Source organism: Bombyx mandarina, chromosome 11, assembly GCF_030267445.1.
Source record: "Bombyx mandarina strain Sakado chromosome 11, ASM3026744v2".
Taxonomy (NCBI): Eukaryota; Metazoa; Arthropoda; class Insecta; order Lepidoptera; family Bombycidae; genus Bombyx; species Bombyx mandarina.
In genome coordinates, this window is record NC_143218.1 from 12,277,970 (window position 1) to 12,350,058 (window position 72,089).

The 72,089-nt window shown below is 37.0% G+C and overlaps 3 protein-coding genes, 1 long non-coding RNA gene and 1 pseudogene across 11 annotated transcripts; 3 read left to right on the top strand and 2 right to left on the bottom strand.

Annotated features, from left to right (window-relative positions):
- Positions 1-1,009: 1,009 nt before the first annotated feature.
- Fancl (E3 ubiquitin-protein ligase Fancl) lies at positions 1,010-4,379 on the top strand. Of its 3 annotated transcripts, none has more exons than XM_028183218.2 (4): positions 1,010-1,652; positions 2,461-2,619; positions 2,839-3,017; positions 4,208-4,379. In XM_028183218.2, the coding sequence occupies exons 1-4, from the start codon at positions 1,148-1,150 to the stop codon at positions 4,310-4,312; spliced, it is 948 nt and encodes a 315-aa protein (XP_028039019.2). In that variant the 5' UTR covers positions 1,010-1,147; the 3' UTR covers positions 4,313-4,379. The 3 variants fall into 3 exon arrangements, with proteins under 3 accessions (XP_028039019.2, XP_089587641.1, XP_089587640.1); XM_089731515.1 differs by having other exon boundaries at positions 2,839-2,949; XM_089731514.1 differs by lacking the exon at positions 4,208-4,379 and having other exon boundaries at positions 2,839-4,170.
- A 344-nt stretch (positions 4,380-4,723) lies between these two features.
- Positions 4,724-7,784, bottom strand: CSN1b (COP9 signalosome subunit 1b). Its single transcript, XM_028183233.2, has 4 exons — positions 7,599-7,784; positions 7,439-7,517; positions 5,992-7,329; positions 4,724-5,289 (listed from the first exon to the last, which is right to left on the bottom strand). Exons 2-4 carry the CDS (start codon positions 7,448-7,450, stop codon positions 5,197-5,199), a joined length of 1,443 nt encoding a protein of 480 aa, XP_028039034.2. The 5' UTR covers positions 7,451-7,517; positions 7,599-7,784; the 3' UTR covers positions 4,724-5,196.
- Positions 7,785-8,442: 658 nt separating this feature from the next.
- Positions 8,443-10,153, top strand: LOC149502037 (uncharacterized; annotated as a pseudogene).
- A 2-nt stretch (positions 10,154-10,155) lies between these two features.
- LOC149502038 (uncharacterized) lies at positions 10,156-11,521 on the bottom strand. Its single transcript, XR_016323897.1, has 2 exons — positions 11,140-11,521; positions 10,156-10,738 (listed from the first exon to the last, which is right to left on the bottom strand). It is a non-coding gene; the product is annotated as an uncharacterized LOC149502038 (long non-coding RNA).
- Positions 11,522-20,734: 9,213 nt separating this feature from the next.
- Positions 20,735-30,166, top strand: LOC114249578 (gamma-glutamyl hydrolase A). 6 transcript variants are annotated; one of them, XM_089731507.1, is made up of 9 exons: positions 20,735-21,086; positions 21,217-21,336; positions 21,991-22,084; positions 22,235-22,510; positions 23,046-23,096; positions 23,694-23,926; positions 25,183-25,289; positions 28,425-28,522; positions 29,828-30,166. In XM_089731507.1, the coding sequence occupies exons 1-9, from the start codon at positions 21,023-21,025 to the stop codon at positions 30,102-30,104; spliced, it is 1,320 nt and encodes a 439-aa protein (XP_089587633.1). In that variant the 5' UTR covers positions 20,735-21,022; the 3' UTR covers positions 30,105-30,166. The 6 variants fall into 6 exon arrangements, with proteins under 6 accessions (XP_089587633.1, XP_089587634.1, XP_089587636.1 ...); XM_089731510.1 differs by lacking the exon at positions 21,217-21,336 and adding an exon at positions 21,782-21,898 and having other exon boundaries at positions 20,737-21,086; XM_089731509.1 differs by lacking the exon at positions 20,735-21,086 and adding an exon at positions 21,782-21,898 and having other exon boundaries at positions 21,211-21,336.
- Positions 30,167-72,089: the final 41,923 nt, after the last annotated feature.

Consider the following 72,089-nt stretch of genomic DNA (forward strand, 5'->3'; position numbering starts at 1 on the left):
CGCCCTCCGAACACCACGCTGAGCATCACTCTCCCGACTAGGCGCGTCGACACCTCCGCCACCGCCATTCGCCCAATCACGATGTTCGACCAGCCCATACCGTGGGCCCAGAAGGTCAAATATTTAGGCGTCACCCTCGACAGTAGGATGACATTCCGCCTTCACATTAAGACGGTACGCGACCGTGCCGCCTTCATTCTAGGACGTCTCTACCCGATGATATGCGAAGTAAAATGTCCCTTAGAAATAAGGTGACACTCTACAAAACTTGCATACGCCCCGTCATGACATATGCAAGTGTAGTGTTCGCTCACGTGGCCCGCACTCACCTAAAATCATTTCAAATTATCCAATCCCGTTTTTGCAGGATAGCCGTCGGAGCCCCGTGGTTCGTCAGGAACGTCGGCCTCCATGACGACCTGGACTTAGAGTCCGTCCGTAAGTATTTGCAGTCGGCGTCGATGCGCCACTTCGATAAAGCGGCACGACACGAGAACCCTCTCATCGTGGCCGCCGGTAACTACATTCCCGATCCTGCGGACAGAATGGAAAGCTGTCGACGTTGCCCCAAACACGTCATCTCGGATCCTCCCGATCCACTAACGGTGCTTTTAGGTAGTTCAAGCACCGGTCACCGTTCTCGTCGAACCCGTCGCTTGCGACGAAGGGCTCGACGAGTAAATTAACCCTCAGACACAGCCCACTGAGTTTCTCGCCGGATCTTCTCAGTGGGTCGCGTTTCCGATCCGGTGGTAGATTCTGCGAAACACAGCTCTTGCTAGGGTTCGTGTTAGCAACTTCGTCAGGTTTGAGCCCCGTGAGCTCACCTACTAGTTAAGGTTACGCTGATATAGCCTCTCAAGGCTATCAGCTTAGGTAGGAAAAAAAAAACAACTAACTATAACTCTATGGTTTTTACTGATCTGATTTAATTTAAAATATTCAACTCAAAACAAGAAAAAAATATTTTGTTTCTATTGTTTGTTTTTCTCGTCTCTATTAGGTGATGAGTGATTTTTTTACCAGATTTGTCGATTATGTTATGTATTCATTTTAATAAAATGTTATGTGATTGAAATAATTTCAAAAGTTCTACTTACAGTACCTATGTCCTTTAAAACATAAGATCTGCAAAAAGTATTCAGAAATGTATGCAGGAGGGAATTCAGTGAAAGAGATTTTTACAGAACTTTTTTCAAGCAAAAGTAATGCCGTGTTAGATCTTTTGGATAGGTTTCATTTTGAGGTGGACTCTGTGATAAAGACCGTCGATATAAGTTCATTATGTCTCATCGACAAAAGTTTGTTAGATGAAATACAAAAATACGAAAACGATATCAATGTACAGATACGGTTTGGATCAGCTTTAAGTGATATCCAGTGTTGTATGAGAGATGCTAACTTTAGACAACATGTTATATGTGTAGAGTATAAAAGCTATCAGAAATTACTTGTAAAATCTACGCAACTACCACACGCAGGGTCGCTGGAACGAGAATATAATAATTTAGATGAAATAGTGGCTGCATTTAGAGAGTTGATTTTAGATCTGACACCATATTTTCATCAATTGGAACTCATAGATAGAAATTGTACTGTGAAAGAACCCAGGAATCCTAGTTTCAAAGATGATTATAGGAAAATATTAATAGGTGCGTGCTTAATATAAATATAGCAATTAATGCAAAAATAATATGTGAACTTAAAATGTATATTGATGCTTACAATAACAGGTTTTTTTTATAAATCTAAATTTTGATATTGTACCCCCCAAAATAATTTATATATACTAAAAATATACTAGAATATGTAACAGCATAGTTCACAAATATTTTTTCTGTTAAGTCCGAAAATGATACAGATTGTGACATAATGATATCATTGGCATGCTGGTAAGGATTGCTATCATCATTGCCATAAAGTATCATTTAGTTCCAGTTTAGTGTTAGTAATATTTTTAAAATATTTGAGTAGTAAACTTAAATAATAGCAGTAAATGTGAATTATGATGTATATGGGTTTCAGGAATCTAATTTTTTTTTTATTGCTTAGATGGGTGGACGAGCTCACAGCCCACCTTGTGTCAAGTGGTTACTAGAGCCTATAGACATCTACGACGTAAATGCGCGGAATGTGCCACCCACTTTGAGATATAAGTTCTAAGGTCTCAAGTATAGTTACAACGGCTGCCCCACCCTTCAAACCAAAACGCAATACTGCTTCATGGCAGAAATAGGTGGGTTGGTGGTACCTACCCATGCGGACTCACAAGAGGTCCTACCACCAGTAAAGTGAGTCATTTGTTAAAACACAATTTACACAATTAAAAACAGTAATAAGTGATCTTTCTGCTTAAAAGGATGGCTCTAGTATATTATTGTACTACATTGTATAATTTTGTCTTAGATTGAAAAAGAAAAAAATACTATATAGGTGTTATTAAATAAAGCACTTTTTCAGATGACAGAATATGGTTACACGTCGAAGTAACTTCTGAAGGTCTAGCTAATAATTTACATCTCATAGGCCAATCTGAGTTCTGGCAAAATAAATTACAGGATGGACTTATTAACTGGGATCATGATAGAGATATAATAGAAAATATTTCACAAATCTTTGGTAAGGAATCGTGGGACAGGCACTTTTATATTTTGATTGTAGACATGCCTGTTTATATTTGATTTTTATAAACAGTAGAATGTTAAACATTCATTTAGTTTTAATTCTAAAAGACGCGAGTTACAAAATTTTAAGATAGTAAATAAAGTAAAAAGAAAAACTTTAATTAAAAACACTTTACTGGGTCTGTCAAAGCTTAATATTTCATCTATATTTCAGATATTGAAGTATTTCCTCAATGTGAAAGAAGTCAGAATACAGACATTGGCAATGAAACAGATTCACAAGTTTGTAGCATCTGTTTGTGTATTGAATTACCTGATGTTCAAGGTGTGCCCCAGCCTTTATGCAGCAATTTATCTTGTGGAGCATATTTTCACAGGACCTGCTTACATATGGTTTATATTAATTTTGATTATTTATCATTCTATTTTCCTAATTGTGTACTGTGTATTGGTAAATTTCTAATTTGTAGAAACATTGATGAACCAGTTATTTATCGATTTTTTTTGACCTCTTGGTCAATGTCTCATTAACAGAACTGTGTATCACATAATAAAGGTATCAATAGTTTAAAACATTAAATTGCTTTAAACCAGTTTTCCAACAAGATTTAGTGATAGTTTTTCTATTACTGTAGTAACCAAGTCCCAATTTCATAGTAAAATGCCTTTTTTTTTTCGGGTTGGAGGCCGAACCTCCTACGAGGTCCCGCGCCTAAGGGGAGGCGCACGGGGTATGTGGGACTTGACGATCTGCTGATGTTGGGGGCAGACCACGGGCCCAAGAACTTTTAGGGCCCTACTGCACTAAACGACTCCCCTGCACTCTTACACCCGACGTCCGATCTCCGTCCGGGGTCAAAACCCGGTGAGATTAAGGGGGTTCCCGCGGTCAACACTACAACCAGACTCGCGGCGCCACCCCGAGGACGCCCGACCGACGGGTCGTTGAGGCGATAGTCGACTACCAACGACGCCGGTCTCCGCGGTACGGGAGCCCTGTCAGGCCGCTCGGGCGATGCCGCTGGTGTTCCAAGATACCCTGCTGGGTCCGAACCAGCCTGCCGGGTCGTCGAGGCGATAGTCAACGACCAACGATGTCGGTCTGTCTGACGCCAGAAATCGTTTGTGTTGGCAATTTGATGATACGAGCGACCATCACTACTTCTTATTTCTTTTACGACTGTCTAAAATGTTTTATTTTGTACGGATTCTAAGAGTTTTGTTTCAAAAGTAGTTCTTAAATATATGAATAGCATCAGATATTACAGGCTGTTTGCATAGATACTGAAAGTTCGTAATCTTTTGGCCAGAAAAGTGAAGTCATCTGTCCAGTTTTCGAGCATGATTCGTACCAATCTGAAGGTTTACAAAACTGTCTACCTCTTTTCCCAGGCTACGATAACCTGAGACTTAACACTTAACGCCAACGATGGACCTAGAATTCGTTTTTATTCTGAATGCAATAAATATACATTAAAAATGAATAGAAAAAAATCTATCAAATTTTCATAAATATTTCAGAGAATAGGTATCAATTTGTATTTCTTTTTAAATATTTAATCTCAAGTTTTTTTTTGTTTCAGTGGTTGGTTACCAGTGCAAGGAATCGGCCCCAAACATTCGGCGTTGCAAGTGGTTCTTGTCCTTCATGTCTACAAGCAATTTCTTGTAATGAAAAAGAAATATAGGACGGTTATCGCCATTTTAGATATTGATCTATTAATTAATTAGTGAAATAAATTTGTAAGATATGAACATGCTTTTTAATCCTTGCGCCAAATAGTGCAACTATTATTTTTAATAGAAATCAAATGCTTTATGTGGATCACCAATATATATATATTAGTACTCTTAAATACCTAATAAGATTAAAATATTGTAGTCTAAATCTTTGAAAGAAAAAGCAATATGATATCAACCTAAAAATGTATTTGAGGTTTAATTCTTTTGTCTCAAAGGAATTGATGGGATTGTTACAGCTCCATTTTCAGTTTGTATTAGGTTGCCTGTGAACTTCACCCATTTATCCAAAACCTATTTTATTATTATTAATCAAACCATGTTTTAAACATAAAACAACTTACACAATAAAACATACCTTTAGACTTTACTTTTTATTTGAAATTACGTAGACAATATTTCGCGGTTACATAGAATGGTTCATTATAAACAAAGGTTGACAATGGATACTCCACTAACAGCTTATTCAACACTTATCGTTGACGAATTAGTTATCCTTAAACTCAACTTGTTCAAAAAAAATGTTATGGAGATCTCTAAATTAATACATATATTGAGAATGTTTTTAATCTACAAAATTCTCCACAGCAATAAACGCCCATAAAAAGGCAGAAAGAACAGAGAACTTTTCAAACAAGAAATCCATATGTAATTAATTTTAAAAGAGCTACATCAGTTTCAATAATTAATATGACTATTAGACAGTAACAGGTTCTCATTCATTAAATGTCCAATTTATAAGCCTTTTCTTGTCATATTTAGAGCAATGCCTCATAAACATTGCAATGTGAATTACATTTTAAAGTTACCTTTAGTATTACAAATATTTTAATCACAGAGGTACTGGATCGAAAGTGCGAGTGTTCAAACTAGTACTGGAGCCTGGAGCTTCTCCACTTTGAGGTCCTATGTCTCTGCCAATATTCTGCGAAGCCAATATTTGATGTTAGAAAAATTTGGGAAATTCTAAGATTTTTTTAATTATGTGATTAAAGGTTTGGTGTACTTTAATAGAACAATCTGAATATTATTAATACTTGTACACCGCAACATACCTATTTTAGCTTTTGAGAATTTCTCTATATAAAAAGTTGTCTGGAAAATAATGCTTTAAGCGATAGAACCACTTATTTTATAATTAATTATACCTGTCTGTTGACTGTTTTCTAATGTTAATAGTGTTTTGATGTGTAATAGAGTATACTCTCCATTTTACCAATTTTGATTATATTTCCTTTTGCTTTTGGTAGGTAATTAATATTTGCCTCATATTGTGAGTGTGCATTTGTAGCTATCACAGCAGTTACATATCCGAGTTTGAAGGGATATAGCCAATGCACAATATAATTTTCTGTTAGCTAAGCTAAATGATACTTATTGTATACAAGTGTATGTGGGTTGTCTGTCCATTTATAGCAATAGAAATGTTGCATATCTCTTTTCTTATCTTTGTCTTTTAGTAACTATTGCAAAATAGTTTTATTTCCAGTTCGAACCTTAGCCTCTTGTTTTTATGATAATCCACAGAAGAAACTATTACAGAACTTATTTTATTTATTAATTAATTTTAATTGTGGATTTTACCTTTGGAATTAACTGAACTAAATGATAATATTAATTTTCTTACCTTTACATGGATTTGGTTTTTGAGCATTGCAGCACGCAAAATTAACATTGACGTACGCCGTTGGTATTCTTTTCCCATGGCTAAACTTCTTTCAAATGTTGTGCTCCTCTGGTCTACATCTTTTGCATATAATATTTTATTATGTGAATCAATCCTAGCCTGAATTTGCCCATCAAGTATAAGTTGCATTAGTTCATCTTCTAAGGCAATCACCGATCGGTTAAATGCAGCCGCCATTAATTTCATGTCAGCTGACAAGTAAGGGCTGAAGTATTGAATCAAAGCCCTGTTGCGAATTTGCATGTATAAAGAATTTATATGTGGTGCTAAATACATGTCTAACAAAAGATTATCCCTTATTTCATCCAACAGCCGTAAGCACGAGGCATATTTGGATTCATAGAATTTGAAAATTATGTCACGTAATTGGGGCTCTAGCTCTAAGAATAATTTAAAAGAACTGCTAACTATGACTTGTTTCTGCAACTCGGAACGATCAAATGTAGCAAGTGCGCAAAGTCCACCATAGATGGCAACATTATTACTGCTCATTAATTCCGGGTATTCACAATGATCAATGCTGGCAGCCAAAAAATGTTTTGCAGCAGATTTATACTTTTTCGTTGCCAGCTCGGCTAATCCTGCTGCACATTTTAAACGAGTTAAAATTGACTGGTTGCTGTCTTTTCCGGGAATTTCATTAAAGTCTGGGGTCGCTTCAGCTTTAGATACATAATTTAGAACATGAGCCCAATTTTGAAGATATACTGAAACTTTAACTACATTCAAGCACATCATGACAAGATGTTTTCCACTTGTGCAGTAATCTCTAGCTCTTGAGTAGCATTTCAAGGCACTGGTGAGATCTCCACAATCTAGATAATGGTCACCCAAATCATCATGGCCTCTTCTGATACTTTCTTTGATTGAATTTGTTTTATAATTTTTCAAATCAGTATCTAGCTTTTCCAGTTTTATGGCAGCTTTTTTTGTTTTTGATTCTACCCAAATAGTATCTAAGACTGGAATATCTTGAGAACCTGCTATATCAGGCAGTCCTGCTGATGCCACTGCTTCTGAGAGTTTTTTATGCAGTGTGTGATACAGATTTACGTTATATGTGGTCATGACATAGGATATGGCCATTTTCAAAGCTTCCAATCGCAATGACGGACAGTGGTCTGCTACAAACATGAGCCTATAAAGTTTTGCAAAACCAGTATATGACGCAGCGTATATTTCCAAATCCAAGGTGGGGTTTTCAACGACGTAGCATTCCGTCTCATTGTTTTCATTATCTTCTGGGGGAATATCAACCTGCATTGGTTCAGCTGTGTTCTATAACATCGATCAACAATTTTAAGTTAGTAACGTAAGTAATTATAATATAATTATGCCCTGTAACGTTTACTTTAGAAATATGCACTAAAAAAAGTAGAGAACTTACCATTTCGAACATTATTGGAGGGTTTTAGGCCTTTTTTAATGAAAATACGCGAAATTTACTGTCAACGATGAAAACCAACCTACAACAAAAGTTATCCTTATTCGTGTGTTTTAGTTGATTGGATCAGTATAATAAATTAGCGACTTAATTTTCAACTTACTCATCAGAAAACCGCAATTTTACAACTCTCTTAGTATTTTTTAACAAATACCTTTATCATTACGTTTCATCTTGGCAGCGGCATTTTTCTCAGTTTGACGAAATTTGCTCAATGTCAGTGATGAGTGTTGCTGTTTTCAATTATTTTCGTAGCTTAAGTTCAAAAGTATGTATGTAGCGCTACAGACAATAATTGTATGTATAATATATATAATTATTAAATTTAAATAGATAGATTTTTAGGAGGTATTTAAATAGAAACTTAGAAATACGTAGCATGCCTGAAAATATAATAAATTTAAAACAATAGTGTAGACACAAATTTGTGAATTTTATTTTATTTAGCGAAAACAAAATATTCATGGGTTTTCAACAGATCGTTATTATTTGAGCAATGTTTGATAGAACCTGGTAATTATTCATTTTAATAGAGCTGATTTTTTTAATAGATATTGGTGAGGTATTTATTTATTTATTTTATCTTTAAAGGATTACAATGCAACATTATGAAGTTTCCTTATGAACGTCGTTTCGGAGAATCGTTTGCCCATGTGAAGCAAAAAAAAAAAACTTTTTAATGCAATAAAATACACTATAGTGGGACAAAATTTTATTAACACTTTCATTACATATATACCGTACATAATACTATATTTTTATTGCATAAATAATAGGTACACTAATTTCCATCCATGATAGAATTTACTTACCATCAACTTCAAAAGGCTACCCAAGCCCATAGACAACACAGTGTAAATGCTGGTGGAAGAATTAATTGTATTGCATACATAATGGTTTTGATCAATCATAATGAAGCCATGTTTGAAAAAAAAAACGCGGGAAACCTTTGAATTTGGCGGGCGCGGTTTTTGTTTGAATTTGTTGAAAAATATTTTTTTTTAATCTATTAAGTGATCAGAATAGTTAAAACTTGTATATATTTGTAATTTTTATTATTATTTAAATTTTTTTGTATTTTATTCTTTTTTTCTTCGAGTTGGGGTAAGTTTTTTATATTTATATGAACGAGCCTCCGGACCCGGGGGGCACAGCGCCCCCCGCGGTTGCATTTGTCACAATCTCCCAACGAATCCGGAATGGATTCTGACTGCTCTTTGGTGTCTAAAAGGAAGCTGAAGCGTAACCAGCTCCACAAAATTTGTAAAAATTGTAACAAAAGGAAAAGAAAAAATAATACAGAAACATTTAAACAATCGGACTGTCAATGCAAAGACGAATTTACTGAGAGCACTATTGATTTGCCTGCACCTGGTCCTTGCACTGATACATCATCAAAGCCCGTTCCTCCCACTGATATGTCTCATAAAGCCTCCACACAAATTGGTAGGGCTAGTTATGATGCCAATGACCACGGCCCGTTTGTGGTACACGTGCAGAAAATACAGTCTGCTGATGATGATGGTACAACATTACACCCAGTTGTTTGGCAGATTTTTAAAAAAAAATTTATTCAAAAATATTGTTAATGGAAGTTTGAAACGTATTGGCCGAAATAAAATGACACTTTCTTTTAATAATTATACAGACGCTAACAGCTTTGTCACTTCAAACTGCTTAGCTACAAACAACATGAAGGCTTTTATCCCAACTTTTAACATTACGAGGATGGGTTTAGTTAGGGGAGTCCCAACTGAGTGGTCCCCTGAAGATATTATGCAGAACACTAATGTACCCATTGGGTGTGGGGAAATTCTGAAAATTAGAAGACTAAACTATAAAGTCATGATAAACAACACACCCACATGGAAACCTTCGCAAACAGTCGTGTTTACATTTGATGGACAAGTTTTGCCCAAACGTGTATTTATGTGTTATAATTCTATGCCTGTTAAATTGTATATATACCCAACCATCCAGTGCTTTAATTGTTGCCGCTTTGGGCACACCAAGGTCCAATGTAGGTCAAAGCCCAGGTGCTTCAAGTGTGGTCAGGGCCACACTGGAGATACTTGTAATGTGGAGGAAGACTGTGTATCTTGCTGCTTATGTTCTGGGCTGCACTTTGCTTCGAGCAAAAAGTGTCCAGAGTACGTGAGACAAACAGATATTAAAGTAACAATGGCAGAGAATAGCTTATCCTATATTGAAGCGTCAAAATAACATCCCCCCATTTCTAAATCATTTGCTGATATTGTATCCTCTCTCCCAACTAAATCTGTTCCTGGTGGAAATACAGTATTGCCTGGTTCATCATCCTCACGTACAATATCTTATAAAAAAACAGTCTTCACTAAACCCAGAACTCCTCCTCAACACAGTAAAGGTTTTGATCATGTAGCACATGAGTCTCTTGTAAGGGACTACAATATGCCAGAGCCTTCTAATGGATGTGCATTACCATCCTCGTCTAATGCAAATTCACAACAGACAATAGCAGAGTTAATTACTATATTGATCAAATTACTTTCTGAACCCAATTTATCTATACCGTCCCACGCTGCTAATTTAATTCGTACTTATACTAATATTAATAATGGCCAACATGGACAAGTTAATTCAATGGAATTGCCGCAGTATTATAAACAAAAAGCATGAAATTATACATATTATAAATACTTTTAATCCTTTTATATTTTCTCTATCTGAAACCTGGCTAAAGCCAGATTTTGTATTCAAAATCCCTGGTTATTCGTGCTTAAGAGAAGACAGGGCTGATGGATATGGTGGTGTATGCCTACTCATCAGAAACTCTAGCACCTTTTCTTCCTTCCCTCTCCCTTCACATAGTAACTGCTTTTCTGTCATTGCAGCTATTGTTGATGGTATCTGTTTTGTCTCTATCTATGTCCCTCATCCCTCCTTGCAAATCTTCAATGAAATTAAAAACTTAATTTCAGTTCTTCCTCGGCCTTTCATGATTCTGGGTGATTTCAACTCTCATCACACATCTTGGGGTAGTTCAGTATCTAATAGTTATGGTTATGAATTATTAGATATCTTAGACATGTATAGCCTGTGCATTTTAAACTCGGGTTCTCCTACTCGCCTCACAAAGCCTGGTGAAGTAATTAGTGCCATTGACCTGTCCATTTGTACTCCCCAGTTAGCATCTTCTCTATCTTGGTCTACTTTGTGTTCCACTTATAATAGTGATCACTATCCCATAATCATTTCATTTCCCTGTAAAAAAAAGGATACAATGTGTATTCAAAACTCTCGCCTCAAACACAAAATCATAGACTCTAAATGGAGTCAATACACGTTATTAATAGAAGAGAAAATTAATAATTGCTCAGAAGTTAATGTCATAGATAATAATTATTTCAAAGCTATTTTGTTAGAATCGGCTGATAATGTTTTTCCAAAGAAAAAGCCGCGTAGTAATAAGTTGTCATCTCCACCGTGGTGGGATGAAGAATGTACCAATGCTATAAAGAAACGCAAGGCAGCAGAGCGTAATTATCGCAATAATATGTCTATGAAAAACTACGAGGCATTAATGACTATAATGAAAGAGGTTAGAAAACTATTTAAAAAAAAGAAATTTGACGGGTGGAGGAAATTTTGTAGCACTATATCACCTGAAACACATGCTACTGTCATATGCCGAAATATCAAAAGATTTAGATCAGCTGTCAATCCTTCTAACGCATTGTTGCTGCCTATAGAATTAGCAGATCAATTCCTTGATCGTTTGGCTCCTCCTTCTGCTCCACTCAACGATCCTATCCTGTCTTATAAGCAATATAACTCTGATGCCCCTTCTTCTCTAAATCTAACTTTAACGTTAGTGGAGTTAAAAGGTGTATTAAATCACGTCAAAGACAGTGCTCCAGGGGAAGATGGGATTCCATATTCCTTTTTGTCTCACCTTGGCGAAAAAGGATTAAATTACTTTTTAAATTTAATAAATAAAATTTTACTGACAGGTGACATTCCACCGTCATGGCGAAGTCAAATAGTATTGCCATTTTTAAAGCCGTCTAAGGTACAATCTGATATCAAATCATATCGTCCGATAGTTTTGTCATCGGTGATCACAAAAGTTGTTGAACATTTAATTAAAAATCGGCTTGAATGGTATATAGAAAATAACGAATATCTGTCCCAAACTCAGTTTGGATTTCGAAAAGGTAAAAGTGTGGGGGACAATTTAGGCATATTAGTTACGGATATTCGTAATGCTTTCTCAGATAAAAAGTCAGTAGTTGCTGCTTTTTTGGATATTAATTCGGCTTATGATAACGTTCTATTACATATTCTAAAAAGTAAATTAGATAAATTAAAGGTTCCCTATTTTTTAACTAATTCCATTGTAAATCTTCTTTCGGAGAGGAAAATTATTTTAGATGTTGGCGGCCCTTATAAGCCTAGTAGGCTGGTATGGAGAGGTTTGCCACAGGGGTCTGTTCTGAGTCCTTTATTGTACAATATTTATACATATGATCTAGAAGGTTCAGTCGGAGATTCAGCAAGTTTATTACAGTATGCCGATGACTTGGTTATTTATGCCTCTGATATGTCTGTAAGTACTGCTGAACGATATGTTTCCTCCTCTTTATCTTTGCTAAAAATCTGGATGGATGCAAATGGCCTTGATCTGTCTCCCTCAAAAAGTACTGTTGTACTTTTCACCAAATCCCGTACTCCTTGCTCACTTAATATAACATATGATGGGGATATATTACCCATTAGGAATCAAGTTAAGTTCTTAGGAGCTATTCTTGATTCTAAACTAACGGGTCAACCACACTGCGAATTTGTGGTTAGTAAATGTGAGCGAAACTTGAACATGCTGAGATGTCTCGGTGGGGTTTGGTGGGGTGCTCACCCGGCTACACTGAGGTTGGTGTATAATGCTGTCATTAGAAGTGTACTGGATTTTGGGACCTTTTTCTTAGACCCAGGTAATGTGGCTGGCTTTAGAAAACTAGATCTCATACAGTCTAGGGCTTTGAGGATTGTTTCTGGTGCCATGAAATCGAGTCCGGTTAATGCTCTGCAAATAGAATGTTGTGACCCTCCTTTAAACTTAAGACGTCAATATCTGTCCGATAGATTCATTTTTAGAATTGTTCAGTTCCATAATCATCCCCTCATTTCGAAACTAGAGTTTCTTTCTAAAAAAGTACCCTCTTCACATAAACCTTTACCTTGTCTGTTAAAAAGTTTCCTGAAATTCAAACAATTACAAGCCCCAACTCATTCTTTTCAGGTGCTTCCTTTATTTGGCGCTTCTTATGATTCTCTCTTACTTTCTCCAGTGATTTGCTTTTCTCTTGGCATTGAAAAATCTGATTTTAATGCCAATGAAAATTTTAATTGCAATGTCAATAGTAAATGGCCTAACTGGCATCAAATTTATACAGATGCATCTAAACACTCCAGTGGGTGTGTTGGTGTTGGAGTGTATCACAAACAGTACAACATAGTTCAGAAAATTAAATTACCTCCGGAATCATCGGTCTTTACCGGTGAATGTTTTGGACTATTAAAAGCTCTTGAATATGTGCTGTCTTTCAAACTAAAAAAAACCGTTGTATTTACTGATTCCTTAAGTGCATTACAGAGCTTAGCAAAATTTTCACTAAAACTTAACCCTTTTTTTCATGTAATATTTGAATGTAAGAGAAAGCTGTTGCACTGCCAATCACACAACTATTTAGTATCATTTTGTTGGGTACCTAGTCACTGTGGCATATCTGGAAATGTGAAAGCTGACAGTTTGGCCAACAGTGCTACTGTGACCGGTGACGTATACCCGTACAAGAATTTTGGCCATGATCTTGCTGCTTTGCCCGGCATATGCCTCCACAAATCGTGGAATATGTGTTGGGAAGAGAGCGGCCGGATTAAGGGTCGTTTCTTGTATGCTATACAGTCTTCCGTTCCCAGGAAGCCATGGTTTGCCAAATTTTCGTTTGGTAAAACCGCCACTTCTACTATAATTCGTATGCGTCTGGGACATAACAGCCTTCCAGTTCATTTGCACAAACTTGGTATCGTAACTAGTACCGCCTGTGAGTGTGGCGAGAGTTATTGTGACCTGAATCATATTTTCTTTTCTTGTTCTTTATATGATCATTCTTCCTTATATACTTCTTTAGTATCTCTCTCTGTTCCCCTTCCTACTAATATTTCTTTACTTCTTCGAGATTTTAATCCCCTTGTATATAGTATTTTAAGTAGGTTTATTTTAAATAATAACATTAAACTATAATTTTGATTTATTTTTCCTGTTATATAATTATTCTGATTTTTTTTGTAAATTCAATTCGTTCTAAATCATTTATGTTTTGTTGCGATAAGTTTCCTTCGTTTTTTTATTATTTATAAACTGTAAATAAATAAAACGGCGAATTATAAAAACGTTATTACTTGACGCTGGCTAATGCACAAAACGTGCCAGAGCCAAAAATAAAGAAGAAGAAGAAGAAGAAGCCAAGTTTTACGAGTTAAATTTAGTTTTTTAAAAGGAATATCCATATTTTTATATAACGAGTTTTCGACAAAGAATTCATATTTTGAGATGAGAATAGTTTGATTAAGCGATGCTCCTGGCGTAGCCGATGTGGTGGAGCAATAAAAACCACTTATGACAAAGGCTAATTATGTAGACTACAGTCGTAGCGTTTAAAAAAAACCAAAATTCTATTAACTTATTTATTATAGAATTATAATTATTACAATTAATTAAACTAAGATGCTATTGAGTGGACTTGGACGATGTCAGAACCGAGGTGGCGCCAGCGGGCCCCGGCCCGGGCGGCATAGCGACGCTGCAGTGTCAGCACTTGACACCAGTCGCGTACTTTTCCATGAACATGGAATGAGGTTGCTGCGTCGATAATTTGTAGTCACGTACGCCACTGGTTGTTAATTGCGAAATCGCGAATTAGCAAAATGCATGTAACTAGGGTACGTTACAGGCTCTAAGCAAATTTAATAATAAACAATATAAATAATAATAATAAACACACATATATATAGCGTAAGATATATATATTTGATTTTGTTCATGAATGTTTGACTAAACGCTACAAACTCCTTAATTTTAATTTTACGGGCAGAAAAGCTTGCAGACCAATTAGCGTAATATACATCGAGTTTCGAATCACAATGGCGCAAGAATATTTCAACTACTTCCAAAATAGAAAATGATGAAACAGCCCCAAAACTAATGCAATATGCCTTCAAATTACAATTTAATTGTGAGTAGTAAGTAACTTGTCATCATTATTGTTATGTTTAAGCTGATTTTCATAAATGTTTTAATCAACAAAAATTGAATTTGCAGGAGGAGAAATAATGTGCAGGATGTACCCGGAATGGACGCAGTCCGGACAAAGCCCAGAATTTAATTCGAGTTCATCAATGCGATTTTTTTAAGAGCCTTTTTTTATGCGTCTGCGGTCTGGGTCTGGGTCCTGGGTCTGCGAAGGGACTTCGGTTCCCTCTGTATTTTGTACCGTATGTTCCATGGGGAGTGCTCCGAGGAATTGTTTGAGATGATCCCCTCATCTCCTTTTTTTTATTGCTTAGATGGATTGACGAGCTCACAGCCCACCTGGTCTTAAGTGGTTACTGGAGCCCATAGATATCTACAACGTAAATGCGCCACCCACCTTGAGATATAAGTTCTAAGGTCTCAAGCATAGTTACAACGGCTGCCCCACCCTTCAAACTAAATTAGTACCCACCTGAAATTAGAACACCGGTGCATCGCTCAACACGTATGCACCGGACGCCTTATCCTTTAGGCCACGACGATTTCAAGTTTCCGGACATGTTTACCGTCCTTAAAATAGTAAATAGAACATTGTTTTTTTTATTATTGTAGAAAAAAAAAAAAAAGGTATGCTCACTATAGCTAGCCACTACACCTGGTATTGTGGGATTATAGAGACATCGCAACGTAAATCTTGAGACATGGGGTGGATTTTATAATGACTGTCACAAAAGGTGCGACAGTATGATTGCTTCACGACAGCGAACATATTGGTTTGGGGGTAGTAGGGCACAATACGCCCTACCACAACTAAAGGGCGATTGGTGATATCAGTTTTTTCCTACCTATTCGTTGGTAACCTAGGGGGCTATTCCAGCTACGTGGACGGTGAGCTCATGGGCTCAACCTGAGTGAATTTGCTAACACTAGCCCTAGCAAGAGCAGTGCTTCACAGGATATACCACCCGATCGGAATCGCGATCCATTGGGCTGTGTCTATGGGCTAGTACACTTGTCGAACTCTTCGTCGAAATGCACGAGTTCGACGAGGATGGTGACCGGTGCTTGTGGGGCCTAAAAGCACCGAGAGTAGATCTGGGGTTTCGACAAGACATATTTCGGGCGACGGCGGCTTTGCATTGCCCTGTCGTCTGGGTCGGATAGGTAATGATCTCAGTACCCTGTTATAATACAAATCATAACACAACGGTCAGCTCTCCGGTGAATTCCATAGTTGCATTTAACGACATCTATCGAAAGAGGTTGTAAGTTTGTGCTATTCTAAACTAACGCAGCGCTTACAGCCAAAATTACATATGTCCAATTAATTAGTCCATCATTCGCATCCAGAGCAGAGGCAATATGGTCCACTGCGCTCGTCCATAGTGCGTTTACAAAGATCTCTTGCCACTCACGGCTCTGGACTGAATTCCCTTTTACGGTGTGTCCCGCATGCCGATATGTCCTTCTTCCAATGATTTTTGAAGGGTTCTAAAATAAGTAGTTTTACCTATGTGTGTCTTTGGCGATGCTGATGTCCATAAGACCACTAAACAATAACCAAATCAATGAGTTTGTGACAATTAATAACAAAAGTACATAATCTGGAATTTTATTGTTCCTAGTTTATTCATCATTTTGGTTACATATTTATTACTAGTGAAATTCGTTTTGCTGTGACTTACACTAATTGTATCGAAAGCATCGTTTTGTGGAATTGAATTGTTGATAGTACTAGGTCAGCAAAACTCCGTGGATTGCCAACAACAACTGTACTAAGTTTCATTGTGTTTGTATTATAATTTAGTGTCGAGGAAAAACAATAAACGTTTTTTATTTAAATCGATAGATGATAGATTAGTTTTTACACAAAGAAAAAACGATAACCTAAATAAAGAAGTTCTGATTGAGTACGTCTTTTATTTGTTCATCGACTTCTTCCATACTGTCCAAAAAATCTGGGCTTAATCGTTCGATCAAATCAAACCCGCAAAATTATAATTTGCGTAATCACTGGTGGTAGGACCTCTTGGGAGTCCGCACGGGTAGGTACCACCACCTCGCCTATTTCCGCCGTGAAGCAGTAATGCGTTTCGGTTCGAAGGGTGGGGTAGCCGTTGTAACTATACTGAGATCTTAGAACTTATATCTCGAGGTGGTTGACGCATTTACGTTGTAGATGTCTATGGGCTCCAGTAACCACTTAATACCACGTGGCCTGTGAGCTCGTCCATCCATCTAAGCAATAAAAAAAAAAAAATTTTTTTTTGTAATATTTTCATCTGTCCCGAGTTCTTCTTTTATGCTTGCCTCTAGAGAATTCATAAAATTGAAAGAATTGCTGTTCTTTGAGTATAGGCGAGTGTTCTAGTGCTGTATCTTCTTCTAAATATTTTTTATTTGATATTGCTAAACTCGCACTTTGCTGTATATCTGTTGCAGTTTGAGTTTTTTGGGTGTATATGAACTCTGCATATTCAGGGAAAAAAATCTCGTATTCTGGTTACGCTTGATAAGCTTTAAGTTTATGCTTTAATTTTTTGTTCGGATCTCGAATTGATTCTCGCCACTATATCAATAATTTTCTTAGGACAGCAGTATGACCTTGCAAAAAGACTGCTTGCGGTAGATTGTTACTTTTGATGAGTAGCTGGCAAGGGCGGATCCAGCTTTGGCGCCAGGAGGGGGTCACAGTCAAACTTAGATGCGTTCGTTCCCAAACGTTTGCCATTATACAAAGTTATTATATTATATTAAATGAATTAAATATTGAAGGTATGTAGTTACATAAAATCTGTATGGTGATAAAATATATAAATAAAATCATTATATTCAATTAGTGGTCCACCTAAGTCCTGGAACCAGCTCAGGGGGTGGTCATGACCCCCATGACCCCCCCCCTGGATCCGCCATTGGTAGCTGGATACATTGGTCGTGTTTATTGAGTGTAAGGTATGCTATAAAAGTAATGTTGATGTATCCTTTTTCATCTGATAGACTAGCTACTATTAAATAAAAAAGGAGTAAGACTGTAAGAAGTTTTTATAGCCAATATTAATGGCGAAAAGTAAAAGTCCTTTATAATCCTGTGATTTGAGTAGAATTGTAACAATTTTTTGTTAGTTCCATATCATTTTTAGCAAAAGCTGCCGTGCCAAGCTTTATCCATTTGGCAGCTGAATTGGAACCTTGCATGGAACCTTGGAACCTTGCTTGAATTGGAGTCTTAGATCTTCAATTATATTTCTTGCTTACTCAAACTCAGCAAGTGTAAACGCAAGATCGAATTGGTGATTAAAAAAAAACCGAAATTGCTAAAGGTTGTTTCTTAAACACTTGCATACGTAAAAAATGTGCTACATGAGCGTGATATCCGCTTGGTATGGCAAATCGAAATCGGTGGGCAGTTGCAAAATCGCTTCGTACTACTGCATCTCGTTTTTTTAATACAGACAGTAATACAGTGTAGGATACTGTACTGTACTCTTTGTCGTTGAGATTTAATTTATTTTCATTTGGAACATGTCTAAGAATGCACAATGCAAAATAGTAAAGGTTACCCCACCAGCATTGTAGTTAATTTTATTATTAGAGGTGGTATAGATAAAACAGTCGTGGATCCATAATCAATTTTTCACTTTTTCGGTAACTTCATCAACAATGTTAAAAGCATCTTCAATCCCATCTTCAATTAAACCATCTTCCGTTTGTTTGACCTAGCCATTACCGCATTGTTGTATTTTAGTACGTGATATTTTTTATTGGTAGCGAGGCACACAAAGCTGCTGGCAGATTCACGCTTTGAACTTTGATCACAACGCGCTCAATGAGTTGAAAGCTTTCCCAGTTATCCCCGTAGCATGAAGCCATCAAATATACGTTCAATATTAGTTCCAAGCTTAAAATTAGTACTCTCCTTGAAATTTTTGAAAACTCTTAACAAGTTGGAATCCTCGATGATAGCGTATTCTGAACTTTCAGATGATGAAGCGAAGTCTCGAGCAATTCCAAGCGCTTTGTTTCTCAACGCTATTGATATATAAACATTATATTCTCCACCTCCACAATCCGCAATAAATTTACCATTTACCATTGCATAAGATTTTCAGGGTAGACGTCACAGGTTCCAATATCTTTTGGTAAAACCGGCAGAATATCGCCATTCTCAATATTTTCATATTTAAACAGCAATTTCAAATTTACTTGCATTATTTAATAATCTTTTGTTCATATTATTTTACTGCTACTCATGGTGATTGCATGTCTATCTTTGCCAACCAAAAAACATGTCACACCTTCATTATACCCAATGACAACATTTGCACCTGCACGAATAGATAACAGAGTCCTTACTTGATTTAAAGCATACTTAAAGTAGATATTAATTTATTTGTAGTTGCGTGCCACATTCTAAAAGTACCGTTTTCGCAGACTGTCATTAAGAATGGAAGGTCGGTATGATGTAAAACTGTTCAGTCATATACTGAACATGTCCCTCTAAGCTTTTTGATACGTGTTTTATTTTGATAATTCCATATTTTCACAAGACAGTCATCTCCCTCACTGACCAAATAGATTTGATCTATACCTCTGTAAAATATAAGCATCTTACACGCCTTGGGTCACCTTCCAACAGAAACATAAGCAAAAGTGATTCGATTTGTCACATTTTGATTGTAATGTCAAGACTGGCACCAGCAAAAGTGCTATAATCTTTCGGGTTGGTTACGATTTGCATTAACTAATTAGTATGACCTTCGAATACCTGTTGGCAAAATTCAATTACTATCCCAATGCTCAATCCCATAATTTAATTAGAAAGAATTTCACTGGTGGTAGGACCTCTTGTGAGTCCACACGGGTAGGTACCATCACCCCGCCTATTTCCGCCGTGAAGCAGTAATGCGTTTCGGTTCGAAGGGTGGGGTAGCCGTTGTAACTATACTGAGACCTTAGAACTTATATCTCGAGGTGGGTGGCGCATTTACGTTGTAGATGTCTATGGGCTCCAGTAACCACTTAATACCAGATGGGCTGTGAGCTCGTCCATCCATCTAAGCAATAAAAAAAAAAAAAAAGGCGTCATTCCATGGAACCATGGCTACCATGGACATTTCATGACAAGGGGCTGATCGCCAGTTGATCCAAGCACTTAACGCGGTTTCAGCTCACTGCAAAGATTTTGAAGTGAAACTTCTTTAGGTGCGTTGAGAGTAAAATTTAATTAGCGACAGATTCGTTACGTCTAGAGAGAAAATATATAATTTAGGAAGAGCGAGAGCGAAAAAATAGGTAGAGGGTCACGCGAACCACTCGATCGTAGAGAGCGACAAAGGACGACGCGAGCTAAGTCGTTTCTCTTATACACAGCATTCCCTATTACAAGTGAAATTTTATTTAAGGATGAAAAATGAATAAAAACCACAATACTACACACCGCAAAAGAAGTTTCACTTCTTTCACGTGCATTAAGTTGCACACGCATCATTTTTTTATTGCTTAGATGGGTGGACGAGCTCACGGCCCATCTGGTTTTAAGTGGTTACCGGAGCCTATAGACATCCACATTATAAATGCTATGAGACCTTGAGATATGAGTTGTAAGATGTCAGTTTTTACAACGACCCACCGCAAATGCCCCACCCTTCAAACCGAAATGCAGTACTGCTTCACGGCAGAAATAAGCAGGGTGGTGGTTAACCAGTAAAATTATAATATTTTTGAATTTGAGTGACATTGCAAGATGAAAAAGAAAATGTGACTTAAAGTCGACTTATCCTTTCCTTTCATGCACATATTGAAAACGTTTTCAGTATTTAAATTGACGAAATATTCCTTTTTGGTATTATTTTGAATGGACAATTTACTTCAAGTTACCATCAATAGAAAAGTTCAGAGCACTCCTGTCCATTATCCACTGAAGGCAATCCATTTGTAAATATCGACAGCGCATGCGTAAACAATCGATTTGACAACGCAGGCTTTTCATGTTGCTGTATAAAAATGTTTTTAAATTTATTTCAATTGAAATAGAATTTTTATTTGATCCATGAGAAATTTTGTGAGAATTTATTTCGTATCGTGGAATGTTTGTCCTAGTGCTGATGATAATTCATTGCTATTTGTGACTGTATGATTAAGGGCTTAGTATTGTATGAAAGCGCAACTTAGCTTCTATTCCGTTGGAGTGCAGATAAGTATACGGGCCATCTGGTCGGAAACAGTCTCCGGTTTCCATGGATGTTGGTGATATTATGGACAGAACTGTACCACGAAGTACTCTGCATAATTTTTGTTTAGGTGAAATGATTATTTCAGTTGCATTAGTTTCGTCTCTTACAGCTAGCTACCTATGCGATTTCATAGGATTTGTGAGGTGTCTGTGATCGGTGGTTTCATATAACTATATTGTTGAATGGTATAATTCTAGAATGGAGATCACAGCAATGTGTACTAGGCATGGCTGCTGAATGGGTTTGTGTTGAACTAATATATATAGTTTTAACAAAATGCTTGGAGCTTTTAAAATTAGAAATAAGCCTGCCAGGATGTGAGTATTTACTTGTTGTCTGTAAGGTGAAATATTCATGTGGTGTAATTGAGAATGTAATTCTCACCGTCAGCTGTGATGTTTCAATTTTTGTGTCTATGATCAACAAAGAGCTAAAGTAATAAAACCAGTAATGAAGATGAACGACAAGAATATTGTATTATTATACATTTTTGCCCTGCGCAATAAGAAAATTATTAGCGCCTGGCAAACGCATCATAGAGGTAAACAAATTACAAACAATTGCGCTATAACTTAGGAATCGCCCAGTTTACAAAACGAAATACTGTAAAAACTCGTTTGTATAATGTTAATTTCACCAAAAACATAAAAATCAATCCTATAAATTCTATGGATTGATAGTTTACTTTAACGTTTTAAAATCAATTACCCAAGCGGACATGGAACTATATCAATTTCACTTTACTAAGTTTATCTCTTTCAGATAAAATCTCGACATGTGTAGGCACTTATGTAACATACTCACTATAAGATACAAGATTTAAAGAATCGACTTCAATATTAGCTACGTAGTAGAGAATATAAAAAATAATGAATATAGGTATTCATTTTACGAATAACTAATTTGAAAATAGCAAAAAACTAATGTAGTCATGTCTATTGCAACATTCGGAAGATAAATTTTATTTTTAGATGATGTGACACAATTTATGCGCGTAAGACAGAAAAGCATTGTAGTGTGCCTAGTTAGTGACTGTTTTAATCTTATAACAGCAATATTATTAAGGTTAGTACTTGGTAATCACTTTTGTCGTAAATGAAATTAATAATGCTTGCACATTCTATTCAATAACGATAATATAAAGATAAGTGTGAGTGTTAAGAATCAACGCGTTTAAAAGTTTCGATAAAACGAGATAAAGTTTGTCTTTATTAGGTGGCTCTCGTTCTCCGGAGACGATTGGCTTACGGTGATCACTATGAAGAGTGCATTGCTTTTGCTCTGGTTGTACGTTTTTCATTGCGAAGGCGCTGTGATAGTGGACAGCAATGAGTACTCGGTCGTAAATGACAGACCTATAATCGGTGTACTTTCTCAAGAACAATCGTTTTACCTCCATGGAAAATTCCCTGAAGAGAACTACACAAGCTACATTGCTTCTTCGTATGTCAAAGACATTGAGGCATCGGGAGCTCGGGTTGTGCCTATTCTGTAAGTATCTTCCGCTTTTTTATGCAATGTAATGTGCTAATTTTTAAGACCTGATGTTCTTCTATGTTGTATTAAGAACTACACGTACACATTGGAAGCGTCAGTTGATCAAGTTGTCCGTTGTATTCTTATTCAGGGATGTGACTACGCCGGGGTCAAATCATCGAGAAAATTTAAATGATGTGTAAATAAATAGGCGTGTTACAAGTGTTCATCTGTGACATGTTCGATGAAAGAATAGCGTCGTGTACTAAAATGAAATCGGTGTACTCTTAGCCAACAAGTCTTAACCAACCGTATATTACACACGCACATGCGTTCTGCCCGTTTTTGAGAACTTTGTGTGTACCGTATGCGTTGAATAGTCGTGCTTTACAGTACAATTGAGGCTTTGAATAATTATCTTGAATTATAAGAAAAATAACAAATTAAATATCATATTCAAAGTATTTCAAAGGATAATTTTTGTCACGCACAATTTTAATTTTTTTTTTTTTATATAAATTAAAAAAATAATCGGCATTTTATTTTTCAGGATCGGTAAAGACCGTTCGTATTATAAGGAGCTGATGAAGAAAATTAATGGGTGAGTGAACGATGACATACAGTTTATTTGTCCTTGAAATCAACAATATTAAAAGGCTCAGAATCTGAATTTGAATCTCGACGGAGAGAAACGAAGATATTGTTATTTAATAAAAATAATAAAGCATTTTAGATTCATTAACGTACTCTATAGTTTTATAGTTTATGTTTTTATAGTTTATAGTTCTTTAATTCATGTGTCATCGATTAAATTGATACTTTGTAACCCTTATGGTATTTAAGAGAAGCTCTCTCACGTAATACCAAGAAGTAACTGTTTCTCACGCGCTGCATAAAATTCAGTTTAGTGAAAACTATTTTTTACCATTGAAATCGAACTGAATAACGGAAAAATTAGTGCTATTGTATCTTCTAACATTCTATTCACATTGTCTAATGTTGGAAGGAATTGAGGTGTCCACGCGTCTAGTTTGCGTAAACAATTGTTTGTATTGTGAACAAGAAGCACTAGGGTTTTTGTATAATACAATCAACAATCATATTATAGACTACTGAAATGGGCTGGTTTTCGCGTATTTTCTGCGGAGTATATTCTTCAAAATCATATTGTGATTATAATATTCGCATCATGTTCCAGAGTATTGATTCCCGGGGGAGCAACGTTCTTCAACCAATCCAATGGATACGCTGACGCCGGTCAACACATTTACGAGCTTGCTATAGAAATGAACGACGCCGGAGACTATTTCCCGATCTTCGGAACCTGTCTTGGTTTTGAACTCCTCATTATCTTGGCCTCGGGGCGGGGAAAAAAAGAAAATAGAATCACTTGTTACTCTTTTGGAAATCTGCCACTTGATTTCACTTCAGGTGCGGGCGATATTGTTTAACATTGTAAAAATTTGGAAAGTATACTATTAGACAATCGAGACTATAAAAAAATGAAATAAAAAAGTCGATCGATGGTTAGCATGCCGGTGCTTAAATCACGCAGGCACTTACCATTTTTTCTAACGTAATACGCGCTTGACTCGTGTTCAATTAATTACCTATATATTTTGTTGCAATCATATAGGAAATCTAAGTCATGTTGACATCGGACAAACTTGTTTATTTTTATATTTATGTGATCTCCGGATTAGTCGTGGTTTATATCGATAACGGATAAGAAAAATAAAATCTAGGGGAAATTGAATTACACGTACGAATCTAATATCTGCGCGAACTGCGTTGATGTCATCGCGATATGATTGTAACGATTCCGCTTATATGATAAATGAGTAATATTGCTTCTTAAGCTCTAATGTAATATTAAAATGATAAAAACCTGTAAATTATAGGATTGATTAGATTCTACTACTTGATCCCTTGGACTCGTTAGCACACTTTTGTCGTAGCAACCTGCCTATTGTCAAGCCTACCTCACGAGTTTGCGTCTTTGATGACGGATTTTCCAGTTATATTTTTATAGCCTAAGGCGGTTAAAGCATATTATATCAAGTAGTGGCCACATCAGAATTATTAATAGCTGTGATAAATGAAAAAATAATCTCATAAATACTGGTTTTATTGTATTCCGGTAAATATTTGGAACTAGATAGGTCGTGAATTGTATCAATGGCTCTTATCTGCCCAATCAAATTTGCATATCATTTTAGATTTAGAATGTCAAAATTAATTATGACAAACAAAATGTCAAAATATTGAATACATTTAGAAAGATTTATCAATCTAAAGTAAGTAAAAGAAAGAAAAAAAAAACGCATAAAAAACCAAACCGAACTAACAATGAATTTCATCTTTTTATATCTTTTTGATACTGCCCAGTATATTATAATAGCGAAGTTATAAAATTATTATATTCGGTATTTCGTGCTTGCGCAAAGTCTTAAAGTTAAGTAAATTGAATGTTTTGGTGTCGATGAAACGTTCAGAGATTTCGTTACATACTTACTGACATAAGTATCAAATATATAATATTTATGTACATATCAAGCTAATAAGAGCGTGCCAAAAACAGCTACAATCCCGACAAGTAACAAAACTAACCGCCATCTTAACGAGCTTGTGCTCATTATTTGAGTTGGAATATGAATATTAAATAGATGTTCGTAATATTTTTTCAGATTTTCGTTCGAGCAAAATGTTTCGTGAAGTACCGGAAGACGTTGCCGACATTTTGGCGAACCAGGACGTGACCATTAACGCTCATCAGTTTTGCATCGTGGATGAGGTTTGTTGAGATGCAACAAGAAAATATATAGTACATATTATCGTCTTCTCGCATTGAAACTGTATAATCTGAAAACTTACTAATTTTACAGGAGAGTGTTTTAAAGGTTTAAAATGTGGTGTTTTTAATATTAATCATCTTTGTAACATTTATTTTTATTTGTTACCAGTTACATTATTTGTCTTTTAAAGTAAGATAAAATTATGTATTAATTTTGTTAATAGTCATCAAAACATAGGTAAACAAAAAAAAAAACGAAAACTAAGCTATGCTCTTTTAACAGTACATATTTATGAGAAAAATATTCGTGATATCAAATGGATCCGCATATTAACTCAATTTCAAATATTTTTGGAAGTTGTACACTTTTAATGCGAAAAGACGATATATCTTACAATTCATAGTGCATACCTTGAATTCCTTACGCCTTGCAAGTCTGCACTGTGGCGTAGCAACATCCGTGTATTTCTGCTGTATGGCATTGACACTTAAATTTTATGTTAGGGAAAAGGGGAAGGTGCGGCTTAATTCCTATTGCGGTGTTAGTGAATTTTTCTACGTTAAATTTCCAAATATGTGTACATAATATTGTTTTAATTATTTGAATTGTGGTCAATATAAAATTAACAAATTCGCAATAAAAAATAAACTAAATGTTTTATTGGTACTTTAAAAAATTCGTCCCCGAAGAAGAAGAAGAAGAAGAAGGGGTCGTCGTACCCCCTTTCGGGGGTACGGAACGGGCCTCGGGGCAATCCCCACTGCCCGGGACGAAGCTTCCTGCCACATAGGGCAGGGGTGAAGTAGATGCGGGGAGGACTTGGGGAAGGTACGCTGTTCGCAGCGTGCACGGCTGCACTACATCGACAAAACATATAGACTTATACATAATACGATGGGCTTGAATGGCTCCAGGGATGACGCCCGGCAGCTGGATCCTCCGGCGTCGTGTTGTCCTAAATTTTTTTTTTTTTTTTTTTTTTTTTTTTTTTCCCTTACTAACTAACTACAAGCTAACTACAAACTAAACTGCACTACTATTTACACGGGGACAACAGTCAGCGGCTACGAGGGGCCCGCCACCGGCCCCATGCCGCGGCCCCGCCTCTACAAATCAGAGGGGGAGCCGCGGCACTAGTTTGGCGCTCACCCGCTCCGGGCTCTCCAGAAGGGGAAGTCCGTCACGGGGAGGGGCCGACTTAAAACACTCCCTAAACGGGGGAGTGGTCCACCCTCGGGGGTGGAAAATGGGTCCCCATAGGGGGGCACCCCAACAATGTGGGGGGAAGTGACGAGTGTGGACAGCTCAGTCCCATGGGGGCACTCATTATGAGCACTCCCATATCACTCCGGTTAAGCCGACTATCTTACCATAGCCGGGGGTTCCAGTAGCTCCCTTGGTAGCGCCAGACCATCAGGTGGTCTAGCGTGCAAGGGAGCTAAGTTGTGGAGATGCTCGTGGGGTCCACCGTCAGCCCGCTCGTAAAGATTACGAGCTAGCCTCCGGATGAACTCCTCGAGCGACTCCACATCCAGATCCCGGGCGATTACGGCATTACTGACGTAACGCCCTGCTCCGACTATCGTGCGAAGAGCCAGATTCTGCTGGGCCTGTAACTTCACCCGCGTGACCTGCGGGATGAGGTGATACCAGGCCGCAGCTGCGTACGTGATACGGGAACGGACATACGTCTTATAAATGCCGAGCTTAGTCCTGACCGGCAACCTGGAGGCCAACACCGGCCGGAGGAGGAATCTCGCGTAGCGAGCGGCCGCCAACGCCTTATTGGCGTGGGCGGTCATCCTCAAACTCCGGTCGATATCGACCCCCAAGTACCAGACGCTGGATCTAAACTCGACATTAGCGCCACGGAGACTGAGCTGTCCCGGGACGACTCTTGTGCGGACCGGACCGAAGAGGATAGCCGCGGTCTTCCCCACGTTGACCGCGACCCTCCATCGGTCCAGCCACTGGGGCAGTAAGTCCAATAACCTCTGCATCCTCGAAATGGCCGCAGAGGGGAAGTTGGATGACGCGAAGTAGGCGCTGTCGTCGGCAAACAGCGCCAACTTCACGTCGGCTTCCCACGCTTCGAGGTTGCCCTCGAGCGTGGGAATATCGTTGGTGTAGAGAGCGTAGAGGAATGGTGCCAGGATGCTCCCCTGCGGAACTCCGGCCGTAACTGGGCGCACCGACGACTTGGCGCCCTCGACCGCGACAAGGAAGGATCTTCCCTCCAGGTACGACCCCAGCAGTCGCACGTAGGCGTGCTGGAGGTCCGTGTTCTGCAACAGCTTGTGGATCAGTCCCGCATGCCAGACACGGTCGAAGGCCTTCTCGATGTCGAGAAAGACTGCGGCCGTGTACTGGCGCGCGTTGGTCCGATCCGCCAAGTGATGCATGACGCGGACCAATTGCAGCGTTGTCGAGTGACCGCTACGAAACCCGAATTGCTCGGGTCTGAGAAGGATGTGCGGCGACATCCTTCTCAGCAGCAGCCGCTCGAACAACTTGCCCACGTGCGACAGCAGCGTGATCGGACGGTAACTGGAGGGATTTCTCCTGTCCTTGCCGGGTTTGGGCAAGGCGATAACCTTGCCCAATTTCCAAATTCCCGGGAAGTGTCCTGTGGACAGAATGGAGTTGAACAGCCGTGTCATATATGACACGACCGTTTCAGGGAAGTGGAAAAAAGCGAGGGAGGGAATACCGTCCTCGCCCGGCGCCTTGCGCCTCTTCATCCGCTTGATGATGAGGCGCAATTCGCTGGGAGTGATGAAATCACCATCTCCCAACGGTGGCACCGGGGAGGAGAGTAGGCTTGCTACGCTCTCTTCCACCGATTGGTGGAATGCGGCCTCTGAGGGTACAGAGTCATTTGGAGTTCGTCCCCGACGAAGTCAACCGCCTGTGTGCTTAGTGCGAGTTTTTTAACGTTCTCGATAGCGTAAAAGTTAACTCAAGTTTGTATGGAGTTGGAACGTTTGCCTACGTTTGTCGCTAGGGGCGCTGTTCCAACTGCATACAAATTTGAGGTAACTTTTACGCTATCGAGAACGTTAACAAACTCGCAATAAGCACACAGGTCAAAGTGTTCAATTACTCCACTAAGTTTCTTAATTGTATCCTTCCAGAATCTGAAAGCATACAATCTGACCGATGACTGGCGTGTTACTTCACACTCGAATGACGAATACGGCGTTCAGTTCATTGCCACAATTGAACATACGAGGTAAGTTGCGATTAGAAAATATTTTTTATTGTAACGCGTCGGATACTCAATAAAGAGTGATCACAGTTGCTCACCCATTCCGATGCATTAGGTTTTACTAAGCGATGTACAGCGTATTGTAGTTTGTCTATTTTAGCTTCCTAATACCAAGATAAAATGTGTGTGCCGGAGTGGTAGGACCTACCCGTGCGGACTCCTAAGACGTCCTACTGTCAGAGACGTTTACCCATACTTTATTTAGCGCATTAAATTAAAATTAAAATTAATTATATTAAGTTAAATGTTATCAAAACTTACTTCTTGAATGTCAAAACATGTTGTATCTAGGATAGATACCAAAAGAACTAAACCGTTGAGAAAAACCGGTGAAACAAATTCAGCGAGTTTTTTTAAAAATTACTTTTAGTTTTTTTTTTATTACGTTTACTTTTAGTTAAATTACTTTTAGTTTTTTGCTAAAAAAACAAAAAAAAATCTAGGACCATTAAAATTTGTATTTAATCATATACGGAAAATTCACACGTCCATGTCAAGCTACGTGGAATAAGTAGGTAAACCGAGTTTGGTTATACCCAGCGCATATTTGTTTATTACCCTTGTAAACAGATTAGCAAACGGCTTGCCTGATGAGTTGTTACCATAGCTCGTGGACGTCAACAACGCCAGGGGTAGAGCGAAGCAGCTGCCTACCGCGTACATTATTATGTATGATCCATAAACTTTCCAATAATCTATACTAATATATGAGTCGTCTATTATCAAAGGCGGCAATCTGTACATTTGGACAAAAAATTTTTATTGATATGTCAATACAGATTTATTTGAATATAATCGTCTCCTTCAAAGAATACGGTTCAAAACCTGCATTAAATAAAGGTTAATAGTTAACCTGTTATTTATCTAAGATGTCGTTCCGAAGAGTTTTGTGACTGCCAATGGAATACAAAGTCAATAATTCGTTTTTCTGATTTACCAATCATTGTCCAAAAGTCAGATTGCCGCCTTTGATAATAGACGACTCATATAAATCTACATTGGTTTTTACGGATGTTCCGTTATAACTACTGAACCATGCATCCGATTGACTTGAAACTTGGTATCCATGAAGAAAATACATGTACCTAATAGATAGGCTAATATTTATATGAGCGTTGGACTCCCTACACTAGTTACGGGGGCGTTAATGATGAGAATCTTTGTGGGGGTGAGAAATAGTAATGTTAATTTTAAATGCCCAGTGAAGCGGACGGGTACATCTAGTTACTATATAAATACGTTTGATGGTTTATATTAATTACCTTCCAGATATCCGTTCTACGGAGTTCAGTTTCATCCCGAGAAGAACGCGTTCGAATGGAAACGCTCGAAGAACTATGCTCACTCTTTAGATTCAATTAAAGCCAATAGGTACTTCATGAATTTCTTCGTCAAAGAATGCAGGAAGAGCACTCACACGTTTGTTAATCAGGCCGAAGAGAATCGATACGTTATCTACAATTACGAGCCCAAGTTCACGGGAGTGCTTGGTAGCGCTTTCCACCAGTGCTACTTCTTTGAGCCCAGAGGAATTGTTACAAAATAAATAAATCAAGCTTGAGATAATAAAGTTTGAGAGAGAGAGAATAAAGATTGAAATCACCATAATTTTTTTTTTATTATTATATACCTATACTTGATGGATGTTGAGCTAAAGCAGAAGTTGATGCGTGTGCGAATGCAATTTAGCTTACTTCAAATAAAAAAGGAGTTGCAATAATCCGGTCGTCTGTTATTGAAATGCTTTTGTCAACTTAGTATGTATACATTTATGTTAGTATATAACGCAATCTTTGACCATAACTTTCAGATAATTTAATACTTCCGATTAACTTGACAATTAGCATGCTCATCAAGGACCGATGACAAAACTATAATTTTGTAACTTCGCTCTAATATTGACCAATATCAATATGGGTCGAAAGTAAAGATTAATAGAAGAAAATTATTGTTAGTTAGGTATGCGTGTATTTTTGGTTTTTGAACTACAAACGATATTGCTAAAATCATGATACTGTTAATATGTAATATATGTAGTACATGACGTGAAATAGGTAGACGCGTGTTGATGATTGATAAGCTATCCGCAAAGTATTGATAATGATTAATGACACGGAAGGTGATTAAAAATGCTAATTTTTCAACATAAGTCTTATTCAGAAGATTTGGTGTATGCAAGTAATCAACGCTGGTTATTAGCCAGAGCCGAAGGAGGGGTGACGACGCGAACGCAATTCATTGCCTACATTACGTGCTTACATTAAAGTGTCAGACAGTTACTCGCTATCAGCGTAAATAAATGAATTAAATAGAATAATATTTATGTAACCATGACCAAGGTGCTTTAGAATGTGACAAAAAATTATATTAATATAAGTGGGCTCGTCAGTGTGCTTAGAGCGAGTTTTATAACGATCTCGATAGCGTAAAAGTTAACTCAAGTTTGCATGCAGTTGGAACAGCGCCCCTAGCGGCAAACTTACGCAAACGTTCCAACTCCATACAAATTTGAGATAACTTTTACGCTATCGAGAACGTTAAAAAACTCGCACTAAGCACACTGACGTTTTACCATGAAAGAATAAAAACCTAGAATCTAATAACAGCGACAACTACCGGATCTAATCGTAAATTTATATCATCGATAAGCCCGGTCCATTTTACTATCAAATCAGTTCAGCGGTTTAGGAGAAGTTCAATGACAACCATAATAATTTCACATACCGTATACATTTATAAAATAATAGCTTATGTCAATAATTCTTCCTTTAATAACCAGTGGTAGGGACAACGCGTAACCATTATGCTAATTACTGTTGTGAACCAATGATGGGTCATTGGATGGAATTTTCAAGCTTGTGTCTTAAGCATTAAGGTATAAGTAAAATTTTGATAATCATAACACAAGACAGGCCCAAGCTTACGCCCCGCAAAAAGGTAAAAAGATTACAAGTATGTACTATAGCTGATGAATGAAAACAAAATTAAGATTAAAGAATTAAAATCAAATACTGGTGCGTAATCTTTATTGGTGATAGAATACCCAGTGAGTCCACACGGGTAGGTACTCTCACCACGCTGAGAGTTACTCTCACTTCTACAATACAACGGCTGCCTTTCAAATAGGAACGCATTACTGCTTCACGGCAGAAATAAGCAGGGTGGTGGTACCTACCCGTGCGGACTCTCAAGAGGTCCTACCACACCAGTCATTACGCAAATTATAATTTTGCGTATTTTGATTTTTGTTACCGTTGAAGTCAATCGTGAACATTTGTTAAGTACGTATTTCATTAGAAAAATTGGTACCCGCCTATGGGATTCGAAGACCGGTGCATCGCTCAACACGAATGCACCGGACGTCTTATCCTTTAGGCCACGACGACTTCAAATATCGGGAGGCGAGCTTGTGACCAACCTAAAGACATTCTGGTACTTCAACCTATTACGCACAAATTTCTACTCTTTAAGTTCAAATCAGCCAACGGCCGGTGAAAGCCTGCCGTGTGCTTAGTGCGAGTTTTTTAACGTTCTCGATAGCGTAAAAGTTAAATCAAATTTGTATGGAGCTGGAATGTTTGCCTACGTTTGTCACTAGGTGCGCTATTCCAATTGCATACAAATTATTTGCGTTAACTTTTACGCGATCGAGAATGTTAAAAAACTCACACTAAGCACACAGATGTTACAAATTGAATCCTGGCGACATCGAGGGAGACTATAGGAGAGGCGTACATCCAGCAGTGGAGAGATACAGGCTGATGATGATGACCACATTGAAACATGAGGTTGTAGTCTCAATCGTATTGCAAAACGGTTTCCTTTCGGATTGAGGCAGAAACAGAAAGGATGATGGTATGGATGATCATGCGGGCTTACAATACGCTTTATCAGACAACGCTATTACCCATTCTACGCTGAAACATCTAGTAGCCTTTAACGATAAACGCGGAAAGAGATATGGTGGGTTTTTCTGGACGGTCTGGGAATTTGTGAGTATTACGTAATGAAAATATTGACAAAATCAAATATTGTTTTCGGATATTTTATAGCCTGCGTATTATTTATGGTACCAAAAACACATAGGGGGAAGTGCAAAGTCATCTCGTTCACGCGTTCTCCCGCAGCTGTTGAGAATTCCTATAACTTGGAAGGTAGCATGTTGGACAGGGTTCACAGTACTCGGGACTTAGGTTTGATCGTAGTTGATAAATTGGACTATCATCAGCAAATCATTCGTACATGCAAGAGCGCCAATAAGGCCTTAGGATTTATAATGCGCGCAGGTTCACAATTTCAGTGTCACTGTCTCTATTGTCCTGTATTATGCCTTTGTACGTAGCAAGCTGGAATATAATTGCATTGTTTGAGATTCTCCGGAATCAAAATACAATATGCTCATAGAGAGAGTTCAGCGTAAGTTTGCTAGGTACCTGTATAAGAGGTTATATGGTTATTATCCGTTTTTGTTTTCGTCGCTTTTTGTGTCAGGTATGCTTGGACTGGATACCCTAAACCGCAGGCGAAAGTTGCATCTACTCGTACATTACTGTTCTTTATTACATAATAGAGTCGATAATTCCTTAGCACTACGGCAAATGACACTATTCGTCCCGCAACAGTTGCGCGGGAGGGAGTGCGCCGCCACCACCACTTATTCGCAGCGCTGGCGGGGCTGAGGACTCGTAGAGCTAGGAACTGGCCAACGGCCAGGTCAATTGCGCTGTTAAACGAATTTCTGTCCGAAATCCAGGATGCTGACGTATTTGCCGATAGTTGGGGAATACTTTTTTCCAAAATAATGTTATTTTTAGCATAATAATAGTACTTAATAATTTTAATAATGTTTTTTGTGTTAACGAGTCAGGCGTTTTGGTGCAAACTGTAAGCCTGACTTTGAATTGAATGGAATAAATAAAATAAATAAATAAATAGGGTGATATATTTTATCTTAAGGGGGTATTCTGGTCTATACAGCTGAATTTAAGGTGTTTTCTTGTAAAGGCGCAAGAAAAAAATTATCAACATTTTTCTCATTGGTCCTTCACCACATTTTTTATAAATCGACATTTTTAAACAAACAATGGTAAAGCGTCCTAATTGAAAAGTAGAGGCCACTTAAGTAAAGGACTAAAAAAACGCTGCCCCTGGTTGACATCTTTTCAATACCCTCGGTGACATTTAAATATCATTTATTTTAAGACAATTATCTGAAGTCGTCGTGGCCTAAAGGATAAGACGTCCGGTGCATTCGTATGTAGCGATGCACACCGGTGTTCGAATCCCGCAGGCAGGTACCAATTTTTCTAATGAAATACGTACTTAACAAATGTTCACGATTGACTTCCACGGTGAAGGAATAACATCGTGTAAGAAAAATCAAACCCGCAAAATTATAATTTGCGTAATCACTGGTGGTAGGACCTCTTGTGAGTCCGCACGGGTAGGTACCACCACCCCGCCTATTTTCTGCCGTGAAGCAGTAATGCGTTTCGGTTTGAAGTAGGGTGGGATAGCCGTTGTAACTATACTGAGACCTTAGAACTTATATCTCAAGGTGGGTGGCGCATTTACATTATAGATGTCTATGGGCTCCAGTAACCACTTAACACCAGGTGGGCTGTGAGCTCGTCCAATCTAAGCAATAAAAAATAAATAAATAAAATTAGCTATCTGAATTTTTCTAGCATTATTAATAATTGTCAACAGTCTGAATGAATCGTTTACTCCCTCATGACTTCAAGGGCTGTGTTACGAACTGTGGATTTATTCAATTTTAGGGCAGACAACCCGAACATGGGTTTGGGGAGTTTCCACAAATAGCTGAACCGTGTTCGTGAACGCTTGTCAAATTATATCGTTTCGACCGACGGAAACAGCGGGGGTTAACCTCACATACTGAAATACATCTAGCTTGAACGAAAGGGTATTGAAATATCACGTAATAATCTGTTCCTAATGTAATGAATTAACGCAGTATTGAGCATACAATTTGACTTATATTTATACACGAATATATTTTTAAAATAACAAAGTTTACATGAATTTGTATTTCAAGCGTTTTAGCGACCCTCATATTGCCACATATGCCATATATGCCGTAGGACTGACGATCGCTGGAGCAGACGGATTCTCGAGTGGAGACCGCGCAGCGGAAGACGTAACGTGGGACGCCCCCTGGCTAGATGGTGCGATGACCTCCACACGGTGGCCGGCAAGAAGTGGATGAGGAGAGCCGTAGACCGGGCTCAGTGGTGTAGATTGGGAGAGGCCTATGTCCAGCAGTGGACGACTGTGGGCTGTTGATGATGATGAGCGACCCTCATTTCTCTGAGTCAGCTAGGCCACTGAGCCAAAGGTGTTTGTCTTGGGTCTTATTAAGAAGTTAGACGTCAGAGATGTGAAGTGTATAATAATGTTCTAAATGTTTTTAGATTCATGCTTTTACATAGTTAATGTTTTTACACCAAACAAAGTAAATTTGACGCACGTTAAATCAGTTGTAGCGTTAAGTTTTGACGAGATAAATCCAATTTTATCGATTAAAGTATAATTTCTTTGTTATGGTTAAAGAAACGAACTTTACTTAAACTTTCTAGATATTATGAAGATTATTTGAATATTTTTGAGACGATCAACTGAGTGTTATGTATGCGTTATCGAGGACATAAGAGTAAAGCTATGAATAAATACATAAATGTTGGTTGAAGGCTTAGGTTGAGAGCCAAGCCTATTTTGCTGTTTTTAATGGTTTTTGTAAACAAACCTTCCGATACTAAATGCTGACCTTAAATCTGCCTGTCTTTTCTGGAAGTGAGCTTGTGACAATTTAAATCGAACTACAGTTTGTTTTATCAACAAGGTTCGATAAAAGCCTCTCAATTAAAGGTGGCTAATATCAATGGTCTGTAATCTGATTCTCTATTTGATTAATAACTTACAGGGAATCCCCGATATGCTATACTTTAACTTTTTTTTTAATGATTGTAGGCTTACTGTTGGCCCAGAGGTCTTTCCAGTTTCATCAGGACAGGTGGGCGAGCAAAAGCTCAGCCAGGAGGTGTGGGATTTGCTAACAGCTGCTCGAGCGCCTCCAAAGGAGACCTAACAACTCAAGAGCAGCTGCTTCGCGAATGAATCTACTACCGGATCGGAATCGCGACCCGCTGAGGCTAACTAAATTATGTACCGAGCTATCTTTTACTATCACGCGCTACCTTTCTTCCATTGTTGGTGTTATGATTGCATCTTCCTGAAACGGAATCCGATAAATGGACCCTGTTAACGACTTTAGTGAGTCGTGACTTCACTTAATATAATCATTATAAATAATATTTTTTTTATTGCATGTATTTTGCGAAATGTTTGACATTGGGAGTCTAGTCACTATAATCTCTATCTCTATCTCTAGTCTAATCATTTTTGGTTACCGTCGCCCATGGACTTCAGCAATGCCAGGGGCAGAGCCAAGCCGCTGCCTACCGATAAGGTCGAAGGCGTTACCATCAGGCGTTGACTTTATTTGATTCCATTTTCAAAATTATACCTTAACTATATAGCAGTTTTTATATACCTAAGTTTCAGCTAGACAGGTCGTTTACATCGGGTCATCGACTTGCAAATTCGATTTCCTTATCTTTATCCTTGATGGACGAGGGTCTAATTTTCGAACGTGACTCTGTTTTTGCTTTGGCAACACAGGCGATGATTAAACGAGTTAGGGTCCCAGTAAATTCCTCTGAGCTATTAATTATCCATTATATTGTGTCTGTCCACATCTTCGGAAGAGAGTCGTGAGTTGTGTCGATGAAAAGCGTTACAAAATATCGAGTAGTTGTATAGTTTTTAATTATTTTGGTAAATAATTTTGGATCAGAAGAGGTCCTGAATTCCTTGCCTAATCTTCCCAGCGGTGAAACTATGTTAGGGATTGGTGGTAAAGTCATTTTATGAAGTGGTTACCGTTTTGTTTATACAAATTAGCTTTTTCATTTATTTGACTATAAATTCATAGTAGGTATTTATTATCAGTATCTCAGAAAATTTCTGGAAAATTTAGTTGAATGGATACATCTCCGATCACTTAGTGCGCTCAAACGGAGGCAGCTCATCCATCATCATTTAGCGATCCATTTAGAAGGTTTCTTAACCTCTTACCTTAATCTTTAACCTTACGGTATAATTAAACTTTTATGACTCAGTTAATCTATATTCCATAATTTTCATACGTGTTTAATAAAATATGAAACACCTAAACTTTTTTTTTATTCTGTGGTAATTCTCATGCAATATTTACATAATTCTTGTAAGCTGCTCATTCATTTGTAATTGCTCGAGCGCCCCCAGTCGTTGGCACCACGCGGGAAATAATTTATATGAATTACGAAAAATAACAACTTCCTTTTTGTAAATGGCATAACATGCATATGGAAGTAGATTTAGCTAAAAATACGTCTCAAACATCTTCTTTTTAAAAATAAACAAGGTAATATTACATTAATATGATTATATTATAAGCTAGCGACCCGCCCTCGCTTCGCTTCGGAAACATTAAATTTTATTATTGATGATAGCTGAGTTCCGCAATGTTACCCGCGGTTTTTGTGGTACCACGGGTGAGGCCGCGGGCTGAAGATAGTCTAAAAAAGTAAGTAAAGCCTAAGTTACTCCTTATATCATCAGCTACCTATCAGTGAAAGTATCGTCAAAAGCGGTCCAACCGTTCCAGAGATTAGCCGGAACAGACAGACAGATGGACAAAAAAAAAAGTGTGGTGTCGTGGGACACCGGATAGGAACGAAGTTATTAATAATAAGTTATTATAAAACTATTATTTTTATGATCTATTCGAGGTATAAAGAAAATAGTTATTCGGGTATACATTTCTTATTATGATTTTTTTATTGATAAAAATTAAAATAATCGCAAGGGTCAACCACTCCGCAGTGCAAGCAATGGAGTATCCTCGATTTAGCAAGAGAAATACGAGAACGTCTATCAACTGTGTCACATCTCGTCACCGCGATTCAGGAATTGTTGAATTTACGTGCAGCGACATCTGTTGATAACAAACTGAATAGAAAAATCTTACGTTACGGACGTTTTTTTTCCGGTTAGGGTACCCCTCCGCGTCGTCTCATAAGGAACTTCGTTCCAAAAAATTGGTATATCTACTGTGGTATACATATTTACGCGTTTAGTAAAAAGTGTTTATTTTATTAGTACAAACAGACACTCCAATTTTATTTATTAGTATAGATGAAAACAGCACTTTCAATTAAATTCAACAGATACCTTAATAGAGATGTAAACGACAAAAAATTATTCGAGTTTCAAGAATTTTTTCTTGTATGTAGAGCTTAGCGTATTTGTAACATGTCGATCACGTATGTTTCGTATACAACGGCTTAATAAGATCGCAAGTAGACACAGCCCGAACGCGACGCAGAGCACCAAGATTGAGAGGTCAACGTATCTTTTATTTTGGAAAAACGTGATACTCGTACCTACATCTGCAACGTTACCTTTTCCGATATTTGTTTCCTTATTAAATATTTGAGTTGTATTGTGTAAGTAATTCTCACGGATCGTTTGGAACCTCTGGGTCTGCAGAGGGACTTCGGTTCCCTCAGTATTTTGTACCGTATGTTCCATGGGTAGTGCTCTGAGGAATTGTTTGAGATGATCCCCTCATCTCCTTTTTATCATCGCACCACCCGCCATTGGAGCAGAGTTCATACATATCATCTGAAATAGCTGCGTTCATCGACAGTGCGTTTCCAGAGGTATTTTTTGCCACGTACCATCCGGCTATGGAATGAGCTCCCTTCCAAGGTGTTTCCCGAGCGCTATGACATGTCCTTCTTTAAAAGAGGCTTGTGGAGAGTATTATGCCGTAGGCAGAGGCTTGGCTCTGCCCCTGGCATTGCTGAAGTCCATGGGCGACGGTAACCACTCACCATCAGGTGGGCCGTATGCTCGTCTGCCTACAAGGGCAATAAAAAAAAATAGTTAGTTCCCCTGTTATTACTTGTTCCACGCTAATTATTATTGAAATTTTGTTGTTTAAAATTATTATATTTATTAACTGTGGCATAATTACCATATCCGAATGATGAGGTGGGGGGAGTAGAGATTGTTAATTGAAACACGTATTGTCCGTACGACGTCTTTTCTTATACTGACTTACACACTACAGAGTGGCATTGTCTGATAATTAAAAAATTGTAACATTGGTAACCAATTAAAACAAGATGGTCTGTGCGTTCGTTTACTATATAATAAAACACAAACAAAAAAGATTTCTGCCTCGAAGAAATCATACGTGCCGGTTTGGAGGGTAGGATAACTTTGAAATAATACGAATGAGATTCCCACTTCATGTTTTAATGTTAGAAAACAATTTTAATTTAATATTTTTTTCACGTTACGTACATATACCTCGCACAATGAGAAGACAGCTGGCACACGTCCTTACGGCTCCATCAGATCCAATAACCTTTGCATTAGACGCCTTCAGTTCTAACACTAGGAGCAGGCTTAGGGACCTCGGTAACCGTACTCGTCGAACTCGACAAAGAGTTCGCCGTGCAACCTAACCCATGAATCAGCTCGCTGAGTTTCTCGCCGGGTCTTCTCAGCGCGTCGCGATTCCGATCCGGTAGTAGATTCATTCGCGAAGCAGGTACTCTTGAGCTGTTAGGTCTCCTTCGGAGGCGCTCGGGTAGCTGTTAGCAAATCCCACCCCTCCTGGCTGAGCCTTTGCTCGGCCACCTGTCCTGGTGAAACTGGAAAGGCCTCCGGTCCACCAGTAATCCTTCAATCATAAAAAAAAGACAGCTGGCTTGCTACACACGGTACGTATGGAATATCACCTTCCGAAACCGATTGGCATGTTTCGGTGATTTTTAAAGGTTTTTTTTATTTTTTTTTTATTTTTTTTTACTAACAATCACGCCACGTTAACTGGTCCCGCGCTAAGTTCGTAAAGAACTTGTGTTACAAGTACCAGATAACGGAAATAAATATAATATTTTTATTATACACATACATATATTTAATATACACCCATAACCCTGGAAAGACATTTATATTTATCATACAAATATCTTCCCTTGGCGGGATTCGAACCCGCGACCCCCTTGTGTAGTGACCATGTCACTTACCACTACACCAGACGGCCGTTTAAATGATGATGGGCTGTGACGAATTTTATACAATTAACGCAAACATATTATACATACTTTATTATTATTACTCATGAACATTGCCAAAAAGAAGTCTTCACTCTTTAGTGAATCTGAATATTGTGTGGTTAAATCTTGAATCTGCGACTTCTCATAAAATATGTATGGAATACCTATTATTGTGTTTGTACATACAATTGAGGTTTTACACATGCTTTTGAGTAGTCAACGGATGTCACTGGATCACGTGGTCGCGTGGTCTTATGTCCAAAGCACGTCCAAAGGTACGTGCTTTTTACGTGAGTAAATAAATTTAAGTTCCCTTTTACTTCTCCCAATGATAAATTACGACAAAGCGATCAGTTTCTGGCTACAAACCACTATATTTTCTGTTTCGTCGATTTTATATGTAAAAACAGAACCGATTTTAAAGGAATGTTTTGATTTAAAATGTTTAAGGGTGTAATATAAGGTTATATAATGTAAAAAGATGAAAACAAAGATATAACAAAAAAGGAGTATATTTATACTAAACCAGTATATGATGTGTGTCTTTTGATCCTGTACACGCGTAGAAAATCGTAAGTAAAATTTGTCTTCTCTTTGTGTTGTACACGAGGATTTATGGATACGTTAGTTCACCCCATTGCACGGTGAGTAGGCTCACTTTTGGAAAATAACAATAACAAAATATAACAATGAGAAATCGTTCTCTGCTTTTTCTATCCTTAACGGAAAACTTTTTAAACATGGCGTCGTATAGCAAGTCATTCAACTCAGTAAATACGTAGATATTATAGTTTGGACTGGATTCATTGGAAATTTATTTCGTATATCTAATGAGTTATAGAGAATTATTTTTTCAGTCACCTTCAAGTAGTAGGTAGGGTTTGAGCAGCTTGTTTAGCTTATGTTTCAAGTTAAATATGTGGATAGTACACAATTAAGTTTAATTTTTTCACGAGGACGGGTTCATGAGAATCGACTCAGTCAGGAGAGTGAGGTTTGCTATGAAGCGACCGAGGGCTTGCGGAGCAGGTCTATCAGCTCAAAGAAACAATCGTGGGTGCATTTACTAACGAATCGGAATCGCGATCCGTGAATGAATCAGACAAGAAACCCGGGACGGGCTGATGATATAGGCATAGTTAGATAGGATATTTAGTCCGTTCGGACAATAGGATAAGATGAACTCTTCGCGAACGACTTCGCTGATGGAAGAATAACATCGCGTAAAAAACCTAAACCTTAATTTGTATTTGTATTTTTAAATTTACGTTTTTACTAGTAATGTGTAATTCTGTACGTTTCTATCGTAAAATCATACGTTCTGAATTTAACGTTATTTTACTACATAACTAAAATAGAATCGTAAAACAAATACATATGTCGGAGAAGCCACAATTATTATTAACACCATCGTCAGACATCAAAGGGGCGAATAGGGTGATCGAGTAAGGAAAACATTGAGTACAACAATCACATTTGTTGTCTTAGAACAATTTAGAAATCGTTTGTTGACGTTAGCAAACGAAAACGAATGACAGTTCTTAGGATGGAGGCACCGCTCTTCAAGAAGGCTGGTTGGTAAGTGTGTAACTGCAATGGCATCTCTGCTCCTCCATCGGCTAGGCTCTGTCGTAACACGAAGTTAGCCGAGTTCCGACGATACCGCGATCGTGCTGCCATCTCTCGGGTATCGTGCTGTGTTTCGATTAGCTTCCAAACGAATGACCGTCTCCGATACACATGATAGGTTGGGGAAAAAGTTTTGGCAGTCCTCTCGTGATGTTAACCTGACACTGCCAAAAAATTCTGAAGAGACCGAAACAGGTGGCAATCTGAAGCTGTAAGGTCAGGACTATACGGCGGATGCATTAACACCTCTCAGCCAAACTCTCTTAATTTGTGCTGAGTGGTTAAAGATGTGTGAGGTCTAACGTTATCATGATGAATAACCACACCACTTCTGCTGATTAATTCCGGCCGCTTCTTTCAACTTCTTGCTTTAATCTCATCAGTTGTTCGCAGTGGAGTTTAGAAACGATGGTCTTGCCTGGTGGTAACAGCTCATAATGAATAATGCCCTTCCAATCCCACCACACACACAGCATCACCTTGTTGCGAGTTAACCTGGGTTTCGCCACAGGCTGTGAAGCCTGACCGGCCTTTGACCATGATCTTTTTCGCACGTTCTGGTCGTACGTGATCCACTTTTCATCACCAGTTATCAGATTCTTAAAAAATGGTTTGTTTTCATTACGTCGTAATAATGAATCACAAACGAGTACACGGTTCATTAGGATTCTTTCAGTGAGCTCGTGAGGTACTCAAATATCGAGCTTTTTTGTGTACCCAATTTTTTTCAAATGGGCCGAAACTGCTTTGTGGTCAATTCTCAGTTCTTCAGCTACGTCGTCACAAACACTGCACTAGGTCCATAAACATCGCAAACTTTTTCGCGGCTTGCGTTGCACTTTTTCTTTTTTGTAGTAAAATTTTAAAATGTATCGAATTTCTTCATTAGATTCACTCAACTTGACAGTACGAAAAGTAAATAAAAATCATATATTTTCCTAATTTGAATTTGGAATTATCTTCGTTAAAATTTAAACTTTTAATTATACAAAAAAAAGCCAGATACAAATACTATTATAGCCAAAGAGATTTTATTACTAGTTCATACATACTTATAATGCGAAAAGGTTTTTTCCCCAACCTATTATGTCAAAGATATATCGCTTAGATCGAGATGAGCAGTGGCACTATCCGCCTACCGCTTCGGTAATAAGTTAACACCGGGTGGGCCGTGAAGTAGTGTGCCCATTTAATTCTAATAAAACAATCAATAACCTAGAACAAACATTATTAGGTGAGACTCCATTCCAAAACTACGCATATATGTACTTATGTACATACCTATATTAATTAATCTAAATTTAATGGAGACGAAACCGCGCGATTCGTAAGTACATTATCCCTTACAATTTTTATTAATTTAATAACCATTACTTGTACTAAGTATGAATTCTTTAGCAAATATTACTGAGAAATAAGAAAAATCATACAAAAACATCCTTGATCAAATAAATACGATATGATTTCAACTGATACCGCGAAATTAGTAAGAAGTCATTACAATTTACAAATCTAAATTACATGACAGATTTCTGGGTATTTGACACAAATATGATATCTGAATGTAAAAGTCAACGACCTTTGACTCTGTACTTAGTACGAACCGCAACAAATTCCTACTAAAGTTTATTTGGTTTCAGCCCAGTGAAGCGCTACAGATAAATACAGAAATTTTCGTATGTGTAATGTTGGCAGACTCAAAGTAATTATTAAAAGAAGTAAGAAAACTTACTATTAGTTTGTGAACGCCGTGGCCCAATTTGAAACATAAGATTGAAGTCGCAATAGTACGTTTTATTAATTAGTGAGAGATTGTAGACTTTGAGTTTCGGTGGGTTTAACCTTAAGTTCGAACAATTAGATATTGAGTTTGTTTAGAAATTTTAAATTAAGACTATTCAATTTTAGATTCATTATCGACTGTATGTAGTTTTGATACTTGTAACTAGTCAGGTCATAAGTATTGTCACACAGTAAAAACTTATCTTTTAGAATGCTAGCCACAAAAAAGTTTATTGAATTCGAATTTCGAATTGTTCATGAAAATAAAAATGTATACTTTTAGAATTTTACTCATTTTTAAATATGGAGTGGACGCTTAAAGAAGACCGTGTTGCAGTTATTGCGTTGCATCGTTGCGGTTACGCGCCAATTCAAATTTTTAACATACTGAAAAATTTTAATATAACCAAAATAATAAGAAGTGGTCGCCTCGGTCTGTTAGGACTCCAGCAGTGATAAAAGCTGTGAAGGCGCGAATTCAAAGAAATCCCAAACGTAAGCAGAAACTGTTGGCCCTTCAGATGGGGTTAAGCAGAACCACGGTGAAAAGGGTGTTAAATGAAGACTTAGGGCTTCGGGCATATCGAAGAAAAACAGGACATCGTTTGAATGCTCGTCTAATGGACCTGAGACTGAAGAGATGCCGCCCCTTGGTTGAAGCGGTACGCGGGAAAAAAATATCGGGAAATTCTTTATTCGGATGAAAAAAATTTTACCGTAGAAGAGAGCTACAACAAACAAAATGATAAGGTGTACGCACACAGTAGTGAAGAAGCGAGCAACCGTATTCCGCGTGTCCAACGAGGTCATTTTCCATCCTCGCTCATGGTATGGTTGGGAGTTTCTTATTGGGGCTTAACAGAGGTACATTTTTGTGAGAAAGGTGTAAAAACGAATGCAGTTGTGTATCAAAATACAGTCCTGACGAACCTTGTGGAACCTGTTTCTCATACCATGTTCAATAACAGGCACTGGGTATTCCAACAAGATTCGGCGCCAGCTCATAGAGCGAAGAGCACACAAGACTGGCTGGCGGCGCGTGAAATCGACTTCATCCGGCACGAAGACTGGCCCTCCTACAGTCCAGATTTGAATCCGTTAGATTACAAGATATGGCAACACTTGGAGGAAAAGGCGTGCTCAAAGCCTCATCCCAATTTGGAGTCACTCAAGACATCCTTGATTAAGGCAGCCGCCGATATTGACATGGACCTCGTTCGTGCTGCGATAGACGACTGGCCGCGCAGATTGAAGGCCTGTATTCAAAATCACGGAGGTCATTTTGAATAAACTTTAGTGTCATAAGAATCTATGTTTTGTTAAGTTCATTTTGGTTCATTTTGGACATAAATACTTTATCGTAGCTAACTCATTATTTTGGTCATCATCATTTATTCCTCCTCCTATGAGAATGGCGATTATGACGTTCCATTTCTTTTAAATAATTGAAGCCCGTTCTCCTATTTTCATATTAATGGTAATCAATAATCAATTAGCTTAATTAATATTTGAACGAATTCAATTCGCTATAAAGTTTATTTTAATGCATTAATTCAGTATTAATATTTAAATTCACTCTAATGCATATTATGATAGTAATATTACAGTTTTGCAATCTGATAATTTTTTTACTTAGCGAGTCTATTACTTGATCAATTCTCAACCTTTGCCTATTGATCGAAGTAGTCGTTGCATAACGAGAGACTGCCAAATAGCTGTTTACAATGCACGTCACATCATTGGAGAAACATTAACAAACATTCTTCAAACGAGGCTTGTTGAGAGTACTTAACGGTAGGCGGCGGCTTGACTCTGCCCCTGGCATTGCTGAAGTCCATGGGCGACGGTAACCACTCACCATCAGGCCGCATGCTCGTCTGCCTACAAGGGCTATAAAAAAAAAGAGGAGGGTACACGCTAGAGTAAAATAATTTACATATCACACCATTTCTTTAAATCATCACTGCGGAACAGTAATTTCTGGCAAGAATTAGAATTAACTCTACTTCAGTGGCGAGGATTGCTTTAAGTAATGTCATCGTAAATAGATCCAGTTTTCATGGACTATGCGATGCAAAGCGGACTTTACATAGGCCTTAAATATCGAAGTCGTCGAAAGGAAATAGCTGGTATTTGTTAGCCCTAGATAAGAAATGGTACTAATACATCTCGGTGATACGTATGGTTGAATCGGTTATTTGATATTCGACAAATATGATCCAAAAAAAAAGCAAAATGCTATGTCTTTAAATAATTCATTTTGTAAATAAGATATGCTATGTTAAATTCTGTAAATATTTTAATTCACTATTATTTGTCGTTCTGTCACTAAACATGCTCTGTCACTAAAAGTGATATTTAATAATCCAACACTCTTAAAAACAAACTCAAATAAGGCTTCCAAGTAAATAATACAGAAGGTAATTTTACGCGCAAATCCTGTTTGGCAGTCATTGAATATTGAAACTAATGTTGACCCACTTATAAAGGTTACCGACAAGGGGCTGCGGACGGTCGTTGACGTCGATGCAAAAATAAATAATTTTAATCTATAAACCTGCAAGACTCTTTCGGAACCAATTGGGCACACGACTGTTTTCTATTTAATTACTTCTCTTCTCGGCTTGTGTCCTCGATTCATTGATTGTCAATTTACTTGATTAATATATTTTTTTTGGTTGAAAACACATTAGCATTTTCGAGAATAATTCCGAAGGTAAATTTAGATTCAGCGGTAGGCAGTGATTTGGCCCTTAGCATTGCTGACCTCCTCGAGCGACGGTGACCACTCATCATCAGGAGGGTCGCATGCTCGTCTATCTACATAGGCAAAAATAATGATAAGTTGTCTCACAGGTAAGTAGTAGTAATTTTTTAATGTGAACTCAATTACTTGATTTGAAAATTAAAGCCTAAAAACTTTACATTAATAGCTGTTTAAGTAGACTATATTTACAGTTTTTATATATATTTTGTAAAACCTTCGATTATTAAAATTAATTGCTCTTTCAAAATGTAATTAATTAATTACTGTTACAAAAGTAAGCATTTTAGAGCAGTGAAGTCTTTGAACGTAGACTTGGAATTACTAAGTCCTAGTTTTTAGATACTTTATTTACACACAACAATTAGCTTCGTGTTATCCAATATATTGCATTTTATATCGTTCTCGACCATTACTACTAAAACGTATCATAAAAAAAACGAATAAAAATAATAATTAACCATCCATCTTAGGAGTATGCTCTTCTAAACCGAATGCACTTGCTTGAATTATTTCTGCTTCTATTCTAATTGCTCTCTTATTTAATCGATAGTGGGACGTACAGGTTACAATTTAGGTACAAAGCGTGTAGGCACGATCTATATATATAAAAATGAATTGCTGTTCGTTAGTCTCGCTAAAACTCGAGAACGGCTGGATCGATTTGTCTAATTTAGGTCTTGAATTATTTGTGGAAGTCCAGAGAAGGTTTAAAAGGTAGATAAATATGAAAATGCTCGGAATTAAATAAAAATAACAATTTTGTTTTTCCTTTGACGTGTCCCCTGTCAGACGGATTCCTTTTGTTTGTTTTAAGTCTATTTTATACAAAAGTTTAGGTCTTTTATTAATCGATTGAGGCACTACGAAGTCTGCCGGGTCAGCTAGTCTATATATATATTTCTTCTGTGCGTGTGTTTGTCACTGAACTCCTCCTAAACGGTTGGACCGATTTGAATGATTTTTTTATAGCTTAGATGGGTGGACGTACTCACAGCCCTCCTGGTGTTAAGTGGTTACTAGAGCACATTTTTTTTATTTATTTTTGCCCTTTTTGGCCGACGAGCATACCCTATACCTGACGGTGAGTGGTTACCGTCGCCCATAGACATCTTTTTTTATTTTTTTTTAATTTTTTTTTATTGCTTAGATGGGTGGACGAACTCACAGCCCACCTGGTGTTAAGTGGTTACTAGAGCCCATAGACATCTACAACGCGCCACCCACTTTGAGAATAAGTTTTAACGTCTCAGTATAGTTACAACGGCTGCCCCACCCTTCAAACCGAAACGCATTACTGCTTCACATCAGAAATAGGCAGGGTGGTGGTACCTACCCGTTCGGACTCACAAGAGGTCCTACCACCAGTAAATTATCACTCTCCTACCACTGTTCACTATTCTTATTTCTACCATGAAGTATTCTTGTATTCCAGCTTGAAATGTGGGACAGACGATATAACAATTGAAATACGACCTCATGTCTCAAGGTGGACGATGGGATCCATATTGCAATGTAGGTTCGGTAGACACTTTTTAGCCAATATTCTGCAATCTAGTCTGCCTATTTACGACACAAAAGGAACATCAAAGTGTAACATTGCATTGGTCTGTTTGAATTTTATGCAATAGGTATATCGTTTTAAATGACCGTTTATAAGTTATTGTCCGATGAAAGAATTCATAAATACATTATTTCTCATTAAACCTGAAAATGTATTAGGGTCATACACAAATAGAGAACAAAAAAGTGCAGCAAAAAAAATATCTCAGAATCAGTGTGAAACAAACATTTATTATTTAACTATTGATTATCAATCTTTTAATCACTGTAACCGAGATCAATGTGTCTTATTTTTGGCATAATCGGAATTTTTATATTTTTGCGGACCACAGAAGAGACGATTTAGTCTACAAGAGAGATGAAAAGCTGTGATGCAGCTTAAGCTAAAATATATTAAGACAACATAATCAAACACGTGTAGCCACTGATATAAACGAATACCGAAACGCAAATAAAATGTCAAAATAATCACATTAATTGGAATATAAAAAATTAAATTAAAATGTCTCTAGAAAGGAAAATCCCTTCGGTGGACTTAAGAAAAAAAACAAACTTTCAAATGATAATAATTTTACAGCCATGGTATATTTATTACTCGTATATAATTCTTTAGATAGCTAATGAATTTTAATATGCAATGTAATGAAATTTAAGGACTTTGATTATTTCAAAATATTTCCAGAGAACTGTCAGAATCGTCTGAATCAGCATGAACTAAAACGAAGCAAGATATGGACCAACCCACGACCCAAGGGTTGAACCCTCTGAAAGAAACCAATAGAAATAAAAAAAATGATTTCGTTTCCTCTATTTACATTGATTAGATTAATAATTTTTTTTATTGCGAATATAAAATGTACTAAAAAGTTTGAGGCTCTAACTTAGAATATCAAATGTTGCCAAAATCAAACCTCTTTCTAACTAACTTTAAAAAAGGAGTAGGCCCTCGGTTCAACTATTTTTCTACTTACTACTTTCTCTACCTACTAAGGTATGTTTCTTACACATTTTCTGTGGACATAGTCTTTTCGGTGGACATCGGGACCACAGGAAAGATGTCCACAGAAAATATGTATTATAAAAACTCTTGTGTAAAGAAATTAACTTTGAGGTTAGAAATCAAGCAACATGCTTTTCATTTACATGTACTAAATGCTCATATAAAAACAATAAATATACATTTTTATAGATAATATTTACATGTCTATAATTGGAACAGGAAAGAACACTTTCTTTTACGTTTATGTGTGTTTTGGAATAAAATATATATTTTCACTCGCACTGGAATCGTAACAACAAAATATCAAACGCCGGAATGGCCACTATTTAGTGATGCCAACAGTTAAAAAAGTGTGTGTGTCCGCTCCGACGCACGACTGGAGTTTACTGGATATAAAAAATTAAACGAAACAATACGAGAAATAGTTCTATATTACGACAACACGATACACTATAGATTATTAACAAATTAACGAGACACAAAACAAACGACTAACAAATATATGAAAATACAATAATGAGAGAAACGCGCGATCAGTACGAGGCTTTGTGGCGGACTGCCGGCGCAGCAGCCCGGCGTCACCTGCGATAACGCGGCCGCGCGTTGGCTCCTGATTGGCGCGCGCACGCATCACGCAATCAGGAGCCAATCAGGCGCATAACGCATTTCGTGTGACATGCTAGTACGATTTTGATTGGCGCGCGCACGCATCACGCAATCAGGAGCCAATCAGGCGCATAACGCATTTCGTGTGACATGCTAGTACGATTTTGATTGGCGCGCGCACGCATCACGCAATCAGGAGCCAATCAGGCGCATAACGCATTTCGTGTGACATGCTAGTACGATTTTGGTCCCCATAATTTTCATACCCCGGGCCTATATATGTAAATCGATTCTAAAGGAGTAAACTCCAATAAAAACATAAACTTAATGCGGTCGAATAAATTAAAATTTGATGTCGTTTTATCGTGTCCACAGAAAATACTCCATTTCATGTAACCATAAGTTTATTGGATTTATTGTATACAGATAGTAACGATATTTTTTTTTATTCTCAATATTATCATCTTTATTATATTGTTTGTGTTACAAGTAAATAATTTTAATATATAGGGTACTTTAACTATTTTTAAACATGACTCAAACATTATACCTTCGTCTTGTAACAGTCCACAGGAAGAGATTTTTTGATGTTTAAAGCCATCAAAATGAATTTATTAAATGTAATCTTTTACAAGATACGATTAAAATGAGTAGTAATATAGTACCTTTACGATTTAAATACTTTCAAATATTCGCCAATTTGCTCTTTTAGATGATACATTGCTATAACACTTTTTTTACCCTTTTTGTGTATGACCCATTAATGCATCACGACGGTCAGTGACGTAAATTTACTCACCCCGAGACCGGTGCATTCACTCCGAATAAAAGATGACGCCTCTAGAGATTTGTCACACTAGATTAAAATAACGCTTTATTGATTTTTTTATTGCTTTGATGGGTGGACGAGCTCACGGCCCACCTGGTATTAAGCGGTTATCGGAGTCTATATACACCTACAACTTAAATGCGGCCCATCCACCTCGAGATATGTCTCAGTTTTTATAAAGCAACTGCTGCCCCACCCTTCAAACCGAAACGCATTGTTACTGCTTCACGAAACAAATAAACAGGCAGAGGGGTGGGTACCTACCCGTGCGGACTCACAAGACGTCCTACGACCAGTAATTACGCAAATTATAATTTTGCGGGTTTGATTTTTGTTATACGATGCTATTCCTTCACCCTGCAAGTCGATCGTGAACATTTGTGAAGTACATATTTCATTAGAAAAGTTGTTAGCAGCCTGCGGGATTCTAACACCGGCACAGTCGCATCGTTTATTACGACTACACCGGGCGTATTATCCTTTAGGCCACGACGACTATCGAGTCTTGGCCTAAAGAGTTTGTATAAAAATGAATTGCTGTTCATTAGTCTCGCTAAAACTCGAAAGCGGCTGGACCGATTTGGCTAATTTTGGTCTTGAATTGTTTGTGGAAGTCCAGAGAAGGTTTATAAGGTAAATATGAAAATGCTCGCAATTAAATAGAAATAACAATTTTGTTTTTCCTTTGACGCGTCCCCCATCGGACGGATTCCTGTTGTTTATTTTAAATTTATTTTATACAAAATTTTAGGTCTTTTATTTATCGTTTGAGGCTTTACAAAGTTTGCCGGGTCAGCTAGTATATTTACATTTCTTTGAACTTTATGTTACACTGAAAAACAAGATCGAATGATATATACGGATTACAAAACGAACAATTTAAAAATAAACTGCCTTCTAATCTAAGTTACAAAAAATTAAATGTAATGATAACTGTTCCAAAACAAATAATGAAAATTAGGTTACTATTTTTCAATTTGGAACGCCTTGTGGTGACCGGTAAAATAGAGGGAAAAAGGCCTAGGGGTAGAGGTCCCAAACGATGGTCGGACCAAATAGCGGAGGAACTGGGGATACCTGTTAGCGACGCACTCCACCGGGCTGCAGGGCGAGATCGATGGAGACAGCTGGTTGACGGAATCGGACGGAGTCACGATCCTCAGCAGTGAGGTACCGATCGAAGAGAGAGGTTACTATTTACTGATAACCGTCAGTCAGCAGAAGAAGTTCGCCTACTAGTAAATTTTGATTTTTATTAAATAAAACAAGATTTATCATTTGCATTAGCTACGGACATGGGAACTAGCTAATTAATAAAATCGATACAGTACCGACGCAATCATGCGCTTCAGCCTGAAGGCTATATAAGTTAATAACAATCTAAGATTTTCTAAGATCTCTAACTCTTTAATCTCTTTGAATATTTAGCCTTTTTAAATTATGTCTTTGCACTGCAATCTATATATTAATACGTGAAGCAAAAACTTTGTATCCCTTTTTACGAAAATTGCGCGGACGGAGGAGTATGAAATTTTCCACACTTATAGAGAATATAGAGAAGAAGTGCAAAATGCTAATTTTTTTTAAAAATAATGTATAAAAGATACATTAAATCAATAAAGAAAACATCACACACACTACATACCATCTATTTGACGCACACACGCATGCATACTATTTATTGTCAAACTTTTGTTCATGACGTCTGTTGTCAAATTGAGAATAGATTAAATATTGTTTGTCTTTGTTAATATTTTTATAGTGTAGTTTTGGCGAAATTTGTGATTATAGAAGTATAAAATACAATCGTAATAGTGTACAAACTTACAATTCCAATTAATTATAGTCGTATTTCGACTACTGCGGGACCTGTAGTACGTATTATTTTGTCTGTATCGTTTATTGTTTTACATAGATAGAAATATCTACCTGATATCTCAAGTGACTTGACTTAGTTCTTAGTATCGTCTTCAGAGCGGGTGGATCGTCAGATTATTTGAGCGTGTATCTCAATAAAAAAGTCTAAAAAATCTGCTCAATAATCGACGCTAGTGAGTATAAAGTTTGAAAGTCAGTGAAAGAGATGTTTAGTCTAGAAGCCTGCGTCAGTGCGTTAATGGAAGCATGTGTATTTACGGATGTTAATGCCTAGGGATTTGTTAGCTAATTTTCCTTTGCTTCAGCGTTAGCTTACTGGATTTGTATAACTGTAATTTTGATTAGGTATAGCTGCAGTCTTTGAAATATGTATAACATTGTCCAAGCTCTTTTATAAAAGCAAAAGTGAATAAATAGATAATCGGAAACACATTACACACGGCCATATAACTGGACCCTACCTAGATGGCCCTGTACCATAGAAACTGGTTTTGTGTATTAACGTTATTAATAGCTACAATACGAATTATTAATTACACCGGCACACAAAAAAAAATTGTACACCGGGCACCACCTATCTACGGACATGTTTTTCGATCGCTGAACACGAATTTTAAGTCAGTTTAGGCCATCCAGCCTTCAATTTCAAGTAAATTGCAAAAAACCCCAAAAGATAGCGAAAATTCAATGTTTGGCAAGAAAAAAAAAATTGAGATCTAAGGCAAGCATAATTTTCATGTATTTTGATCTGTTAAATACTAATTTCGATCGTACTTTAATTATAAACCGTTTTAAATCTAAAAAAAATATATAGTAATTACCATTAATTTGATCTATTTGAAAATGTATTAGTGAGAGTAAGGAGCGTGCTGTGAGAAAGAATATATGCGAGAGAAGGGAATGAGTGCAGAGAATAAGTATGGCTTGAATAGAAAAAGACGACATGTTCGCCGATCTCACATACTGAGGAAATAAGGGAAGAAAAAGAAGGCATGAATATATATTAAGCACCCAGGTAAAGAGAAAACAATCTTGTGCATGAAATGAATGATTGCATTTCTTGCTAAACTAATTAATTCGTCTTCACCAGAGAAACCAGTATTAAAAAATTAAATGTATGTAATTTATACGCGGTAGAACTCATCTCATTCTGTCGTAGGCTATATATATTCTAGAGATGTATATTTTCTCTTTTTTTAGTGTCGCTTTCTCGTTTCATCGAGTTTCAAATTCCGATTTGATAAGTATTCATATTATCATCATTCCGATAAGTATTCATGATATTTTAAAACGGCTGGAAAGTGACAGGATTTATTTTTATCTACCGTGGCCTGTATATAAACATTACCGCTGCCCGCGTGATCAGATTCACGATTAGTTGCTGTGAATACTGCCTAACCGACCTTCGTCTTATCATAATTTCATAACCTCAGACGATAAACAAAAGTAAAAGTACATTGCAATTTAATTGTAGCAATATCAATTTAATATCGATCGCGTCGAAAAACATTTCAGAACATCAAATGTTCATATTAAAAAGTATATAATCAGAAATTCAGCCTATTTAAATATTAATATTATGGTTAAAGTATGAAAATGCCGATTTGTACTGAAAAATTGAAATTCGTTTTTTTTTTCATCTAACATATTTATTTAATCAAAATATTTACCATTATTATCTATACATTGCTGCCATTTAATAGGAAGGTCATTTGTGCCTTTGCGATAGAACTCTGGTTATCTAGATTCTGTAAACTGTATAAAAGCATTTTGTACTGTCTCCTGGGAAGTAAGCTTTTTGTCACATAGAAAATTGTCCAAAAAATGGTAGTCTGTTGGAACAAGGTCTGGTGAATACGGTAGAGATAAAACGGTTTTTCGTGCTGTTTGAGGTCTCGCATTATCATGGAGCAACAATAGTAAGGACCGATTCATGCGTCGGGGCTGTTTCACTGCAAGTCTTGCTATCATTGTTCGGCGAACTCCGAACAATGCACAGTAGACATCTACCGTTATTGTTTGACCAGATCGGAGAAAGCTATAGTGAATAACACCATGCTGAGACCACCAAACAGTTACCATTATCCTTTTATTCGCAAGCTTTGCTTTAGGATACTGTTGCGGCGTTTGACCCAGAGTCAACTATAGCATTTTTCACTTACGGTTATCGTAAAGAATCCAGTTTTCATCACATGTCACAATTCGATCCAATATTCCTTCACTTCTGTATCGATTCAACAAGGCAACATAAATTTCAACACGCGTTCAGCCAAACCACGAGGTACCCATTTTTCATATTTTTTATTTTATGTGACGCAAATGAGTCCATATTGTTGCTAAGGTAACGTTAAACCACGCCGCTAATTCCTGTGTAGTTTGGCTCGGATCGATTTCCCCCATCTCTTTCAATTCATTGTTATTCACATGTGTGGGCGATCTTCCACATGGTTCGTTCTTAAAATCAAAATTTCCATCACGAAAGCGCTTAAACCAAAATCGCATGGTGCGCTCATTAGCAGTCCTCTCTCCAGACGCAACATTGATATTGGGAGCTGTTTCTGCAGCGTTAGTTCCGCGTCGGAATCCGTATTCGAAAATAACTTCTAATAACATCTACAATAACATCTTTACTTCTAAATGAATAATAAAACAATCGAATGTTGCACATTTTTTAAAAGAAGAACCTCATAGGTACCATTGGAAAAAAGTTTCACTCAAAAATTTCAAACCATGAAGATTCTATCTCAATTCGAAGTACCAATTACTTTAACTTCCTATTATTAAAAAGTATATAATCAAAAATTCAGCCTATTTAAAATGAATATTCAAATATTCAAAGTGAAAATTTCTCCATTGGTTGCATGAATTATTATTTTTTGTATTCCCATTGATTTAGAATTTGCCACAAAAATGCGTTTTATTTTCATTCAAAGTGGGACCGAATAAATACTTATTTACTTTGGGATTCAAAGATAGAAAATATTTATAAGCGATCGTTTTACTCGTCAAACTGATTATCTGAAAAAATATACAATTATCAAAAGTAAAATATAATTTCAGTGCGAGATTTTATTGCAATGTTAGAGTTATTAAGCTGACCTCCACTTGATCGACGTTCAATACACCAGGGTAGCTACAGAAGTCTACCTTCAGTTCTATTTATAGACTTCCGCGGTGTGGTGAGGGCCCTCATTGACGCTGCGCATTGATCGCGGAGGCGGGGTCCGACCTGCACCGGGTTTGACCTAGTTTGCACCCTCAATGAAACAAGGGTATGAGTTGAGATACCACTACCGAACAGAATATCCGAGAACTTTGCCCTTTTGAGACCGTAATGCGTTATTTACTTCCGAGTTGCTGATCATCAATGATTTTAACGGGTCATTTGTTTTTTGCAAATCATTGCCCTGTATTATATTTATATCACGCCCCCTTATTAGTAAATGTAATCGTCTGCTAGTATTAACGTTAGAATAATATTATTTGCCCGAACTATAATATCTATGCTTTCAATACATGAGCGATGTGTGTTTGAGTGAAATACGGATGCATGGAATTATTCGAACCAAAAGTAATTTTTTTTCAATAATGGTTTATATATTTAATATACAACTTTAAGGTACCTGATTCTGATTCAAATTTTATAACAAAAGATTATATTGATTTTTTTTTGTTTCAAATAAACCTTTGTATTTAAACGATAAAGTTTCCCTTTTCTGTTTTTAACAAAAGATAAGATTCCCTTTCAAAAGATTGTTTCTCACCATTGTATTCATTCTGATATTTTTGTATTTCTCTTCATCACTATGAAACGACTAAAACGATAGATAAACCATATAAAAATATTTTTGTTTTTGTCAATAAACATTTAAAATAATAGAGGCAATTCAGAGTATGCCCGAATAATTCACCTCAAGAAGAATATCCTTTTTTTTATTTTTATTGCCTTTGTAGGCAGACGAGCATACGGCCCACCTGATGGTAAGTGGTCACCGTCGCTCATGGACGTCAGAAATGCCAGGGGCAGAGCCAAGCCGCTGCCTACGAATAAAAAAAAAGAAGAATATACTTATTTTTATGTTCGTAAATATTACTGTATTATTTTGCAAAATATTACCGGAAAAACTTTTTCACGCTTTATCTAAATGATGTGACTATCGCTTAATACAGATTAATTTTTAATAGGACCCACCTTATTGAAATTACATTGTTAGTATTATTTCAAAAACTATTATCAAGAAATGGACTACTATCTTATGTCTCTTTCGGTCTTCTCAGTCAGTTAATGTCTCTTTAGAGATTTGTGCATTCCAGTTTAGTTTTTACAATAAAGTCGAGTCTTTGACCTCGGGTTGGTGGTGATATCCGCATTGGCACACATATGGGCTCTTAAAATTTTTTTAAATTTAATTAGTATAAGTCAAATTTAAATGATTGGCTAGCTAAAATTGAGATGTTAGACTAAAGTGTGACTACAATAGTAATAGGATGGTGATAGTAGTAGTAGTAGTAGTAGTAGTAGGCAGCGGCTTGACTGTGCCCTATCATTGCGATGTCTATGAGCAACGGCGACTACTTATTATCAGGTAAGCCATAAGCACGACTGCCTACAAAAACAATTAAAATCTTTAAAAAAATCGGTAAGTAAATAAGTATAAAAATCTTAGGTTTTGTCTGGTTTCAAGTAAGAGGTGGATTACGTGGTTCATTTACGTCAATAAATGAAAACATAAATGTGGGTTGGGTTTAATGGGAGCCGAACTCTTTCAGTGACTCTCTTTGATATTTATAAATAGAAATCCAATGTTACTTTTTCGGAATTCCGTGGGTATTAAAATAGCTGGAATTGTACGATGGTATTCTGTACAGCTATAGATTGATTAATGAAGAGCTTTTTTTTTTATTTAACGAATTTGATAATGCATGTAGTTCCGGTCTCATTCCTATTTCAAGCAACATTTATATATTGCATTGGATAAATTTAATATGTGCTCTTTTTAACTTAAAGGCCCAAGGACGAACGCGCGCGTTCACTGCAGTGGCGGCCGAGGTCTTTGGCCGCGCGACCCAATTTCCCGCCTTGACGTCATCGCTACGCCTTCGTGACGTCACCGGCGAGCCTCCCAGAGCCCATTCAGAACTAGATCGCAAGCTCGCGCTGGGCAGGTGTGGTGTATCTCGCACAATGTTTGCGATACACAAGTACGAAGGCCGCAATGTCCTACCGGAGGTCATTTCATTCAGCGTCCTTAAGCGTGAAGGTCAAAAAAACGGTAATCGATGATATAAAAATAAATATTTTGTTATATGAATAAAAGTCCGATTTTAAAAATGTAGCTAACCCTGTCTGGAATCCTATAGAGAAATAAACAGTTTAAAGGACATAGGGGGATAGGTATGCTAAAATTGTCCCCTAGGGATATTTAATCACCGCTTTGGAAATATATTCGGATTGATAGCTTAAAGATTCACTCATTAAATTATATTTGTCTTTTTTTTAAATCAACTTTTCTTTCAATCACATTTTTTTACGCACAAAATTATTTTCAAGCATATTTTCTTTGGGACAATGCATAAAAAAAAAGCCGTTTTGCCATTGTGTGCGTGAATATTTTTATGATTTGGAAATAATGAGATACGGGATGGGATAATGGAATAGTGGAAAAGAAATAACCGATTAAAGTCGGCCATTCACATACTCTTCCGTGTTTCATAGTACCATAGACAGTTTTTTAGTAATATTTGCAATAGACGACCTTCAAGTTTTGATTTAACGACCATTTTTTAATAGCTATAGCTTCTTATTGTGGTTTTGGAACTACAATATAAGTGTAATCCCTACTTTTTTCTTTTATAAAATAGTTCGAGCTCTTTTTTCGTATTAAGATTAAATAAATAATCACTATTTGCTATTCATGTTATAACAAAACGGTCGGTGCAAAAAGTACTTGTCTGCACGGGTAGGTTCACGGGATATCCCGCTGGGCCAGAACCAGCTTGCCGGATCGGAACGCGATACAACGGCTGCCCCAACCTTCAAACTGACACGAATTACTGCTTCACGGCAGAAATAGGCAGGGCGGCGGTACCTACCCGTTCGGACTCACAAGAGGTCCTACCACCAGTAATTACGTAAATTATAATTTTGCGGATTTGATTTTTATTATATGATGTTATTCCTTCACCGTGGAAGTCAATAGTGAACAACATCAAAGCAATAAAAAATATATTTTAGTACATTTCTTTTAATTAAATTAATTTTCACATGTTCGAAGTATTTTGGGATTTTTGATCTGTGGAAGAAACGGGAAATAGCCGTAGATGTACACAAACAATAATAATAAGTTTCAAGTAAACGTGACGGAGTGAAAATGTCTATTTAAAGGACGCATCCTTGACACAAATATTGCGGGTCGTGCCCTTTAGAGAGCTGCTGGGATCCACAACTGTGAAGGTTGCCACAACAAAAATTAGCAAGAGTCGGGGATTAGGATATATATAGGACAAGTAAATCGGTCTAATGCTTGAGGCAACAAAGGTATCTTAATTGATATGAAATGTTCTATTCAAGGTCTGACCCAAAAGTGGTTTTGAATGAATTGGAATTATCACGGGCTTTTCATAGTATATTTCTGTTCTGTTGTCATCCAAGAATTAACTTTAACCTGTCACTGGATTATTGGTTTTATCATTAACGGTTTTATCATTGACGCAATACATATTAAGTTACCCTCTGAGCAATAGTATAATCCTACAACAGACACCAACACAAAGATAATGCAAATAGTCTTGTGACTCGTTAAGCATTTGCAGTATGAAGCCATCACGTAACTAGGTTAAGTTTATTTGGCAATTTCTCGATCAAAATCCAAATCTTTAAGTAGTTTATCTCGACTCAAATTTTACAAGTAAATAAAAATTTCTGTGTTGTCATTTAATTGGTGTAATATAACATATTAAGAAAAAAACATGTTACCTAATACATCCAAATAAAAAAGGTTTTCATGATCATTTTTTTCTAGCGGTCTTGACGTATGAATAATTTAATTTTCCGGAAACGTATAAAGGTTTCATTAAAATCAACATGGGTTGGATTGTATTTATTGAAGTAATAAATGGCCTGATTGCGTTTGTTTCAAGCTCGAACACTGCAGGAATGTGTAGAGGGATTTCTGAGAAGTGTTTGTTTGGAGCATATGAGTAAAAAACTAATGTTTTAAATTATTTAAGTCGATCTCATCATCTTCTTTAATCATTGTACCGTCCGTCGTCGGAGCGGAGTTTTTCCCTGGCACAAGACACCACCACGTACATGTGCAAATCATAATTTCTATGTACCATTCTGCTCTGAATTGAGCATCCACTCCTTGACTGCACTGACACGTTTTTTTATAAGCAATATTTGAATAGAGATCTTAACCGAAGGCTCCTTAGCAGTAGCTAAAATCAAAATTAATTTTATTTGGGCGGTATGCTCGTCAACCTTACCAGTGCAAAACATGCTTTAATTCCTTACAGAGCGAAATATGTAAAGTTTTGTGCCCACGTAGGCAGCGAATTGGCTGTTATGCCTTTGTGGGCTGCAAGTCAAGAAAACAAGAATAATGACGTCAGGGAAATATCGTTAATTGGTATATCGTGTAATTATATAAAAATTTAATCTTATAATTCTTATAATTAGTTAACGAACATTACTGTTAAATTCAAATACTATATTTTTGTAAACTAGAGGTCCCGCAGTAGTCGAAATTCGCCTATAATTAATTGGAATTGTAAGTTTGTACACTATTATGATTGTGTTTTATACTTCTATAATCACAATTTTCGCCAAGGCTACACTATAAAAAAATATTAATAAAGACAAACAATATTTAATCTATTCTCAATTTGACAACAGACGTCAAGAACAAAAGTTTGACAATAAATAGTATGCATGCGTGTGTGCGTCAAATACATGGTATGTAGTGTGTGTAATGTTTTCTTTATTGATTTAAAATATCCTTTATGCATTATTTAAAAAAAATATTAGCATTGTGCACTTATTGTCTATATTCTCTATAAGTGTAGAAAATTTCATACTCCTCCGTCCGCGCAATTTTCGTAAAAAGGGATACAAAGTTTTTGCTTTACGTATTAATATATAGATGAATAATACTTTAATATGCCGTGCTCAGGCTTGAAAGACAATCGTATTTTTTATACCTATATATATGTACATTAAATATCTCCGCCTAAGGCTGCGACACGACCTAGCTCCAGTTTTAGAATAGTATTGATGTCCCTCGTAAAACAGCTGTGTCACTTTATTTCTTATGCACTTTAAAGGATTTAAAGTTTTGACCTAATTCAGGATATATGTACGTGCCAGCCTTCGAGAGCATAGGACGTGAGTCGAAATTTTTTGGAACGAAGTTCCTTATGGGACGATGCGGAGGGGTAATCCTAACCGGGAAAAACGTCCGTAACGTAAGATTTTCATTATTTATGACGGTTATTATTATTATTCATATAAATAGCTGTTTCTTTGTATATTATTATAATATATTTTTTCAATCATTTTGAATAAAATAAAGTTGATAACTTTGAAAGTAGTTTATTTTTATCTTTATCAATGAAAAAATCATACTAAAAAATGTATACCCGAATAATTATTTTCTTTATACCTCGAATAGAACTTAAAATTAATATTTTTATAATAAGGAACTTCGTCCCTATCCGGTGTCTCACGACACCACACATCTTTTTTATTCCAAAGTTTCCATCTCAGTCAATTTACGAGTCACAAAAAGTTCTAGTTTTTTTAAATATCTTTCGTGAGTCGTAGAAATAAATATAAAAATCTCTTTACGGTTTAATCTCACTTATTTTATTGTCATTATTATTCATGGGTAAAACAAGTTTTAATTACAGATTAAAAAAATACAGGTTAATCTATTCTACAAATTCGCTGTTTAGTGATAAGCAAGATGGTGGGTACCAACACCCTAGCACCAATACTTATGCTGTAATAAATTTACATTCTTTTCTGGCCCTCACTTTTACTACACGATCCTTCAAATAATAGTAATATAATAGATATTAGTATATATTGAATAATTTTTTAGTGTCATAATATATTAGTATGTATATAATATAATATGACATTAAATAGATTATTAGTGTTAAATAGAATGTCACCTCTTCATTTAGAAAAATTGGTACCTGTCTCCGTTATTTCAACCATAATTTGGCTGCAACACAAGACCAGACTAGTGTATTCTTATTTAGATTTCTGTAGTCGTATCATGAGTGCACTGGGTTTCTTATGCTTTAGGCCATGAACGAAAAGCCTGAGCTTATTGCGTGCTTTCATTGTACCAATCTATAGTGGCTTTTTCAATTTAATTGTAGATCGCAGGTAGTAAAAGAAGATTGAGTTAACATACATACATTTGTTTAATTTTGATGGATAAACAAAATTATTTGTAGCAAATGTAGTTACTCTAATCTATTTATAAGTAAGTGTAGACAAAACTGTTAAGTACAATTTTCTTTTTTTTTCGTTAACGACTTTTATGGTGAGACAAATATAGAGCAAAAAGAGAAAGGAAAAACGTATGTAGATATAGTAACTTTATTTTTCATTATATCATAAACAAAGCATCAAATGTATGCATTAATAGTACCTAAAATGAATCTAAATCTTAGTGATTATAGTTATAATGGATCATTAGTAAATAGCGTTACTTATGTGATATTAACTAAGTCTCATGAATTTGGTCGCTTGATGGTTACTTCAATAAAACCACATGGTCAAGCTACTATATAATCGAAAAATTGTGTAAGGTAAGAAGCAACCACTGTAGTTCATAATATCGGTGATAGAAATTGTATTTACGTTTTTTATTGAATATAGCGCTCCTCGATAAAAACTATTTTGAAAATATAATAATAAATTTAACACAATATTTTTTTTAAATTAAATATTAATCGATTAAAATTTAACAAGGAACCAACATGGAAATTGATAAGCATATTATTATTATATTGGTTATTTTTATTGATAAATTAAATAAAGTTCGATATCAGAAAAGGTACATAATAAAATGTTTCTCATAACATTCAAGTCAGTGTTCATGCTACAATAAGTAACAGATATTGTATTACATTACAACAATACATAATAGCGACATAATGAATTTGTTACAATATTAATTTGAACCTTAAATACGAACTCATGAGTTCAATAGTTTCATAACAAAGGTTATAATTACTATTCGCTAACATTTATAGCACGATTACTTTATCACACATAATACCTTCTAGGTCATTGAACGAATTAATGAATTTAATGTTGACTTAATCCTTTTTTGTTGTATTGTAAACAAAATGGTCGAAGAATTAATTGGAATTGTAGGCCTTCATTACATTGAATAGATTTAAAGTTGAATGAATGTGCTCATTATGCATCTGTGAAAGTCACGATTTTTCAGTAATGTATGATGATATATACATACATAATTAATTACATAAAGTAATTTACTGAAAAACAGTGGCTAATTATAACCACGTATTTTCAGTGAAATATTTGATGATCATACTTACTAGTAGATACTTTATCAAGAGAAAGTATTAATATAGTGAGGCTAGAATTGAAGAATAAATTATACAAGAAGAGCAACATACGATTTTCCAATATTATGTAATATATGTGTATATAGATCTATTTATAAGCTCACCGACGTCCACTGTTCGACCTCTCCCTGTATAATACATATATGACAGATACGGCTGGTTCCAAGGCGTTTTTAAAATGCTGCGTTGCTGACGCCATTCTCTTCATCATTATCGTTGCCTTCCAAAGTGACAGTAATTAAGACTCACTTTTCACAATAGTCAATAGACAATAGTCACTGGTATTTATAGTAGAAGGTGGGGGTAGCTTAGTTATAATTCTCTTGAATACCATCTTAAACAATTGTTGACATGCGTAACATTAACGAAACAGTTAACTTTAATTATTTTTAGTTACGTAACTAAACAGTGATTTTGCGCCGACATATACACTCGCCATAATATATGTTTTTTATACACATATAATTTATTAATTTCTGTAATTCCTATTCCCAGGGCGTAGTGTGAGGTGCATGGGTAGGAATGACATGCATTGCCTTGAAAGGCCTCCATTTGCTTCATTGCCTGGATGGGTAACGAGCTCTCGGCCTACTTGGTGTGAACTACTTACTAGATCCTTACACTGGGTCACCAACTTGTCCTTATCGTTCACCCATCTAAGCAATGAAAATAAAAACATGACGGTATTTAGATCCTTAAAGCCAGAACGTACGACTGCTTCGCGGCAGAAATAGGACTGTACCTACCCGAGTGGGATTACAGCTCGCTCACCCATCAGGAAATACCGGTTGGCGATCGCAGCACGCTGATATTATATGTATATATAGAGAACGATGACATGCATATTATGACGATGAACAAGGCATATTGTAAAGTTAAGGATTATCTACTAGATGGCATTACGTGGGAATGAGGAGTTCGCTCCTGGCCTTTTCATTTTTCATTATTATTATTATTTTGTAATTGTATTTTTTGACTTGTTTTTTCGTTTATTGCAAATATTGTTACTTATTTTTAAAAAAAAGAAAATATTTGAGAAAAAACAAAAAAAGGCCCGCTGAGTTTGTTTCGCCGGTTCTTCTCAGGACTGTGGTTTTTGGAACCGGTGGTAGAGTTAACATTGTTATTTATATTTTGACATTCAACAAGTGTGTTATACTGACATCTAAGTTGAAATAAATGATTTTGAATTTGAATTTGATGATGTTGATTCTTTGGTAAGTTCCTTAGCATCTTTTAGAACACCGAAGAGATGTTGCCATTCTTTTTTTTTGTTTATGGCTTGGCGTTGAGTGGTTACCGGAACACATAGGCAACAACAACGTTAATATCGTCACCCACTTTGAGACATGAGTTCTCAGTCTTAGTTTCATAGTAAAATGGCTGTCCCATAATGGCTCCGATAATCACTTAACCAGAAGTGGACCCAGAGCTTGTCCACCAATCTGATGCAATAAAAAAAAAATCAATTAAATCCTTTTGTTACCCAGCACCGTATATTCGGTTCACAAGCCGTCGTCCCCTCGTAATTTATAAATAGGCGCAATGTCAAGTGCGCAGTGTAAATTTAATATTTGTTTTCCAATAAAAAGAGCTCTAGACCGAAAATAGAAATAATCTCGATTTCTATCTGGAATTTTGAAAACTTATTTACCAGGGTTATAGGTCACGATTCTGTCCTGTTTTAAAATAAATTAACCTTCGTTTCAATACGACTTTAAATATATTCAGTTAGGCAAATTAATTTGACGAATATAGTAGAGTATGCTGTACCTAATGATGCTCGGTATACTGAAGAAAATAAAGCAAATGTCTGAAGGTCGTATTGCTAAAGAAACGGTCATTTGGTATTTTTTTAAATCTTCGACCTTCACAGACTTCTAAATGTAAGAGCAAATAGCAATAATGGGTCCTAAACACATAACCCTATTTCGATTTATGTTGGAAGGGTGTTACATTTTTATTTGTTTTGTGCAACTTTCGATTATCGACCTTCAGTTTAAAGTTAAAAAGTACGTCGATACAGAATGTAAGTAAATATACATATTAAGAAATTACAGTTTCGTATAAGACATTGCCTTGTTTTTTTATGATTGAAGGCTTACTGGTGGCCCGGAGGCCTTTCCAGTTTCACCAGGACAGGTGGGCGAGCAAAGCCAGCACAGGCTCAGCCAGGAGGGGTGGGATTTGCTAAACAGCTGCCCGAGCGCCTCCGAAGGAGGCCTAACAACTCAAGAGCAGCTGCTTCGCGGATCGAAAATGTATCGGCGACCTGTACTCGTGAGATTTGTATGGCGAAGCATACATAATTGAATGAGTGAAGATAATTAGTTCATTTAATTAAAATGATAAATAATCTGTGTGTAGCAGATGGTAGGTAGTCGTTAGGTTCATCTGAAGATATAGCTCATAGATATTGACGAAGTGATGTCGATCTCTATCTATCATCGAGAATGCCTTACAATCCTCGTTTTGAAAATGACACGTTATAGCGAACATCATAACAGCATGGAAGGGTAAAAAGGGGAGTTTATTCCATAGAAAAATAACGCGCTGAAACGTAACGTGGATCAGAGCAGCGATTTTTGTGCTATGATAAAACGAGATATGATGATAATCTCCAATAATTGCAGAGAGCTTTCTCTTCCGTAGACCCGTAAATCAAGAGAAAACTAGTCAGGTGTAAGAGTACTGTACTGTTATATCTTTGCCTGGGTTTTGATTATATTTTCTATATATGTATATGTGTGTGTGTGTCAGTCTCTGGTGCCTATAGCACAGGGACTCCTAATTTGGGGCCAAATGACCGTGTGTGATTTGGTCGCAGTTAGTGATTGTTATTAATTTTTAAATATAATTTTGACAGGTAAATTTACAAGATACGCAAATTCAAGACGGCACCTTTCTTTCAGCTCGTGCGGAACACGTTCTAAAGCTATAGCTTCGAACCTGAACAAACACACACAACCTCTCTAAAATCTTAAAGCCAATTTGTAAATTTACCCAACCTACATATCAAAGGTTAACGCCTTGTTGCAACCACAAAAACGTCAAGTTATTTGACTTCGAAACTTGTAGAATTTGTATTCGGTGTAACTATGTTTCATAATTTCAAAGGAAAATGTCAATGACACGTAGTTGCGCGTCATTTCCGATTCTATATGTAGTAGATATAAAGTTATTTTCATTTAAATCTTTTGAAAAAATTAAAACGATCGATATTTTTGCGGCAAAGGCGATTGATTATCTTGTAGACCCAGACAAAAGGGATATAAACCAGTTCGTCACACGAATGTTGGTCCGATGTGGGAATCAATAATTATCTAGTTAGTCATTACCACAAATTTAAACATTAATTTTTGCCAACATCGGATTTTTCGTTTTATTCATACGACAATGACGCACAAACTTACCAAAAGGGCGGTTTGAACAACGATATTGAGTCTTACACATTATGTCTCAAAGCGCGCGTTAAATTTGTGGATTCCGGTAATCCTGTCTAGACCAAAAACTTGTCAGGTTACCTAGTACAAAGAAAACGTCCTGTGCATTCGTATGTAGCGATGCACCGGTGTTCGAATCCCGCAGGCGGGTACCAATTTTTCTAATGAAATACGTACTCAACACGTGTTCACGATTGACTTCCACGGTGAAGAAATAACATCGTGTAATAAAAATCAAAACCGCAAAATTATAATTTGCGTAATCACTGGTGGTAGGACCTCTTGGGAGTCCACACGGGTAGGCGCCACCACCCCGCCTATTTCCGCCGTGAAGCAGTAATGCGTTTCGGTTCGAAGGGTGGGGTAGCCGTTGTAATTATACTGAGAACTTATAACTTATATCTCGAGGTGGGTGGCGCATTTACGTTGTAGATGTCTATGGACTCCAGTAACCACTTAACATCAGGTGGGCTGTGAGCTCATCCATCCATCTAAGCAATAAAAAAAAATAGACTGGACAATAGTATGTACTTGTATCAAACTTTATACTTCGTCAAACAATAAGCAGCTTAATTTCTTTCCTTAGAAGATTCTTGTACGTCTAATGGTCACCTGAAAGAGATCGCTCTTAACGATAAGACCGTCCATTGTACTTTTTCTGTCTTTAATGATTTGCATTTTATTTGATTTTATATGTACAATAAAATTTGGGGTTCAATAAAGCATACTCTATTTTACTAGAAGAACAACAAAACAGTAGGTATTATATTTACTCACGAATTCCTCGCCAGTGATTAGATATCGTCGTAAGTAAAGTAGGGGAATAACGTTTATTTTTATCGATAGGACGTCTGCAGACAAGGCAATGTGAAACTACACGTGATCAATATCACGTCTCTGTAAGCGTGGTCAATTTTCAATGCTACTCAAACTTTCCAATAATAATTATTAGTTAAATAATTTCGATAATTCAAACAAAAACTTTTATTTTATTTCTTAGTTGGTTGGACGATCTCACAGCCCACCTGGTGTTAGGTGGTTACTGGAGCCCATAGACATCTACAACGTAAATACGCTACCTACCTTGAGGTAAGTTCTAAGGTCTCAAGTATATTTACAACAGCTGCCCCACCCTTCAAACCGAAACGCATCACCGCTTCACGGCAGAAATAGGCAGGGTGATGGTTTGGGGCCTACGACAAAGGGAAGATCTTCCACCGAGCGGGTGATATTGCTCGGTAGACCGACGGTCCGAATGTTGTTGTTCGGAACTTGTTTTTCTTGAAAATGTCGTAAGCGAGATTCAGGCATCTGTCAAGTATCTTGCGTTGTATGATGGCTACCCGCCACAGTGGTGGTGGTGGTTTGATTTTTATTACACGATGTTATTCCTTCACCGTGGAAGTCAATCATGAATATTTGTTGAGTACGTATTTCATTACAAAAATTGGTACCCGTCTGCTAAATTCGAACACAAATGCATCGCTCAAAAGGAATGCACCGGACGTCTTATCCTTTAGTTCCCCACGACTTCAAAATTTACATTTGTTTACATTTATTCATTCATTTACATTTATTTATTAAATAAAAAAAGATGTGTGGTGTCGTGGGACACCGGATAGGAACGAAGTTCCTTATTATAAAAATATTAACTTTAAGTTCTATTCGCGGTATAAAGAAAATAATTTTTCGGGTATACATTTTTTATTGATAAAATAAGAAAAAACTACAAAGTTATCAACTTTATCTTATTCACAATGATTTATAAAAAATATAAAACAATAATATACAAAAAGCAGCAATTTATATGAATAATAATAATTAAGCCTAATTGTGTTCTATCATAGAAATAATAATAACCGTCATCACGTAGACTATACATTAGACAATGTATAACCATCATACTAAGACTATACATAAATAATAAAAATCTTACGTTACGGACGTTTTTTCCCGGTTAGGGCACTCCTCCGCATCGCCCATAAAGAACTTGGTTCCAAAAAAAATTGTTATATAAAACCTGTTAAATGCTTTCACTGGTGACTTGCCTAGACATAGTGGGCGGAAATCAATGTCGTACGAAATTATAATATCGCTACATCACACACTAGAAACAATTCACTAATTATTCTGTATATTTTTCTTGATTCTCATGAGTAGGAAAAACGTTTAGAATAACTTGCTTATTAAAAAACTAAATGCAAAAAAGGAAAACTTTGAGAAACAGCGACAGCGAAAGGTAGATCTTACGGATAGTGCACCGAGCCTCGTGGAATAAAACGGGATAATATTTCTTAAATAAGGAAGAAACCACTACCCAATGCGATAAAACGTGATGCTTTAATCACGCAGTGGGTGACAGGGATTTTTCTGTCGGTCACTGGCGATGACGCTTTGAAACTATTTTTAAGTTTTTAATAAGAATCATAAGGAAGTAAGTCGGCGATAAAAATAGCAATAATTTAATATTTTTATCTGTTATTGACATCAACTATAATTCGTAAATAATTCATAATATATGTAGTTCAGTATATAATTAAGGAGTCGTGGGCGATTGTGATGAAATAATGGATTTAGCTCCTAGGAGATTACGCTCATAGCTCGAATCAAAAAGTATGAACGAATAGATTGTACCGGACCTGATATTCTTTTTTTTTTGTAATTTGTTCTTCATTCTGTTCTTTACATGGTGAAATATTAATTTTACTTTTAAAATTTAATGCGAATACGGTTTATTTGAAACAGATACACTATTCATTGTAGTAGGCATGCAGAAAAGTTCTTCTCATTTGGTTGGAACTCATAGATAACAGAACGTGAACACCGCTTTAGACTTTTTTTTATTTTTAAAATTTTTTTTATTGCTAAATGGGTGGACGATCTCACAACCCACCTGGTGTTAAGTGGTTCCTGGAGCCCATAGATATCCAAAACGTAAATGCGCCACCCACCTTGAGATATAAGTTCTAAGGTTTCAAGTATAGTTACTTGATATGATGGCGATGTCTCGATTAATAATAGGGGTTAAGATATGAATTGCCGTTTTATTGAAATAGGTACTTCGAATTGACATAGAACTTTCATGGTTTGTGATTTTTGGGTAAAACTTTTTTCAAATGGTACCCTTGAGGTTCTTCTTTTAAAAAATGTGCAACATTCGATTATCGACTATTAGTTGCTTTTTTTTATTCAGCTTAGACAAGAAAGATTAATATTTCGAAAATTTGAGTGATTTTTGAATACGAGTTCCGACGCGGAACTAACGATGCAGAAACAGCTCGCAGTATCAATGTTGTGTTTGGAGAGGGGACTGCTAATGAACGCACCGTGCGATTTTGGTTTAAACGCTTTCGTGTTTTTTTTATCGCTTAGATTGGTGGACGAGCTCACAGCCCACCTGGTGTTAAGTGGCTACTGAAGCCTATAGACATCTACAAAGTAAATGCGCCACCCACCTCGAGATATAAGTTCTAAGGTCTCAAGTATAGTTACAACGGCTGCCCCGCCCTTCAAACCGAAACACATTACTGCTTCACGGCTAAAATAGGCAGGGTGGTGGTACCTACCCGTACGAACTCACAAGAGGTCCTACCACCAGTAAAAAACGAACATTTTACATTTTCAGAGATGTGCCCTTTTCGAAATTGCGTATTCAATTAGAGTGATTGTTATAGTGGTGTCGTGTGGTGTGGTGTGGTGTGGGGGCTAGTTGGCGTCGCCGAAGTACTCCTGGGCGGCCCTGGTGTCGGGCCTGATGGTCTTGGCGCCGGGCCTCCAGTTGGCGGGGACACCTCGCCGTGCTTCTCCGTGAACTGGAACGCCTGCACCAGCCGTAGGGTCTCCTCCACCGAACTCCCCACGGGCAGGTCGTTGATGGTGATCTGCCTGAGGTCTGCTTGTCATCGATGATGAAGAGTCCTCGGAAGGGGATGCCCGTCTCCACGTCGAGCACTCTGTAGTCGCGGGAGATGCGGTGCGACTTGTCGCTTATCAGAGGGATGTTCATGGGACCGAGCCCGCCCTGCTTGCGCGGCGTGTTGATCCATGCGAGGTGCGTGAAGTGCGAGTCGGTGGAGGCACCGAGCACCTCGCAGCCGATCTTGTGGAACTCGTCCGCCTTCTCCGAGAAAGCGATGATCTCCGTCGGACACACGAACGTGCTAAAAACTTTTGAATAGTAGACGAAAACCGATAGCACAGCCGAATGACTCGCTTTGATGGAAATTTTGACTTAACGAAAGAATGATGTGGAAGATCGCCCACACATGTGAATAACCAGGTGGGCTGTGAGCTCGTCCACCCATCTAAGCAATAAAAAAAAACATGATAATTAATATTGAGAAAAGAAAGGAAAATAAAAAGGAAATGGGTTTTGTTTTTGCGTAGAGAGGAGTTCCATGAATCTTCTTCAGATCACGTTTCCAAGTATTTGGATCTGTTTGCATTAACAAGTTATTTTTCACGGCTCCACATGGGTGCCTTTTTGAAATCCTTGCAGTGAACTAAAAGCGTATCGGTGACATCGGTTTCCCATTTATTTCTGTCTGTCGCGTATTGGGTGTCCGCCGGAAGGTATACTACTTTGTTCGTTTATAATTTTTCATTGCATGAAAGAGAATGGATCTTATATTAATAAATGTTTTATTTAATGTGGGCAATTACGTATGGAATACAATATCAGACAAATGTCCACCTCTGTTAGCCTCACAAATGTGTGCCCTTTTGAGCACGTTTTTCATTATATTCTTACACATTTTACGTGGTATTTCACTAATTTTATCACGAATACTTTGTTTGAGTTGCTCAAGCGTTTCTGGTTTGTTTGCATAAGACTTGCTTTTCAGATATCCCCACAAAAAAAAGTCCGGAGCAGTCAAATCAGGCGACCGTGGAGGCTAATCAACATCACCATTAATTCTTGAAATAACTTGTTGTGGAAAGAGGTCTCGCAGTAATCCCATTGTAATCCTGGCTGTATGCGATGTTGCATCGTCTTGTTGATACCACATGTTAATCAAGCCCAAAGCATGCAGTTGTGGCGTTAAAAAGTTTTCAATCATATCACGATATCGCTCCCCATTCACAGTTACCGTTACGCCGTTTTCATTTTCAAAGAAGTAAGGTCCAATGATTGCTCCTGACCAAATTGCACACCAGGCTGTCACTTTTAATGAATGCAAAGGTGACTGATGAATAATTTGAGGGTTTTTCATTGCCCAGAACCGGCTATTCTGTTTATTCACATATCCATTCAAATAAAAATGTGCAATCATGAAAATCGGGGTTGTAATGGGCGAGCTGTAACATCCTATTAGCATATGCACGACGGCGTAAATGTTCTTGTGGAAGAAGATCTTGTGTCAATTGAATCTTAAATGGAAACAAATGCAAATCCTTGTGCAAAGCTGTGGCCAAAGTTGATCTTGGAAGACCAAGCCCCTGAGCACGGCGTCGAATTGAGGTCGATGGATTGTTTTGAACACTATTGCACTACGTTGTGGTCCACGCTTGGGCCTATCACCTACGGACCTTCTTTCTTTGAAATCATTCACTACACGATAAATAGTGCGTTTTGTTGGCACGTTCTTTCTCCCAAAAATTTCACGTAACTTTCTCGTCACAGTAATCGATGATTGATTTTGATAAAATGTTTTAACAATTAAAACCCGTTGGTTTATCGAACATTTCTCCAATAGTAAATTTGCCACGTGCCTACTTCACGACTGTCAAATATGAACTGTCAATATGTTTACCAAAATGGCGGCAAAACAAAGTAGTATGTATACCTTCCCGGCGGACATCCGATATTTAGCACCTGTCTCAGCTGACAATTGCTGGAAAAAAGAATATAGTTGACTTTTGAATCGAAGGCAATTTTTTGTTGCTTTTTTTATTGCTTAGACGGTTGGACGAGCTCACGGCCCACCTGGTTTTAAGTGGTTACCGGAACCCATAGACATCAAACACGTAAACACCGCCACCTATCTAGGGACTTGAGCGATTGACCAGCGATCTAATAGTGTTTATTATTATTAATTTATGTAAGCTTTCATCTTGATCGAATTATGTGAAATAAATATGGATAAAGATATTTAATCCGCATTTTTACTTGCCTGTTAGTCGATTGTGTGTCGATACAGTTAGTATTGTGTTTAAGTTTCTTAATAAATAGAGATATTTACAAGGAAATAGCTCAATAACCGTATCTTATAATAATGTCTAAAATAT

What these genes read in the sequence shown, in the direction of transcription:
- Fancl (XM_089731514.1), top strand. Translation starts at nt 1,148, where the DNA reads ATGTATGCAGGAGGGAATTCAGTGAAAGAGATTTTTACAGAACTTTTT. An exon ending in TTATAGGAAAATATTAATAG is followed by an intron (nt 1,653 to 2,460) that starts GTGCGTGCTTAA and finishes GCACTTTTTCAG; the next exon opens with ATGACAGAATATGGTTACAC. An exon ending in AAATATTTCACAAATCTTTG is followed by an intron (nt 2,620 to 2,838) that starts GTAAGGAATCGT and finishes TCTATATTTCAG; the next exon opens with ATATTGAAGTATTTCCTCAA.
- LOC114249578 (XM_089731507.1), top strand. Translation starts at nt 21,023, where the DNA reads ATGGATGTTGGTGATATTATGGACAGAACTGTACCACGAAGTACTCTG. An exon ending in ATAACAGCAATATTATTAAG is followed by an intron (nt 22,085 to 22,234) that starts GTTAGTACTTGG and finishes TGTCTTTATTAG; the next exon opens with GTGGCTCTCGTTCTCCGGAG. An exon ending in CTGATGAAGAAAATTAATGG is followed by an intron (nt 23,097 to 23,693) that starts GTGAGTGAACGA and finishes ATCATGTTCCAG; the next exon opens with AGTATTGATTCCCGGGGGAG.
- CSN1b (XM_028183233.2), bottom strand. An exon ending in AAAACCAAATCCATGTAAAG is followed by an intron (nt 5,290 to 5,991) that starts GTAAGAAAATTA and finishes TTGGCTTCGCAG; the next exon opens with AATATTGGCAGAGACATAGG.